The sequence below is a fragment of the Carya illinoinensis genome, chromosome 1 (assembly GCF_018687715.1).
Source record: "Carya illinoinensis cultivar Pawnee chromosome 1, C.illinoinensisPawnee_v1, whole genome shotgun sequence".
Lineage (NCBI taxonomy): Eukaryota > Viridiplantae > Streptophyta > Magnoliopsida > Fagales > Juglandaceae > Carya > Carya illinoinensis.
Window position 1 is genome coordinate 32,453,645 of NC_056752.1, and position 72,089 is coordinate 32,525,733.

At 36.5% G+C, this 72,089-nt stretch overlaps 2 protein-coding genes and 4 long non-coding RNA genes across 7 annotated transcripts; 2 read left to right on the plus strand and 4 right to left on the minus strand.

The window, feature by feature from the left end:
* Positions 1 to 2,493: 2,493 nt before the first annotated feature.
* LOC122302369 lies at positions 2,494 to 27,049 on the minus strand. 2 transcript variants are annotated; one of them, XR_006240450.1, is made up of 5 exons: positions 26,673 to 27,049; positions 26,496 to 26,596; positions 25,703 to 25,918; positions 7,247 to 7,331; positions 2,494 to 2,811 (listed from the first exon to the last, which is right to left on the minus strand). It is a non-coding gene; the product is annotated as an uncharacterized LOC122302369 (long non-coding RNA). The 2 variants fall into 2 exon arrangements; XR_006240451.1 differs by having other exon boundaries at positions 25,703 to 25,912; positions 26,673 to 27,048.
* A 1,014-nt stretch (positions 27,050 to 28,063) lies between these two features.
* Positions 28,064 to 29,109, plus strand: LOC122315349. Its single transcript, XR_006244014.1, has 2 exons — positions 28,064 to 28,303; positions 28,421 to 29,109. It is a non-coding gene; the product is annotated as an uncharacterized LOC122315349 (long non-coding RNA).
* A 2,057-nt stretch (positions 29,110 to 31,166) lies between these two features.
* Positions 31,167 to 32,127, plus strand: LOC122315344. The gene is made up of 2 exons (XR_006244012.1): positions 31,167 to 31,455; positions 31,574 to 32,127. It is a non-coding gene; the product is annotated as an uncharacterized LOC122315344 (long non-coding RNA).
* A 98-nt stretch (positions 32,128 to 32,225) lies between these two features.
* LOC122315337 (15-cis-phytoene desaturase, chloroplastic/chromoplastic) lies at positions 32,226 to 43,769 on the minus strand. Its single transcript, XM_043131205.1, has 15 exons — positions 43,617 to 43,769; positions 42,871 to 43,171; positions 42,652 to 42,784; positions 42,324 to 42,412; positions 41,470 to 41,527; positions 40,985 to 41,140; positions 39,345 to 39,493; positions 37,731 to 37,850; positions 35,723 to 35,936; positions 35,531 to 35,633; positions 35,037 to 35,084; positions 34,249 to 34,294; positions 33,655 to 33,842; positions 33,285 to 33,447; positions 32,226 to 32,584 (listed from the first exon to the last, which is right to left on the minus strand). The coding sequence occupies exons 2-15, from the start codon at positions 43,090 to 43,092 to the stop codon at positions 32,525 to 32,527; spliced, it is 1,749 nt and encodes a 582-aa protein (XP_042987139.1). The 5' UTR covers positions 43,093 to 43,171; positions 43,617 to 43,769; the 3' UTR covers positions 32,226 to 32,524.
* A 1,171-nt stretch (positions 43,770 to 44,940) lies between these two features.
* LOC122315355 (coatomer subunit beta-1) lies at positions 44,941 to 54,902 on the minus strand. Its single transcript, XM_043131225.1, has 6 exons — positions 54,741 to 54,902; positions 51,595 to 53,647; positions 49,830 to 50,339; positions 48,419 to 48,504; positions 45,347 to 45,581; positions 44,941 to 45,248 (listed from the first exon to the last, which is right to left on the minus strand). The coding sequence occupies exons 2-5, from the start codon at positions 53,638 to 53,640 to the stop codon at positions 45,377 to 45,379; spliced, it is 2,847 nt and encodes a 948-aa protein (XP_042987159.1). The 5' UTR covers positions 53,641 to 53,647; positions 54,741 to 54,902; the 3' UTR covers positions 44,941 to 45,248; positions 45,347 to 45,376.
* Positions 54,903 to 66,053: 11,151 nt separating this feature from the next.
* LOC122315364 lies at positions 66,054 to 71,054 on the minus strand. Its single transcript, XR_006244018.1, has 4 exons — positions 70,287 to 71,054; positions 66,528 to 68,236; positions 66,326 to 66,420; positions 66,054 to 66,232 (listed from the first exon to the last, which is right to left on the minus strand). It is a non-coding gene; the product is annotated as an uncharacterized LOC122315364 (long non-coding RNA).
* Positions 71,055 to 72,089: the final 1,035 nt, after the last annotated feature.

A 72,089-nucleotide genomic window follows, 5' to 3' on the forward strand; every position in this document is an offset into this window, starting at 1 on the left:
ATAAAGATGACTATTGTTACGTCAAGACATTTGTACCCCTTGTCAGGACAACCCTCGCAATTAAGAGATTCCAGCTTGATCCAGTATGAATTATAAAATACCCAAGCTGCGCTTAGGTTGCTGAGAGGGAGAGTGAAAGCAAAAAGTATTGCCATGAGCACATATGTACATAGCTAAGCATTTTCTTTCCTATAATAAGCATGGATTATGTTGAATGGAAAGAAAGCATGAGAATGTATGATGTCATCTCAAATCTCACAATATTTTTTAAGGCGATGGAGTGGCATTATTTAACCAATTTACTATAAGGCCAGGGAGAGTTTGATTCAATAATGAGGTCTGATTCATAGGCTTGGTAATATAAAGTCAAGCCAATTTCCAAAGTTGAAAATTCGCAAAAGTGTTTATACCATTGCCCAAGAAACAGGAGAGACTAAGCATAAAAGAGCTAGAAGAGCATCTTAAAACCCATTTACTACCAACTAATCCGTGGTTGGCTTTGGATGTACAATCTATGTTTAATTTCATTTTCTCCACATAACTGAAAAAGGTTTTCATACCTTAACAATCTGTTGTGCTATATGAAGATCATATAAAATAGAGATATTGGTTCTGAATGTCAAAGATCATTTGGGTTTAAGGAGAGAGCTCAACTCCCTAAGCCATTTAAGAGTTATGTGAATAATGGTATTAACATGAATCACCGTTACATCCTCAAACTTTTCTTTGTTCCTTGCAAGCTAGGTTTTCCTGTAGCTTAGTGATGAAATAAGTTGTGCAAGTGGATTATATTGATATGATCCCTTGAAAGAAGCCCACCATAGGGCAGCTCTATCTCTCCATCATCTAGGAAGTGTAAGTGAAAAATCAAAAGTGAAGGAAGAGTATTGCCATACAACACCAACGTCTAGAGCATAGCTCCATAAAACATGAGATTCGGACTGTGTATAACCATGAGACCAACATGCACTTTTTGATGCTGAAGGAATTCCACACTGTTGAATTCTATCATCAGGTGGTATTCCGTCATGCCATAGTTTTCATACACAAATATATTTTACTTTTATGGGGTGCATATTGTTCCATATAAAACTGGAAGGAGGAAACTTGGGACCATATCTATCAATAAGTTCCATGCGGACTCAAAGTAAAAAGGTCATCTAGAGTAGAGGTGTAATCGGTCCAGTCCAATTTGGTTCAAGAGAGGCCACAGACCAAAAATTTCAATCTACCATTTTTTCTGGATAAGATTGGACTGATTACCCCTATAGACCGGACTGGATCGTTAGCCATTGGTCTGATTCAATTTATGAACAATTTTCTTCTCTCTTCTTTTCTTGACAAATAAATTAATATAAAAATTAATTAAATTAGTAAAATTAAAATTAAGTGAGCTCTCTAATGTAGAATATGCAACTAGCTAATTAAAAAATAATTAATTATAAATATAATTATGATGTTAATAGTTACTAACATAGTACTTTAGTATTCATAATGGCCTATATTACAATACTAACATTTTATATATGGTTAATGAATATTAAATAATTTCATTGTCCATAAATTATTAATGCTTACTTGCAACTTAGGTATCGTAACAAAAATTATCAAATTAATTTAATTTGGTGTAAATAGTAGAGTATGTATCTACATATAATAACATATAATATCATATGATACATTAGTTAAGTAATAACATATATTATTATATGATCAATGTGATAGCTAGATTAGATGAAAATTACATAATTAACTTATACACTACTACATAAAATAATATATTATATATAAATATATTTAAGAAATTTATATTTAAACATTTCAATCTGATTTAGTCCAAAAAAACCACAACCTCACGTTGGACCAAAAACCAAAATTTTCATACACTATGGACTGAGACCAACCATCATGTTTTTCCTAGGATGGCGTTTTGTATTTCTATTAGAAGACAATTTCTTTAATAAGTTGGACTATTATATAAGGCATTAGCATGCACAAATTAGCATATAAAACCAAACAAGAGGAAAAACAAGAAACAATATTCCAAACACAGCAAAACAAGAGAAGATCCAAATAATGCATACCTTGTAATACCTATAGGTTCTAGCTCTATCTATCAGCAAAAATAGGTTCTAATTGCAAGCGAGAAAAGCACAATAAACAAGAAATATCCATAGTTGGTCTAAAGTATAAAGAACATAGAAGTTTGATAAATAACTAGAAAGGCAAAATAAGCAACCAAGCAAGAAACTCACTAAGTCAAACAAATGGGAGCCTATTGAAACAAGTAGGCTTGCTGTAGCTCAACAAAGTTCAATAAAAATTACCCAAAAACAGATGAGAATGTTGACCTTCTGCTTTGAAAAATGCACTATCTTCCATGTATGTTTTCCATATAACTCATAAGGTTTTGGCCCTATATAGAAGTGAGCATGACTTGTGAACAAGTAGGCTTATCTGTTTTATTAAAAAAGAAAATGAAGTACTTTGATGTGCAAGAATTGTAATCCAACAAAGAAATTGGAGTTATTTATGTAGTCTCTTCAGTTATACAAAACGTCATCCCATATAATGTAACTTAATAACATCTTCTAGAATGCTGTAGAAATCTACATTATTGGATTGATGTTCACTAGTTACAAACATACCAGAATTTTGAGTGTGTCAACGTTGTTCAACAAGCTTTGTGTGGAACCTCTTTCCATTCACAATGCAAGTAGCATACAATGCAACCTAAGGGTCAGGGCCGCTTGCTATGGCATATAGATCAGCTGAAACTCCAACCAGGTTCACTGTACGCTGCTCTTGAACCTACCATACATTCAAATAAAAAGTGATTACTTTTAAGTGTTTTAAATACGAGGAGCTTATATGGTTAGACCTTCCAGTATGTATAAGCAATTCAGACGATAACGTCCCCTTTTCTTGAACCATGATGGAAACTCTTTTTCATGAATAAGAGCAAAAGAATTTGGGTAGTTTTCCTTACATAAGAGGTAGTGCACTCTGAACACAAACAAATTTTGTGACAACGACATTGTAATAAGCAACTATGAGCAATGAAAATAGTTGTTTGGATCCAAAAGTCAAATGGGGGACACAAATTTCAGAATGAGAAATTTTTAGAGAATGCATACTCTAGGTAGGGTCCAATCTCTGTGCAATTGTTCAATACATACATCAAGCTACCTTGAAGAGATTATCATCTATGTGAACACGAGATGACATACCAATGGGACAAACTTTCTAGTTGAAAACTAAGAAGCCTATGTTTGGGTCCTCTTCCTCTGCATCAATGTTGTGGTCTTGTCGAATGAACGTCATTTCAACATCATGGAGATACATTGAATAAAATGCCAAGCAATCCACGTGAATGTAGGCATCCACTATTGATCGTTCTGGTCTTGCCTTGTTCTTAACATTCCACTTAAATTTGCCGAGATACCTTTCAAAATGGTACATCCACCTATATTGAACTGGGCTTACAAGGAAGGCCTCATGGGATAAATGGACCGCTAGGTAGACCATAACATCAAAGAAAGAGGGAGGGAATATCAACTCCAACTTGCAAAGAATTATGACGATATTAGTTTCAAGCTGCGCCAACAGCTTGACATCAAGCATTCATGAGGACAATTCTTTGAAAAACTTACTGAGTTCCATTAACACCAACCTAATATCGTTTCTTAAATACCCACCAACTGCAATGAGACGTAATCTTTGCAAGAAAACATGACAATCATGACTTTTAAACCCTGAGATTTTGCAATTACGTACAAAAACACATCAAGAAATATTGGCAGCAAACCCATCTAAAAATTTAACTTCAGATAGCCACTCACAAAACTGTTTCCTCTCATCTCCATATAATGTGAAACACGCATGTGGCATTGTACATCGTTCACCATTCTGGATTTAATTCAGTTCCTTTCTTATACCCAAGTTGGACAGGTCCTTTGTGCATTGATGTTATCTTTAGTTTTTCCAAGAATGTTCATCAACGTGCCTAAGAAGTTATCACAAATGTTCTTCTCAATATGCATAACATCTAGATTATTTTGAAGTCAAAGTGTTGACCAATATAGCAAATTGAAGAAAATGGTCATTTTTGTCCAATTCAACTCTTCAAGAGTATGCTTTCACTTCTTTGAACACTTACCAAATTGAACATCCCCAATAATATTTAGTTGATTTTTTATCTCCAATTCTAATAGCAATTTAGGCGGCATGTGGTAATCTTGTTTGTCGTTGAAAACACTTTTTTTTTTTAATTTCCAAATGTGGTTTTCTAGTAAGAACAGATGATGCCTCATATAATAATGCTTTCGGCCATAGTTCAACCACATCGAGTCCATACCTGCATTGAATGACGGACAAGCCAATTTCCTTTTAGTTGACCAGTCGGAAAGGTTACCGCATGCAAGAAAGTTATTGATTGTCCACAATAAGGTATCATGCAATGGGAAATGACGCAGCACCTTCTGAGAGATTGGTCGGTTCTTGGGTCTCGATGACATCCACCTAGAAGTCTTACATTTAGGACACTCATTTTTGTCGAAATTTTCCTTCCAGTATAAAATGTAGTCATTTGGGCAAGCATGAATTTTAGTGTAATTGAAGCCCAAGCCTCGCTGCAATGATCGTGACTCCTCGTATGAGTTAGGCAATACGGCATCAGGAAAGGCAGCCCTCAATAGCATAAGCAGCATGTCAAATGACTTTATTAACCAACCCCTTATGGTTTTAATGTGTAGCAGCTTCAGGATGAATGACAATTTTGAAAAATTGGTGCAGCCAGCAACGAGTGGACATCTAGCATCATGTAAAAGATTGTCATTAGATGGGTTCGTTGAAGCATCGAAACTAGGAGGTGTTTCTGAACTAAATGTGCACCGTCTAAGGCAACATCAATGGACGTCCCAAATCTGATGTCATGTAATATCTCATCCATGTCATCAATGTATTAGCGTTTGTCGATATCATCCTCATCATCCTCATCGTCATCACTAACATCCAATGTTTCCTCCTCCCATGAAATATCCAATCTTTATGGTTTCTATTCATCCCTTAAATGAATAAGTGGTTTTCCACATCAAATATAGATAGGAAGATATTATTAGAGCATACACGGCATGGACACAGAATGGGTTCACTTCTAAATGCGTGGTTCCATGCCAGTGCAAGGAATTGTCTAATCCCTTTAGCATATTCAATTGACAAAATTCTATCGTTCAAATTCATCCAACTTTTGTCCATTTAAAAAGTAGCAAATAGTTAATTAGTTGCAATGTGATTTGGGTTATAAGGTGTTGACAGAGCTTAAGTAGCAAACACTTAATTAGTTGTATTCCCTGAAAATAGGAGCAAATGGGAGAGATCGAATGCTGTGGAAACATAAGGGGAGCAGGCAATTCTCTATTAAATCATTTTATGAGGTGTTGATAGACTATCAACATATCTCGTTTCCATGGAAGAGTATTTGGAGGGTTTTTGTGTTGCCATAAAATTGCTTTTTTATTTGGACTACTGCTCTAGTGAAGATTTTGACAATTGATAATTTAAGGAAATGTGTGATGATTGTATTAGAGTGGTGCTTTATATGCAAGAAAAATGGAGAATTGATTGATCATTTACTTCTACACTATGATTGGTGGCTAGAGCGTTTTGGCATTTTTCGTAGAGCTAGGTTGAGTTATCTGATTGCCAAAGAGTGAATGGTGGAGCTTCTAGCGTGTTGGAATAGGCATCTTAATAGTTCTCAACTGGTAGCAGTGTGGAGGATGATTCATTTGTGCTTAATGTGGTGTTTATGGATGGAAAGAAATGAGAGTTGCTTCAACAACAAGGAGCGAGCTGTGGAGGAAATCTTGAATTTTTGTGTCATCTATGGTTCAGTGGTTTTCTACTATTGTACTCAAGGGAGGGAATGTTATGAGTTTTTGTTTTTGTTTCAGCTTTCTAGAATGCAGTGGATGCATCTCTTTTGTATACTTTATGTATAAGTGGGCTTTGCCTGATTTCATTTTATCAAGAAAGTTTCTTATTTATAAAAATAAAAATAAAAAATGTGACTTGGGTTGGGCAAGATGTATTATTTCCTTATGGTGAAAGATTTCTACGCGTGATTAACATGAACTGACATTAATAGAAACCTAAGTTATAGAAATTTTTTGGGAAAAAAGTGTTAATAAATAATATCACCTATTTTCATGCAAGCAAAGCATGAAACACAAAACCAGCAAAAATATGGTCTTCCTTATGAACAATATCAAAACATGTGAAATCATAAGTAGCTTTTGCCTAAAATACAAAATAGTACGTCACAAACATTATGGATTGAAAAGTAGTAAAAGCTACTACATACACATTACAGGCTATAACAACATATCTAGTTATATGTGGCAGAGGAACAAGTTTGTATAACATAAGCAGAATAGATCATATAGAAAATACAAATTAAAATGAGAAGGATTCACTAAAATATAGCTAACTACAAGCCAACAGAATAATCAATTTTCAATCCGTATTAAACCAGCTTTGGTCTGGCCACCTACGACAGAATGTAAGTTTAGACAATCTAGTTTAAATATGAAAGAAGAATAATCGCCAGATTCTGGACAGAACAGTAACTTTCTAAGAAATCCAAAAACAATTTACAAACTGTGGTGAAAACGACTGTAAAAGAATAACGTCACTGTGCCATATATGGAAAAGGCATAACGAGGTGGACCAGGACTATAACAAAATTGTTCCCCTTCTATTAGGTATGAAGAAATGGTTTAGCAAAGGGAAGCAAAACATGTTTATCAACCAAGTGACCCAAATTGCAACAAGACAATGATTGCGCGCGTGGATTATTCACAATAGAGGGTGTGCATTATGAGGATTCAGCAGATCATGCATAATGGTTTCTGAAACAGACATAATTTAGCAGAAAAGTAAACAATGATAATGAGGAGAAGAGTACTGGAGTCACAATGTTTCATTGTTTCCCATCAAAATACAATTGAAGATCTTATGGGGTTACGACATTCAACTTAAATTCATGGTGAATATAATCTCCAATCAATAAACCACACCTTTTGAACTAGCCACGAAGTATGATAAACTCACAAATTCAATCTGTTGAGAGCCCATGCACTCTCGATTGGTTTTTGCGTATGATTACCATAAAGAATTTGGAAGTCATAGAAATCAGACATAAATTTATAATTAGATTAACTAGCAATGAAAGGGATCAAATTACCTTCTGATTCAATGATTTCCAGTCGAAGTTGTTGGCCGGGTTTGTTATAAACGGACCTCAGGAAGTGGCTACAAACTAATTTAATCTGCAGGAAAACGGGCACCCAAGAAAAATTAGTGGTGATTTGCGGTGAAAAAACCACACATTCGATATTGAAAGTGGACTCAGTTACAGTCTAATTAAACCACACATAGCGTGTTCGTAAACTAAATGTCACAAAAAAAAAAAAAATCATATAATCGCCATATAAAGATACAATGTCGTGTCTAAATTACTTTTCTCTTGCTCATGACGGAATGAGCACGGCGATTATGAAATTGCTGCGACTGGGACTCTTTTGCGGTGATTTTAATTGCGGTAAAAAGTAGATCGCCGTAATAGGCCTTTTTCCTTGTAGTTGGCCATAAGTTATAGGAACATCAAAATTTATATAAAATGCATGCCTTATCTTCGATGAAAGAACTAAGCTTTGTTGCTAAATATATTCCTAGCAACAAAAACATTGGAGATGTCATGACTATGATTGGCTAGTTGGTGATGATAATTAGGAGGATGATTTGGAGGTATTGACTCAAAATTATTAACTATTTCTAACAGTACTACAAAACCTCAAACGTGAGAAGCTTTTGATCTGGCATATATAGGTAGCTAACACTTGATCTGTACAACCTCAAACTTCGTTAGAATCTTCTCATCTTAAGCAATTTGCTGCTAGAGTAGTACCACTGTAAGATAATGATTCTATTATTTGATATTGCATCCGGCCAATAAAAGCAAGCCTGTAAGTGTCATGTAACACTAGCTCGTAAAAAACAATACAGGCCATGCATGAATCTAGTGTGATCAATGTGCCTGGCCATGTACAAAAAGTTAAACTCAAAGGTATGTACGTAGTGAAAGTCACCTCATATTACTCAATTAGGGGTGTGAAAGTTAAAAAAAATTCCAGCCGATGCATGCATTTAAGCATATTGTCACAAACAAGGAGTCACTGTAATTAATTAACCCACATCCTTAAATAATGAAAATGTTAAGCCAACATTTGCAGCCAAGTTCTAGCTTACACAGGGCAGCATGTATAGCCACACATGCATATGAATGATAAAAGCTCTCGGACAGTAGTACATTACAGTTCATGATCGAATTAAATTGGATCATGATGTAGCCCATTCTCAAAAGTGACAAAATAAACACAAAGAGCCCATGCGTAGGATCAATTTCTTTTTCATGCTTTGGTCTGAGTAATTATTAAGCACAACAAATCAATCAATTGTTCAAAAATGAGGGTGTAGCACTCGAGTCCAGCGCCAAGCTGTTTTTTTAAAAAAAAAAAATTGGATTTATATGTGTGAAAAACCCATTTGAGTTGTCAAATATTTTTTTAAATAGACTACGGGCCTAAAATCTCTGTATTTGTGGATTATGATTTTCTGTGGATTTGATATTTAGGTTAAAAATCATTTTATGCACTGAGATAATTTTTAAACAAGTTGGTTTATTTTTTAGAGGTCGAGTTGAGGCCCAAAACTCAGGAAAAAATCCTTTTGTAAATTTCCTACACTATCCAAACTGTGGGCCCAAATATTTAAAATGGCTTGTACCTGATCACCCCAAAACTCCAAGCCCATGAGTGTTAGAATGCAATAATTACCATTCTACCTTCCTTTTCATAGTAAAACTCCTAGCTACCGATTGCCTTCTATAAATTTCAACCACACACGAATCTAGTTTCACTCCATTGCACGTACGTCTCTCTTTCTTCATCACTAGAGTTTTTCATTGGTCTATATATAGAAGACTCATTACACACAAAAGAAACCTACCCAAGAATTTTAGAGAGAAAGCCCAAGCCATAAGAACAATGCTAGGCTTCCCTTCACACACGGTGTTGATCATGCTTCACGTCCGTTTTATTCACGGTATGCACATTCCTATTCCCATGACATTCACAGCTACAGCTTGCTTAGGAGATATACATTCAAGTTATGCAATTTTTCTCCCTCTCTTTTTCCTCTAGAGTTTCTTCACAATCGCCTCTATAAATACATGCACGTATTCTCGCTTGCATGTAGAAGTTGCTGCAGCCTTGAGTTGCCATAAAAATCTCCTTCACATAGTGCCGCTCACCACCATGGCTCCCAACCCTTTAACATCAGACCGTGTGGTCTCCCTGGCCTCAATTCTTCTCAATCAAAGCCATCGACCCAAGTCACCCCCCACTCACCGAGAACCACCATCGTGCACCATGCAAACTCCAGGCATTGCATCTTAAACCCACTACATCTCAGCCTCGACAAAGCTGAGCTTCCATGTAAAAACCTAAGCCACGTCATCGTAGCTCCTCCCTCGAATCATTGTGCCCCCACCCCCAAAGCCGACTATGCATCTCCTCCTCATTACTGCCATGCACCAAGCACCTCTGTTTTAGCACTCAAAAATAGAGCACCCACCCCTCCTTCTACCAACCACCTCAACCGTGGGCCAACCATGCTGGAAACCACCCAGGCAGCCACAAAAACAGCTAACAGTTTCCATCCCTGGTCCATCGTTCACACAGTAAGCCACCGGCAACCCTTCCATTCACTCTTTCTCGGTTTCTCTATCTCTTTCTACGTTAACCCCCTCTCTCATCACTTCTCATCTCTCTCTCTCTCTCAATGTTATTCCACATCCTAGACCACCCAATACCGCCCCGATCCGTTGTCTCAAGATCCCTCTGGTGAGCAAGGCCTTCGTGTCAAAACCTCGAGAAATGTAGTCCATGGCCAAGCTACACATGTGCTAGCTATGTCACCAACATGCCGTGCAACCTGCCCCTAAGCATGTCAAGGCCCTACCATGGCATGGCCATCAAGCCCAGCATGCATGCCTAGTAAGCATTCACAATGCGCCCATGTGCATGCCCAACCCCAGTCCAGCCCATGTGCACACACGCCAAGTGCTCACACCCAATGCACGCACACACAGCCCCAAGCCAGGCCATGCCACCAGCACCACTCCAACTAGGCCAACCAGGCCATGCCACACAGCACCAGGGCCTTAACATCATCACCAAGTCAACCTAGGCCACCACGAACCCAGCTATGCCAAAGGCCACATGGGGCCCATCCAAGACCTTATTTCCTTATTATCTTTCATTTATGCTTTGACTATAAATATGGTACTTAGCCATTATAAGAGGGACTTTTTGGACATTTTGGCTTTTGAACATTGGTTTGGTTCTTGAGGAACTATTTTGGTGCCTAGCACTTGGGCTCTTTTGGGTATAATCTGTGAATCCCAAAGAGAGAATCACTTCATGCAATTCGTGAATTGAAGTGGTTCAAGTTATCAAATTCTTTGAGAGAATTACCTCTTGCAATTCGTGAGTAGAGGTGTTTCTAATTATCCTTTCATTTGTGTTATTCCATTGTTATCTTCCATTGTTATCCTTCTTTATCCTCCATTATCATCTTCTTTGTATGTTCATTGTTCTTCATGTTCTTGCATTGTTCATAACTTTTCTTGAGTTTTCTCACCTTCCAAACACACCCAACACTCATACACGGACTAACCAACCCTCCCACGCCTTGCTTACCCAACTTTCACTCATCCATTGCCCACTCATTGTAGCCACCAACCCTCCAAAACCTAGCCCCCACTTGCTGTCCAGCCTAACTCCCATTTCCATAAACCCTAGTCCACTTTCCTAAAATGGCCACTAGACAACCTCACTTTCCCTTAGGCAAAGTTGTCTCAACCATTTCAAGAAACCCTAGCCGTCCACTAAAAGAGCACCCTAGACACCCTCCTTTTACTCTAGCTAAGTTGAACCCCCTTTCAAATAACCCCCCTCTCACCAACGGAAACCCTAGTCCACTAAACCCTAGCCGCCACCTAAAAGTGGTAACTAGGCATCTTGCCTTTCCACTAGCCAAGTGGTCCCTTACCAATTCGGGAAACCCTAGACTCCTCTCTCTCACATGTTGCCATAGCTCCCAGCTATCCTCTCTTCCATCCACCACAATAGCCTTCATCATTTCGACTACACCACCAAGAAAAAGCACAAACCGTGCCCCTTGAGTTCCCACGCATTGCATGCATCAAACACTTAGCTCACTCACTTCATCATCACCGTATTCACTTCCATAACTCAAAACACTATACCTTCATAACCTAGGAACCCTCCATTGCCACTCAAGTTCAAATATTCGGTCACCACCACTACAAGGCAAGCTCGTGGACCCTAATATGTAAGAACTAGACCGAAGTCCTTAACATTTCATCGCACGTCTTCCCTCTCTTGTGAGTTTCAGCTTTCCCTTCAAATAGTTGGGTGCTTATGCAGTTACAAAAAGTTAGAGGGTAGGGGAGATTATAGATTTATGAGATTACTATTTTGCCCTTAAACCAAGTAACATTTGAATGTATATTTCAAATGGGTTTTGAATGGGCCTTGTTTTTTAGGTTGGGCTTGGTTCCAAGTTTAGCTTGTGTTTTTCAAGAGCTTTTGTCGTTGGGTTGGACTTAGTCTTTAATTGAAGTTGAGTTTTGAGACGGAATATTTATTAAGTAGGTATTGATGAATTTAAAAAATTATGGTATTTTAGAGTTAAGAGAATTGTAGGTTTTGAGGAATTAAATTAACTATTTCAGGTACAATTACAAGTTACATATGCAATTGGATATTTATTCAAGTTATATTAATTTTTATAGGTGATGATTGATATTCATTTGACACTGTTTTGAGGAGATTCAAAGAAGCTAAGAAGTTCAAGTAAGCGGGATTCCTACGCTAGACTTTGCATAAAAGGTAAAATAGACTGAGGTCAATTTTGAAAAATATGCATGTTTTATTATGAAAAGAAATGTGAAACAACCTTAGTTATTTGTTGTGCATTACTAATGAAATTCTGTATGAGAATAAAATATTTTCTGGCATGACTTATGTAGACATAAGCTATTTTGGGATTTTGCTTTTGAACTGTGCAAACATAAATTATATTTTCGTGATCTAATTCTATTATGTTATGAAGATGTTTTGTAATCTGATATGATATGATGTGATTTCTGAAAATCTCTGGCATAACATTCTATTTATGTTTCTATTTCATTCTGACCTTACCATGGGTGTAAAACTGTGGCCTATGTTCAGGTTGGTACCAACTTTTCTGTTTTTGGTGCACCCACTAATTTGCAAGTAAAGTGGTATTCTGTATGGTCTTTCCTATGTGCAAACTTGGGGTTCTGAGAATAAATGAGAGGAAGATTCATATTCTATTTTTGCTCAATTAGCTACTAGGGTTTGCACAGCCCTACCAGGGGTTAAACATGGTTTCTGTTCTGATATGATAAGATAAGATGAAGATGTTCAATTATGCTATGCCAAAGGAACTTTGAATAAGAATATTTTTTGAAACTTTAGCTATGATATTTTTTATAACATGTTCTGATTCTGTATTCGGAAAGTAAAAATATTTTGTTCTACATTTTGAACTCTATAAATGATCATGTTTGCACACTAGTTTATGTTCTTTGCTTACGAAGTTGTTGATAAATCACTCTTTATCTCCACAATATTTTTTAGATGATTTTGAATAGTTCAGCTAAGGATTAGGATTATGAAACATGGGTCAGATGATTATTTAAGCATAGTGGATTACTCATAGAAGATTTATGAGGATTGGTGGATTTTATTAAGAGATTTTGTAGTATTCTGATGAATTTATATTTTGGATTCTGTAAATATCTTGATGAAATGTGAATTTTAAGTTACAGGGAGTAACTCTCCAATCCATGCGAGACCAGGGCGTTAAAGAGGGCATCATGAAATTCATCTGTCTATAGGGTGTGTTTAGATGGGGAAATTAAAGAGGAGACGTGTATCATGTACTATCAAAAGTTGAATAAAAATTTTCAACTGTACCCTGGAGCATAATTGTTTAAATGCCGAAAGATAAAATACCAAACAACTCACAAAATGTGACTTTTTTGTTATGGCTGTAGCAATATTGATAATATGTAAATGTGAAAAAAATAAATAAATAAATTAAAAATATAAATAAATAAATTAAAATTAAAATTAAAAAATATATATGTAAATGCGAAAGGTAACTTGGCCTTTCGAGGAGCCAAACCCTCCACAATAATCTTAATGAAAATACTTCAATAACTTCATTCAGGAAATATTGCAAGCATAAATAGGAAATACAAATAACTGTAAACTAACTACTAGTGCACATCTAACATGCTTAATCGTGGCCCATAATGGAAATAGTGAGACTTGGACCCATTCCACTCAACATAGCCCAACCCACGTCTTCAACAATAATCGACCCACTCAAATAACAAAAAAGACCCAAATGACCTTAACAAACAAATAAATGACCAACATACATATATTATCTAACAAACCCTAATTCACTTAATATTCTTCAGACACCTCTCCTCTCTTTACAGTGCACCTAACACACCCCCATTCTTCAGAAGATCCTGCCCACAAGATCCGGGTATCTCCACCACATCACAACTAGATCCTCCCACGTAGCTTCTTCTTCCATCATTCCTTTCCACTGCACCAGTACCTCAACGCCTGCGTATCACCCCTTTTTCAACAATCTTCTTTGAAGAACTCGATTTGGTTCAAGATCTAGGGTTCCTTCAGGATACATCTAAGGAAGGTTAGGCATTGTTGGTTCTTGGCTCCTAGCTTTTTCTTGAGGCACGACACATGGAAAGTGGGGTAGATCTGAGCTTCATTTGGGAGATCCAAATGATACGCCACTTTTCCTATCCTGTGAAGCATCTGAAATGGCCCATAGTACCTTAGCGAGAGCTTGAGGTTGCGTCGAGCTACCACTAACATTTGCCAGTATGGCCTTAACCTTAAATACACCCAATCTCCAATCTGGAACTCTTTCTCTGTTCTATTCAAATCTGCGTAGTGCTTCATACAATTTCTGGCTGAACTAGTGTGGCTATAAAATCTCAATTTTTCACCTCATTGTCCATGGCCTGCACACAAGTAGACCATGTTTCATATGGTAACAGTCTTTTTTTTTTTTTGGGGGGGGGGGGGGGGGGGGGGGGCTGTCTGTAAACAGTTTCAAAAGGGGTAATATATGTGGAACTATGCTTTGATGTGTTGTACACATACTCTGCTAGGGCTAGCCACTTGATCCAATCTTTAGGCCTGTCACTGGAAAAACACCTTAGATAACACTCAAAGCTTTTGTTGGTAACTTTTGTTTGTCCATCCGTTTGTGGATGGTATGCTGAGCTCATTAAGAGCTCTATCCCACAAATGTGAAATAGTTTCTTCCAAAACTAACTAGTGAAGATAGGATCTCTGTCACTCACTATAATTTGGGGCATCCTATGTAGTTTGAAGATATTCTCCATAAAGACCCATGCTACTGTTAGGGCTGTGTAAGGGTGAGTGAGAGATATGAAGTGTGCATACTTGCTAAACTTCTCAACCACTACCATTACTACAGTTCTTCCCCCTGAGGATGGTAACCCCTCTATGAAATCCATGCTTATATCAACCCAATTGTGCTCTGGTATTGGAAGAGGTTAAAGTAACCCAGATGGGTGGATGGTTTCAACTTTATTCCATTGGCATATATCACATTCCCTGATGAAGATCCTTTTATCACTACACATACTAGACTGGTAAAACTCTCTTTTGATTTTTGCATTTATTTTTTGAACCCACCTAATGGACTGCTATGGAATTGTTGCAGGACTTGCTATTAAAATGGCACTAGTGATCCGAGATGAAGTCTACCCTTGTAGAATAGTAGTTAATTTTGAAGATGGTATTGATAAATCAATCCATTTGCTTTGTATTATACTGATTGCATGCACTATACTAGTTGTGGTATTTGTTTGCTGGTTATGGTTGGAGTTGGTAGGGTTTGTGGTTAGGTTGTTGTTGGGAAAAGGTGGATTGTGAATTTCTAGAGTTTTGCTTGGGTTTTCTGGGTTTGGAATTCGGGATAGTGCATCTACAACCAAGATTAGTCCTGCCACTTTTATATTCTACTACAAACTCAAACCCCATCAACTTTGAAACCCACTTCTATTAGGCAGGAGTGCTAACTCTCTGTTCCAACAAGTGTTTTAATGCCTGCTGATCAATACGAACTTTGAAGGTTTGCCCCAAAACATAATGTCTCCACTTCCTCACTGCCATCACTAAAGCAAGTAGTTCTTTCTCATAGGTAGATAAATTTAAAATTTTACCTTTGAGTGCTTGACTTAAATAAGCAATTGGCCTGCCTTCTTGCATCAATACTGCTCCCAATCGATACCCAAATGCATCACACTCTATTATGAAGCTTTTGGTGAAATGTGGTAGTCTAAGAACTGGGAGTTGTACCATAGCCTCCTTAAGCCTCTCAAAAGCCCTTTTTGCCTCTTTTGTCTATGCAAAAGAATTTTTCTTTAATAATGAGATAAGGGTTGCTGCAATGGCCCCATATCCATCCACAAACCTCCTTTAGGAGTCTATCAGTCAAAGAAACCCTCTCAATGCCTTGGGATTCTTTGGAGTGGGGCACTTCTAGATAGCAATAATCTTCTATGGATCTGCCCTAACCCCCTCTTGAGATATCAAATGCCCCAAATATTCTACCTCTCTGCTGCCAAACACACATTTAGAGGCCTTTCCAAAAAACTGATGTGGCACCCTCAACCCCCACGTGTGATTTGGTGGAAGTCATGACACCGGGATGATGACCACACGGATCACACACCCCAACGTCATGTGCTAGTGTGTGCAAGCATGCAATATGTGTGCAATACAAATTATCGCAACGAAAAATAAAAGGTAGTCAAAGCTAAGTACCAGATAAATTTAAACCTTACAACCCAAAATAAAAACTACCAATGGGGTTATACAATCATCCAACTTAAATAAAGGAATTGAAACAAGCTCCAACAACAAATACAAGTAAAGTCCCAAGCCTTCACTCCTCAGGGGCGGTTGATCCCTCTGCTAATACCCATTCTCTACATCAAAGTCTACATTTCCATAGGTAGGAATACCACAGTGAGATTTCACAATCTCAGTAAGTAATCAACATGAAACAACCAAGAGATTAAGTCATGCATCTATACAACCAACATAGTATGACAACCATGCAAGCATAAGACCACAATATCCATTTTTTCCACCCTTTCCCAAAAATAGCACATTTAACCAGAACCACACGCCCCAAAAACCCCATTGGCCCAAACATAACCATTTATTTCATGTACACCATGGTCTCCCTTTGGGACCATCCGCACAACTTGGCTCCCTTCGTCACACCATGAGTAACGATCGTGCATGTGACTTTATAACGAGCGATGCCTACCTCCACCCCCGATGCGTATGTGACCAGGTGTCCTCTAGCCCCACCAGCAGAGGGGCCACAGAGTTGGCATGAGAGCATTACCATCTCGTCCAATCCCGTTATCGCCAGGTGACAATTGAGGGGACGTCACTCAGATTTATACGCTCTCAAGTGACCAGAGGAGCTCCACCAAGATAATACTCCATCTCGGCATGGAGTCGTGATCCACATAAAGTCCATACAATCATTTAATTATGCATGCACCATGGTCTCCTCTAGGGACCATCCGCACATCCTGGCTCCATTTATCACACCACGGGTAACTAGCTTGCATGTGACTTCGTAACGAGCAATGCCCAGCTCTGCGCTAGGCGCATACGTGACCCATCTTCTAGCCCCCACAACAGAAGGGCCACGGAATCAGCACAAGAGTGTTACCGTCCAATCCCGTTGTCACCCAGCAACAACCCAGGAGACGTCACTCAGTTTTATAGGCTCCCAAGTGACCAGATGAGCTTCACTAAGATAATACCCCATCACGGCTTAGGGGCATGATATGCACACACCTACATGTTATCACCAATACATGAAAACCCATTTTTCAATTCACACATTGAATAACACAGCACAATAAAATAATCAAGGCAAATAATAATAACGGTAAATATGCATATGTATGACAAACAGTTATTGGATGACATAGCATAACACATATCAGACAATATACATCATCACAACAGCCTCAAAGTCCACAATTCAATAAACCCAACTGCACGCATAATCCCATCCTCCATTCGACCCATGGCCCAATTTCCAACAACAACTACAGTGATTATTCCCAACACTTCACAGGGTCCAAGACCCTTTTCAACACAACCAAACTGCAAAGAGCGTTAGTGAATAAATCAATTCATAATCTCAAGGGTTACGTTGGAGAGTTAGTTACCACGTGAAAGGAGCCCTTCTAGATGAACGAGAGCGCACCGACAAAGGAATCCTGCCAGAGTCATGTGTGTGAGCGTCAAACGGTGGCGGTGATACGATGGTGCAACAAAGACAGTAGCGGGGCAGTGGCTACAAAGGGTACTAGTTCTTGGGTTGAGCTGATTCGAGGGAATGGGGTGTTGGGAATGAGGAAGGGATGGCCAGGGAGTGGTTGCATGACCACTGAGATGTAGCTGAGAGTGGTGGTCCGTTGCGGCGCACGACGGCGATGGGTGAAAAAAATTCTAAAGCTACGGGAAGGGAGCTTTGAGGGAGGGGAACTTGAAGGAGTGGTGTCTGAGAGGAGGGTGAGTGATTTCAACGATAATTTGAGTGAAGGGGACACAAGGCCTATTTATAGGCCACGGGGTGGAGTTCGGGAGAAGCAGCCACAGCTGCAATTGGGGAACTTAGGGGGTGGAAGGGGGACCAAGCCGAGCACATGTGGTCAGTACCAACTGGCCTATGGCGGCGGCGAGAAGAAGAAAATAAAATAGAGAAGGGAACCGAGACTCACGGGGGAGGCACAATAGAGGCTCGGATAGGGGAGAAATGGAGGTGGTGGCAGATGATGGCTGGAGGAGGAGACCACGACAACACATGGAGGTGATCCAAGGGTGGAGGACGGCGGCAATGTAGTTACCATGCCTAGGGCTTCACGAGGTCACAATGCATCTGGGCACGAGTTGGTTGAGAGAGACGGCGATGGCAGGCGGAGGAGAAGGGGCTCTGGCCAGTGCACGCAAGGTGATGGTTTGGAGGAGGTGGTGGCTTCACGGGCTGGTCTGTAGGGGAGAAACTAAAGAAGGGAAAAAAATGAATTTTTGAGGGGAGAAGGGAGCTATGCTGAGCAACATGAAGGGAGAGGGAAAAAGATGATGACCTAGGGTTTTCATCCCCCTTAGGCTCCTAAATGGGGTCATTGTAATGAAGGGAGAGGCTGGGCTTCACCGACTATGGGCTCCCAAAACACAAAGGCTGGGCTCGAATTACTACTACTAGCACCAAGATTAAATGACCCACATCAATAACACAAGAGCCCACTAACCACTCACTTGAAATAAATCTGGGCCATTACAATTGATGTGACTGCAAGACCTGCAAAACCAGCCTCAAATGTTGTTCCTACATAGACTTGTTATAGATTAGAATGTCATCAAAGAAAACCAACACCAACCTCCTTAGGTAAGGCCTGAACACCTCATTCATCAAGCCCTGGAACGTAGAAGGGGCATTGGTCAAGCCAAATGGCATGACCAAAAATTCATAGTGACCCTCATGGGCCTTGAAAGTAGTTTTAGGAACATTATCAAGATTCATCCTGATTTGATGGTACCTGGAACGCAGATCCAACTTAGAAAACACAAGAGCTCCATGGAGTTCATCTAATAATTCATCAATGTTAGAGATAGGATACTTGCCTTTAACTGTATTCTTATTAAGAGCTTGGTAATCCACACACATAAGCCACCCACCACCGGCCTTCCTTACCAATAATACTGGAGAAGAATATGGATTTTGGCTACTGCAGATGATACCACTTTTGAGCATATTTGCCACCAATTTCTCTATCTCATCTTTCTGATAATACAGGTACCTGTAAGGTCTAAAACAAGTGAGTTGTGCTCCTTCCAATAATTGTATCTTATGGTTAAGGCTCCTTCTTCTTCTTTTTTTGGGAAGGGGGGGGGGGGAGTCCACTAGGCTCAATTCAACTAGTACATCTTGCACTTCATGTGAAATTTCTACCTTATTTTCCTCACAGACCCCTCTATGAGCTACAACCAGATCCCTTTTACAATCCCTTTAACCATCCCTTTTATGTGTTCTGCTTCTTCTATCTCCCTTTGAGGCCTTTGAATACCACACAAGGTAATGTCAGTCCTCTCAAAGTTGAATCTCAAAATTAGATCTGTGAAATTCCATAGAACCTAAAAGTCTTAGCCAATCCATCCCTAACACTACATCACAGCCTCCAAAAGTTAACAAATACAAATTTGGTTTAGTAAATAGGTTCTGTAACTGGAGTGGTACAACCCTACATAAAGCTTGGCAAGGGAGACTAGCCCCATTGGCTACCTGTACTAACAAAACACTTTTTTCTTCTGGCAGTCTCACCTTCCTTGCTACATTTGGGTCAACAAAATTGTGTACTACCCGTGTCTATCAACACCAACACCTTTTGACCTCCCATCCTTCCCATCACTCTCATCATCTAAGGAGCTATAGAATTTGCTACAGCATGCAAGGATATGTTTAGCAGTTCAGCAACCTCCTCTTCCTCAGGTTTTTTATAATAGCCAAACTACTCCCTGTCAACTCTTCTTCCTCTTCTTCTTCTCCCATTCCTTCTAATAAAAATATTCTAGGTCGACTGCACTTGTGACCAAGGTGGTACTTATTATCACAGAAATAACATAACCCATTTTCTCTCATTTCTTGCATTTGGGCATGGGAAATTCTTTTTATAGGGATGGATGGTTTTCTGGTGGGACTAAAGGGTGGTCTAAAGTTTGGGTTATGGTTTTTGAGTTCTGGTTTGGATGGGGGAGTAGGGAGTTGAAGGACTAGGTTGGATATAGGTAGTTTGGGGTTCTAGTATTGGTTCACGGGTTGTGGGTTTTGGTATTTGGGGTGGTAAGTCTGACTTCTCCTCACCACTTCCTCCTCTTGCAACCTTGCTAACCCAAAGGCTACGGACAATGTAGAAGGTTTAAACATTGCAACTGGAATATTTAAATCCTCTCTTAGAGCACTCTCAATGGCTCTTGTAAAATACATTTTTCTTCAAAATATAAAAAATGTTCTTAAAATGCTACTCCGTTGGATTTTGTATTTTAAAAACATTATACATTTTGCTACAGTGATCCCTCTACATTTAGAAGATCCTATTCATCAAATGTAAACATTTTTAATTACTTTATATTTCCTCCTCATGTAGTTTCCCATTTCCTCTTCATGTGTAAACATTTTTAAAAATATTTCAAATGAATAAAAAAATATAATATTTAAATGATATAAAGAAAAAATAGATAAGTTGATGTATGATGTATTGTAAAAGTCAGTATGTAAAATAGATAAAATAGATTTTAGTGATGTATTTTGAAGGATAGGATAGAGAAGCCATTGAGAGTGCTCTTAGACCACTTATAAAGGTGCTTACTCTAAACTCCTCTGTAAGACCATTAATTCTGTTAGACAGAATTTCAATCTGGCTTTGGTATTCCTCAACTGAATTGGTTTGTTGGAGTTTTGTAAAAACTCCTACTGGATCCTTATATGCCGAAGGTCCAAATAAAATCTTAATTGCCCCCACAAATTCTTCCCATGTACTCACTGGACTAGACTCCATAAGCCAGCAATACCAAGTTAAAGCCTTACCTTCCATATGAAAAAAGCAATTTGAAGCTTTTGATCATCTAGAGTATTGCAGTAAGAGAAAAACTTATGGGCTTTAAGGATCCATTCAACAAGCTCGGAACCATCAAATTTAGGGAAGTCCATGTAACGCCCGTCCTTGTGGTGGGTCCTTTTCAAAATAATTTTAATAAAAATCAACAAGAATTACGGTTCCTTTTAAAATTTCTTTTCCTTTCATGCCAGGATACAAAAAACTCCATGTTATAATAAAATTCATTTTCTTAATTGAAAGATCACAGCGAAAAATATTAAATTTCATAATTAAAGTCTCTTGTACAAAATATCTTGCCTAGGCGTTCATGCTCTTCCCCTTGGGCTATGTCAGTCCTGACTTATCATGCTCATCTTGTCCCTAGGAGGGCATACATAAAAACTAAAATGAGTCAATGACTCTTAAGCATTACTTCATACATTTAAAATAAAATAATATAGGTTTTCAGTCATGAATTCATCACTCCATACATACATATCGTACTTATCATGCGTGGACATGCAGTTCGTTTTAAAAAACGTTGCGAGGTGGGGTTTTTCTTTAAAAACTTGCTTTCTTTTCTTAAAACACTTCCCCACACCTCGCTGCCTTCATTTCTTAAAGAGTCTTTTCATGCATACATCTTTTCATACATACATTTATGCATACGTACATTCATGCATTCATCTTTTCTTACATACATTCATGCATGCATACATACATACATACATACATGCATGCATTCTTTCTTTCTTATTACTTTCATTGGCCGTTGTAGTACACTGTTACTCCCCGTGTGCTAGGGTTAGCGGTCTTTTGGACCTGATTCCGCCCCGTGGCCACGGGTTGGGAATTTATTCTATCAGGGTGTAGCACTAGGTGCACTACCAATACTACTTACCCAATATTACAATCTGCCCAGTCCATTCATTTGGTACCTTTTCCATTTCAGTTCATGTGGCCGTTACGTATCTTTATACATCATCCATTCAGTCCTTTCATTCCTTTACAGTCCTTCAGTCCTTTACTGTTCTTAAAATCCTTTCTTACAGTTCTTCAGTTCATAAAGTCATTTTAAAAGAAATAGTTTTCTTTCTTTCTTTTCATAAAAGTTGTTTTAAAAGAAGTTTCTCTTTTCGTAAAGGTCATTTTAGAAAAAGCAGTTTTCTTTCTTTTCATTTTAAAAAATTTCTATTCTTGCATCTTTTAAAGCTTCCTTTCATTTTTTTTCATGAACATATATACAATACGTACCACTTATTGCATCCATTCACATGCATACACGTACGTACTTTGAGTGCGTGAAAATGGGCTATCAAGGAGGGCCGTTACATACTTATACTTTAAAACTTACGCTTCATTTTCTTTTTTGTAAATCGTGTCTTGTCGATAAAAGCGTCAGTTCGTAAAGTATTTTTGAGAAAAAGCTTTCATTTTCATCTTCGTTTATTTAAGAAAAACTCTAGAAAAGTATGAACGCAATACTTGATAGGATTTCATGCCATACTCATTCCATGCAGTCCATTCATGTGCCTGTCAAATGGTTACGTGATCATCTATCTAATGCATAAGCAACTATACTAAAAATAGAACTATGCATCACTTGGAACACTCTCCATCCATCCCTGGGCTCTTACGTGCCATTTACTATGTCAAAAACATCGGAGTCTTATTTCTTAAAGTGAACCTCTGTGATTCACGTTAGGGTTAAGACACTGTGTTTGGGTGTTGAAGTATCTTCAACACTTCTCAACACTTCTCACTACTATTCATTACTTTATTATTACTTTTTACCTACTTTTTTTACTATTCATTACTTTTTACCTACTTTTTATTACTATTCATTACTTTATTATTACTTTTCACCTACTTTTTATTACTATTCACACCTACTTTAAGACCTCTGTATCATTCTTCTATTTCCACATTTCTACTCATGATTTCGACCTACAAAGTCATGCATTCCAACCTTAAACAACTTATCCATTACTACCGTCACGTATCCTAACCCATACTAAATCCTCGTTCCCATCCAGACAGGCTACATGAATTCAAGCCAACTCTGGGGCTAAAACAACATGTAACCATGCGCAGGACAGATTACTCATTACATATGGTAAACCTGTCCAGCACACACGTCTCGCCAGAGGCACATGTACCTTATCCCTTTTATTACCTAAGAGCAACTTATAATTCCAATGGACGCCCACTTGTATAAACAAGTTTCATACTCCAATACCAACTTGCTCAGACCCGTTTGATAAGACTCTTCCTACTTCTCAGCCCTGCACAAGTTCATCCCGACATTTAACAAGAGGACTGCATCCAAAATGCACCTTTGTCACTTCACATAACTCGAGACCAAATCTCGATTTACGGCACGACGCCCATCATGCTTCTGCTGCACTCTCTGATACTTTTTCACCACTTCTATATACTCTTAGCCATAAGTCAACCACAAGGTGACACTTGTTACATTGGACTACAGGCCACATCACCACTGCTTCAGGACACTGTTACACAGTTCCCAACACTACACCAAACACTCCACGCTTCTCAGCTATGCCATCCAACCCTTCGTGACACGTCATCCGGTGTATCATGACATAGCACAGAGTACACTCACGTGAACTCTCTTCCATCCACACTACGACACACATCACTACGATGCACACCTCACAGTGCATCACTACATAACGCAGAGTACACTCCACGTATACTCCCTTCATTCTACACCACACATCACTACAGTGCACGTCACACGGTGCATCGCTGCACTACATGGAATACGCTCCACATGTACTCCCTTCACACTTCATGCCACATCACAACTAAGGCATCCATCTCACGCCCATATGCATAGCACAGTCCACAACACTACACAGTCAAGCCCAACACTTCACAACTACATTCCACCACACAACTACGCAGTGAACTCTACAATACTAACAGCATAGTCCAACCAACCAACTAATATAAACATAAATAACTAGAGGTAGAGGGTTATACCATCGACGGGATAACCAGTGCGTTGCTCGCTGCCCGTCACGATCAAGGTGTTGGACGAATCGTACGTGGTGGTTAACACCTCGAACGACGGCTGCCCACCAAATAAAGTGGCAGTTTGGGCTTGAGAATAGCTAGGCATGGTCTTGGAAAGGTTCAAGGTGGCCTCGTGGTGGTCTGAAGTGACGGAGCACGGTGGCATCACGCCGTGAACAATACATCAGAAAAGGAGGGAGAGTGCTTGAGGTGGAGGAAGGTTATGGAACTTCGTGAGAAGCTAGGGAGAGGTAGAGGGGGGTGTGGTGGAGCTGTGGTGGCAAGTGGTGGCTAGGCAGTGACTCACAACGGCGGATCGGCCAATAATGGTGCAACCCATGCCTTGGAGAGTGAGGGAGAGTGAGGACCGTGTATAGCTCAGTTGGACATGAAAATTGTTGGCGAAGGTCATGGTGATGAGAGAAACAAGATGGTGGTGGTGAGACATCGTGGGTAGCGGTGCACGATGGTGCAACCGAACGTGGGGTTGTAGAAACCCATCGGAGAAAGATAGAGAGGTAAGGGAAAAAGAGAACATGGAGAGGAAGCCCATGATGTTGTGAAACCATTGGTGGTGCTCGGTGGCCATTTTGGCCATGTATGGCAGCGCTAGGAGGAGGAAATGGATGTGAAACCCATTTTGGCCAAGTTGCTCTAGGAGGAGAGAGAGAGCACGTGGGAGCTCGCCAGTGGGAGGGGATGTTGGCCGAAGGGTGAGGGTCAGTTGGTGACTGGTGGTGAGGCCATAACTGCCGTGTACAGTGGCGTGGACGAGGAGGATGGGTTTTTACCCATTTTGATTAAAGAGGCCGTTGGAGGAGAGAGGGAGTGCGTGGGAGCTTGCTGACAGGAGGGAGTGTTGGCTGGCATGAAGGGAGTGATCGGCGACCAGCAGTGAAGCCAATGGCGGTCAGCGGTGGTTAGGCTGTGGAGATGAAGTAACGCACAGTGGAGAGGAAGCTGTGCACGTCGAGCATGAGAGAGAGAGAGAGAGAGAGAGAGAGAGAGAGAGAGAGAGAGACAGGCAGACAGATAGACAGACAGACAGACAGACAGAGAGAGAAGAGAAAAGTGAGAAGGAAAAGAAAGGGGTTTGGGTATTTAATCAAAGTCATTCATTTCGAGATCCTCAAAACGATCTAATGATGAGTTTAAACACTGATTTGAAAACGCTTTTTAAAATAAAACACTGAGAAGAATTAAGATAGAATATTATTTTATAAACTAAAGTTTATAAAATAATATTTCCTCATCATTATTTAAAATGATGAAGTATCGTTAATTACTCAAAGAGAATAAAATTAATTTAGAGTTTTTAACGTAAAGTTAAATCTCTTAATATTTTAAAATGACTTAAAGCATTTAATTTAAATAATTATCCACAATTATAATATTTTTAGAGCTCATTAAAATATTATAATTGCATTACTTTAAAAACAAGTTTATCTAATAATACTAGAAATATCTCATATAAATATTTTCAGAATATTTAAAATATCCATAAACTTTAAAATATCTATCTTGCTTTGAAATCCACTGAATATCTTTTAGAACACGCCATCGAGGTTCGGCATGTAGAATGAGGCTCAGCGCGTAAAACAAGACTTATACTTAAAGAAGGAAGAATGGGCGGATTATCACAGTCCAACCTAAGGGTTCTTGCTTGGATTCCCCCACCCCCTTCAAATAAAGGATTACCATTAATTTTCAAATGGTTACCTGATGAGCCTTCTCCAGAATTATGATTTGCAACGTTGACCATCAATTAATCATAGCTGGATGCCATACTGTTGAGCTGCTGCAAAATGGCCTCCAACAACTGTTTTTGCCTTTCCTGCTCCTCCTTCACACGGACAGAGTCACCCTTCAAAGTAGCAACAGCTTCAGCCAGTTAAGTGTGGCGTGTTCCCTCAGTCATGGTGCCAGAACCTGGCTCTGATACCACTGTTAGGACTATAGCAATATTGATAATATGTAAATGCAAAAAGTAACTTGGCCTTTTGAGGAGACAAACCCTCCACAATAATCTTGATGAAAATACTTAGATAACTTCATTCAAGAAATAATGCAAGCATAAATAGGAAATACAAATAACTATAAACTAACTGCTAGTGCACGTCTAACATGCTTAATCGTGGCCAAGAGCATGTGGCTCAGATGGCATGAGACCCAGCCTCCATAAGAGAGGTCCTGGGTTCGATCCCCCTCTCTAAATCCCCCAATATCAAAAAAAAAAAAAAAACATGCTTAATCGTGGCCCATAATGGAAATAGTGAGACTTGGACCCATTCCACTTAACATAGCCCAACCCACATCTTCAACAATAACCGACCCACTCAAATAACATAAAAGACCCAAATGAGCTTAACAAACAAATAAATGACCAACATACATATATTATCTAACAAACCCTAATTCACTTCAGATTCTTCAAACACCTCTCCTCTCTTCACAGCGCACCTAACATTTTTCTTCAAATACAATGTCTGGGTTGTTTATAATTGTCACATACCAGTAGCAGGTAGACAGGTTGTTGAGAAACTTCACTATATTTACTTCCATGAAATGATCTATGACCATTTACCCATCTGCGTCCCTCGTAGCAATGGAAATCTACAAGCATAGAGAACAAACATGGATCAATGAAGGAGATTCTATTAAGAAATCCAAATGTGTAAAGAGTTTCTACCTGGGACATCCTTCTTGGGTTGAAAGAGAGTGTTCACTACCGCATACAGGTATAAGTTTTCAAGAGGTAGGGTTGGATATGGCAAATTGGGGTTCGGTTTCAGAAGGAAGATAGGGGATTTTTCAGCCGAGTTTAATAAAAGGTGGAAGACGTAGTTGCAGTGGTTTGAAAGATCGTCGCGTTAATAGGCCTATTACCAGTGATTTTGGGTGTCGAGAAACCGAAAGCTTAATTGTGGCGATAAAATTGTCGTAAGAGCTCCAAACATTGACGCAATAAATTCAGAACTATTAACATCGAAATAAAAGCCAAATTTGCTACGGCCGTTTTTCTTGCTCCGCAATAAAGCAGTATTAGCAGTGATTTCTATTACAACGAATATGAAATCAAAAAGGTCTGTTTTCTTGTAGTAACGTCATGACATGAAGACGGTGGATCTCCTTGCTGAAACATCCAAAGAAGACCTTAATTAGAAGTACCATTTATCATTACTGAGAAAAAAAAAATAATGAAATGTAGTTGGTAATAAACTTCCACCAATATTAATATTGTTCATCAAACCCGAAAGGCTTTAAGACATTTAATAAAATATAACTAGATCGAAGGACTAAATGAAGTCATCCTACGCCTTGACCACATCTACTTTTACCATATATTACATTGCAAGATTAATTTACAACCCCCATACCTTAATTTATGATTATGTTATGGAATGAGTATGCATTAGTACTTTGATTTCCCCAACTTATAATCAATTTCCAAACTGTGTCAACGTGTTATTTTCATATGAGTTTTGCTATCTATAAACTGGCGTGTTAACACATTACTTATATAATGGAACCTATTGACATTTTAAAAAACTAAAATACCAATAATTTTTTTGCATATCTAGTTCAACAATGTATTAGGTATGTAACAAATTATAAGACATAAATATATTTTTTGTTTTCAGATGGTGTTAACGATTGAAGAGATCATATAATTAATAAAACTTCTATGTACAGTTACTTTTAAGTTGAGTGGAATTGGATTCTCCAGTCTAATACTTTTAGTCATTGTTCCTCTGCCATGGAATTTTTTAACAAGTGTACGTAGTCAATTCAACGCTTTTCTCATTAGTTTTTCCAACGTTATTTTTTTCTTCGATTCATCGTGTATATATATATATATATATATATATCATGTTATAAAGTCATGTATGAAGGCATTGACGTAAGAAAGATTCCAATAGTGTAGTCAATTCTGTGGAATTAATTAGTACTTAACCTAACGCGCTTGGAAAAGAAAATAACATATATAAAGACTTTTCCAAGCAGAAATAATTAACATGAAATTGATCTTGCTCTATAAGTTCATATATACAAATGTTGGAAGTGTAGTACTAACTTTTCTTGACCTAAAAAGTCCTTTGAATAATATCGCCAGTCTGCTATTTATAGAAATATTGGTACATTAAAAACATGAGACTATATATATCTCCACCTCTATTGTGTTTTTTCAAGAGATGAGTGTGAGTAGCAGCAAGATGGTTCACACGTACAAGGCCTTATCTCTCATCCTTTTCATCGCTCTCTTAATTTCGGTTGAACTGGCTCCAATATTGGAAGCCAAAACAAACAATATCCCAGCCAGTTAAGTGCCATTACTTTTAGTTTCCATAGAATTAGTAATTTTATAGTTAGAATCTTCTTACTTCAAAGTTTTTTTTCCCTTATTAGATCTACGGTATACTTTCTTAATAACTGCAGGCGTGTGGGGAAGGCACAGCGGCGGAGAATTCAAAGGAAATAAGATACCTGCTCCTGTTCATCTTTCACCAGGCGGCCCACAAGGCGGAGGCAGCTATAACTGCCCCGGCTGTGGAAGAGGCCGATGAAGGGTACTAGAACCATCAATATATAGCGTCAGGACCTTTGTGACAGTTCATGGGGGGATAATTTTTGAAAGTTTCGCAGGCCAATATCTGCGCTAGCTTACATATATGTTTTTATGTCACAATTTAGAGGGTTTGTTGTTTCGTTTCTGCATGTTTTTGTTTCATGAAAATTAGAAGCCTAAGAATATATGGACTATGTTGCCATCAATAAGCCTATGTGTTAAGCACGAATTCCTCCCCAGCCCTCCCCCACTGGCCGGGACAATATATCTTGATCGTGCGCATCTTGGCTGGTGGATTGTGGAGGCATGAATTCCCATGTCAACCTCTCTAGCTAGCTAGCTAGCTTGATCATGTAAAAAAAGGTTATGATTGGATGAATTAACGAATCTAATCCAGAACACATGCATGCCCTTTCTTTGACAAGTTTACTCCTTTTCTTTTCTAACAAGTCATTTTCTCGATTGAATCTTATCCATTGCATCCCGCTGAAACGCGGTAAGGTATATAAGGTCGAGTGTAAAAGCTGAACCAAATGTGAATGCTCTCTCCTTGTTTCCATTGTATTTCAGATATAATTTTTTAAGAATAAATTATGTACACTTGAATCAAGATAGGTATCATACAAGTAAAACTAAGAAAACAAGATTCTCTATGCAGAAAAGATTCAGTATCAGACAGCTACATACGTTATAATGGCATATTATCCCCTCTGACAGCAGAAAATATATCCTTCATGTGGGTATATCATTGATCCACAAGCCAAAACTATTCTTTGAATAATCCTCAGGAACGAAGGCAAAATTTACCCCGTAAAGGTTTTCAGTCAAAAAAGACTTGCTTGAGCCAACCTTCTTTGCCCCCGAGCAACGAGTAACTCATAATCCTGCATATATAGATGAGGACGGGTACTGTTTGGCCACATGAAATTCTCATCTCAAACGTAAAATTCTCATCTCATCATTACAACTTTCTCAAATCTCCATATAAAATATAATAAATAATTCAACTTTTTCTTAACTTTTTTAAATTCCAATACAATAATAATATTAAAATATAATATTTTAATATTTAATCTTAAAATTTAAAATTTTCATCGGAAAAATCTCAGTGGCCAAGCAGAAGTAGAACATACATGAAAATTTGAAAACTCAAAATGGGTTTGTCTGTTTCCTTCTAATATCTATCCTTCTTATTATTTTAACATTTAGGAGGAGGACTCTGAGGCATTACTATGAAAATAATGTTTAAGCATATGTTTTTAACATTTTAGGGGACTCAGTAGGAGCCAGAGAACCCCTAGCCATGCTCTAATCCATCTGAGCACTGTGCTACAACAGCTTTTGCATCAGAAAACTCATTGATAAGTAACTTGACCTTATAACAAATATAATCTTCCCTTGTGCTATACTATGTGCAGTTTAATGGGATAATAGACACAACACAAAGGAAGAGACTCCTTTTGCATCAGAAATTCATCTGTCTACAAGGTGTGTTTAGTTGGGAAAATTAAAGAGGAGACGTGTCGTATCATTTTCTTTTTTTTTTTTTTTTTTATCATTTAGATCATCATCGGCCAGGAGACGTGTATCATGTACGATCAAAAGTTGAATAAAAGCATAATTGTTTAAATGCCAAAAGATAAAATACCAAACGACTCACAAAAATGCGATTTTTTTTGTTAGGGCTGTAACAATATTGATAATATGTAAATGCAAAAAAATATATATATATATATATATATATATATATAATATGTAAATGCGAAAAGTAACTTGGCCTTTCGAGGATCCAAACCCTCCACAATAATCTTGATGAAAATACTTCAATAACTTCATTCAGGAAATAATGAAAGGATAAATAGGAAATACAAATAACTGTAAATCATGAAGTCCTCCTACGCCTTGACCACATCTACTTTTACCATATATTACATTGCAAGATTAATTTACAACCCTCATACCTTAATTCATGATTACGTTATGAAATGAGTACGCATTAGTACTTTGATTTCCCCAACTTATAATCAATTTCCAAACTGTGTCAACGTGTTATTTTCATATGAGTTTTGCTATACATAAACTGGCGTGTTAACACATTACTTATATAGTGGAACCTATTAACATTTTAAAAAACTAAAATACCAATAATTTTTTTGCATATCTAGTTCAACAATGTATTAGGTATGTAACAAATTATAAGACTTATAAATATATTTTTTGTTTTTCAGATGGTGTTAACGATTGAAGAGATCATATAATTAATAAAACTTCTATGTACAGTCATTTTTGAGTTGAGTGGAATTGGATTCCCCAGTCTAATATTTTTAGTCATTGTTCCTCTGCCATGGAATTTTCTAACAAGTGTACGTAGTCAATTCAAGGCTTTTCTCATTAGTTTTTCCAACGTTATTTTTTTCTTCCATTCATCGTATATATATATATATATATATCATGTTATAAAGTCGTGTATGAAGGCATTGACGTAAGAAAGATTCCAATAGTGTAGTCAATTCTGTGGAATTAATTAGTACTTTACCTAACGCGCTTGGAAAAGAAAATAACATATATAAAGACTTTTCCAAGCAGAAATAATTAACATGAAATTGATCTTGCTCTATAAGTTCATATAAACAAATGTTGGAAGTGTAGTACTAACTTTTCTTGACCTAAAAGTCCTTTGAATAATATCGCCAGTCTCTGCTATTTATAGAAATATTGGTACATTAAAAACATGAGACTATATATATCTCCACCTCTATTGTGTTTTTTCAAGAGATGAGGAGTGTGAGTAGCAGCAAGATGGTTCACATGTACAAGGCCTTATCTCTCATCCTTCTCATCGCTCTCTTCATTTCGGTTGAATTGGCTCCAATATTGGAAGCCAAAACAAATAATATCCCAGCCAGTTAAGTGCCATTACTTTTAGTTTCCATAGAATTAGTAATTTTGTAGTTAGAATCTTCTTACTTCTAAGCTTTTTTTTCCCTTATTAGATCTACGGTATACTTTCTTAATAACTGCAGGCGTATGGGGAAGGCACAGCGGCGGAGAATTCAAAGGAAATAAGATACCTGCTCCTGTTCATCGTTCACCACGCAGCCCACAAGGCAGAGGCGGCTATAAATGCCCCGGCTGTGGAAGAGGCCGATGAAGGGTACTAGAACCATCAATATATAGCGTCAGGACCTTTGTGACAGTTCATGGGGGGATAATTTTTGAAAGTTTCGCAGGCCAAAATCTGCGCTAGCTTACATATATGTTTTTATGTCACAATTTAGAGGGTTTGTTGTTTCGTTTCTGCATGTTTTTGTTTCATGAAAATTAGAAGCCTAAGAATGTATGGACTATGTTGCCATCAATAAGCCTATGTGTTAAGCACGAATTCCGCCCCAGCCCTCCCCCACCGGCCGGGACAATATATCTTGATTGTGCGCATCTTGGCTGGTGGATTGTGGAGGCATGAACTCCCATGTCAACCTCTCTAGCTAGCTAGCTAGCTTGATCATGTAAAAAAAGGTTATGATTGGTTGAATTAACGAATCTAATCCAGAACACATGCATGCCCTTTCTTTGACAAGTTTACTCCTTTTCTTTTCTAAGTCATTTTCTCGATTGAATCTTATCCATTGCATCCCGCTGAAACGCGGTAAGTTATATAAGGTCAAGTATAAAAGCTGAACCAAATGTGTATGCTTTGTCCTTGATTCCATTGTATTTCAGATATAATTTTTTAAGAATAAATTATGTACACTTGAATCAAGATAGGTATCATACAAGTAAAACTAAGAAAACAAGATTCTCTATGCACAAAAGATTCAGTATCAGACAGCTACATACGTTATAATGGCATATTATCCCCTCTGACAGCAGAAAATATATCCTTCATGTGGGTATATCATTGATCCACAAGCCAAAACTATTCTTTGAATAATCCTCAGGAACCAAGGCAAAATTTACCCCGCAAAGGTTTTCAGTCAAAAAAGACTTGCTTGAGCCAACCTTCTTTGCCCCCGAGCAACGAGCAACTCATAATCCTGCATATATAGATGAGGACTAAGTAGAACATACATGAAAATTTGAAAACTCAAAATGGGTTTGTCTGTTTCCTTCTAATATCTATCCTTCTTATTATTTTAACATTTAGGAGGAGGACTCTGAGGCATTACTATGAAAATAATGTTTAAGCATATGTTTTTAACATTTTAGGGGACTCAGTAGGAGCCAGAGAACCCCTAGCCATGCTCTAATCCATCTGAGCACTGTGCTACAACAGCTTTTGCATCAGAAAACTCATTGATAAGTAACTTGACCTTATAACAAATATAATCTTCCCTTGTGCTATAATATGTGCAGTTTAATGGGATAATAGACACAACACAAAGGAAGAGACTCCTTTTTGAGTTACCAAGAAATTGAAATACAGACACACACACACACACACATGAAGTAAAAAATTAAACTCTTCCTGGAGTGAAATGAAATCCCTGATTTGAACTAGGTAAATATAAATGGAAAAAAAGATGTTTCCAATTCATCAAAATCAGAAGCTTTTCTACGTATATATGATCTGCTAGGGTTATGGACCAAGTGTACATGTTAATTATCCACCAATTAATTCTATCATCCATGGAGGGAAATACTTTTGGCAGAAGTTCTATCATAATTCACTAAAATCAACATTTCTCCAAGAAAAATAACCATATCGTATTAGCTTTCACCATATCTATAAATTACCTGTACAATAGCTTGAGCACAAAGCTTTCCTGACAGAACAGCACCTTCCATTGAAGCCAAATACTTTTGCTTTGTGTAGTCACCAGCTAAGTAGAAGCCCTCAATAGGAGATCTTTGTAAGGGACGGCAAGGTTCACAATTTGGGACATTTTTGTAAACCGACCTGAGAAAATTGTTAGTTAGATTACATTAGGGAAATGGAGTAACTTAAAGGTTGGAAACAATATTGCAACTTTGATTACAGAATTCAATTCTCCAGATCAGTAAGAATATTATACATGCTATAATCATATAAAGGGTACTATATAAATGTCCATTATTTATTTTAGATTATCCAAAAGACTACAAGTTTCTGGCCATTTTGTCAAACCTTGGTGTTTTAACAACATGGTACTTTACAATCTTTGCTTTGCTCTGATCTGTGGAAATTTCATCTGGAAATAGTTTTGCGAGTTCCTTCATTGTGGCATCAATAATATCAGCATCGCTGCATGAAATCCATTCTTCTGCAGGCGCAAAAACTAATTCCAGCATGGATTCGTTTGGGTTATAATATTCCTGCACAGCACAATCAATTAAAAAGTGACAGAATTTCCATAATATGAAAGGAAGAAAGTCAAAAGAATCACTAACCCAACTGCCCAAATGCCCATACATTATTATTGTTCCCAGATTATTAATAAAAGAAAATCAAATTAATCACTGACCCAACTGCCCTTATGTCAATAAAACATAGCCAATTGTCTCATAGTGTACGCAAAATATTCTGTTACTACTCATTTTCCCAAAAACTAAAATGTCTGATTTCCTTTTCTTATTGGAAGAAGCAAGAAATCCGATTAAAATCCCATAGATTGGTAAGGACACAAGTTCAACAGTATGTTTTGAGTTGCGTGAATACATTGGCATTTATGACATGACATAAAAATTCAAAAAAACTAAAAAATTTAATACCAGTTTTTACCTTACATGTTACTGACATGTCAGCATACACACTGAGAAGTTGGCTTCTGCATTAAAAAAAAAGTCAAGAAAATAGCTATAAATGAGAGGGAGAAGGAAAATTGATAAAACCATTAGCGTAAAGGAATTCTAAATGGAAGTGGGGGAAAACCCCTCCTCTCCCTGCTCAAGCAATCAAGGTAAAAGGGGCATAACCTCACAACAAAACAATATAAGACAAGTTTTAATAGATTTAGGATCATAGTAAATAATCTCTCCATTCCTAGAAGATTTTGTAGGCCAAGACTGAACAATCATACCAAGATTTAAATAAATTACTAAATCACATATGTCCACTGTAAATTTTGAATTTTAAATTGATATTCTAGGGTATACAGTCAAGATTATCACAAGACACCAAGGAATGGTTGTACCACCAACTTCACACTTCTCTGAGGAAGAAAAAGCACTTTTCAGCAAGCAACCTTAGTATATAGAATATTGATAACATTTTAAATTTCATTCTTTTTTCCTATTTTTGATTGATAAATCAGATATGCAACCGGTGGGTCTTCAAACCTCCCCACCTGTCACCTTTTCCTTATAGGGGGAGGAGGTGCCATTTAAGCTTGAGCTCATTGGCAATGTTCAGCACCACAGGAATGATTCAGTAAAATTGGACAAAACAGCTCAGAAGACTAAGCTGCTCAGTACTAAGACTCACGAAGTCTGTAAGAGACACAAATTAAGCAAACAAAGTGTCGTATCTCTACTAGACGTTACAATTGATGAGATAAGCATCAGCAGGACCTGCTAAATAGTAGGTGATCATAGGTGTTCTTCAGTTTCCTGTCAAACCTGCAAGCAGTGAGACCATTTCGCCAACGTTATAATTTATTAGTGACTGTAAAATAAAAATGGATATTCATTCTCTCCAACCAAAAGCAACTGATGCTTAGCATGACCAGGAATAAAACATTTGTTATCTTATTAGTAGAAATTTCATTAATCACAGTACACGTGAGAAATATAATACAATTTAAGAATTCCAATTAAGAAGAATATTCCCATGTTGCATGAGCAAATCACCTTTCTAAAATTCACAATCATTGAGCATATTATCTCCCGAAAGGATATCATTGCCAAAGCAGTTGAACCAACGAAAAAAAACATATATACTTTATGTTGTCAATAAAGGGCCTCCCTTATTGCACATATATGGGACTCGACACTTCAAATGAATAAAATGGAGAGAGAGAGAGAGAGAGAGAGAGTCAATTAACAAAAAATAATCTTTCACTAACCATATGTGCACATTAATAACTGGAACTCCAACTAATTTCTCTAATCTCTGGAAATATGGAATCTCTTTCCAGTTTTCAGGTAAAAGAAGCTTCAGGATGTCAACTGATTGGAACATAGTGGTTAACAATATCAGGAAGCTGATATTACAGTTAATAAAAAATATAAAACTGCATAAAAGTTTCATGGTATACCTGGAGTAGCAAATACATATGCATCCCCTTCAATCACGTTCCCATTATTCAGTAAAAACCTTTTCACTGTTCCATCACTATTTAGCTCAATATTCTGAATTCGCGAGTTTAGTCTTACTTCACCACCCAGTGACTGAATATGATCAACAATTGGCTGACATAGTCTCTCTGGGGGATTACCATCCAAGAAAGCCATCTTGGAACCATGCTTTTCCTAGAGACGTGTTTTCATAATTCATAGACAGCTAGTGTCATGTTGTAAGAAATCATTGTTCTTTTTATTTTAAAATATAGAACTTAAACGTATTGACAGTATTATATAAATCAATAACACATCCAAAATTATCCACAGTTATGCTACCCAAAAGATGATGCTGTTAATAGATTGACAAAGCATTTTGATATAAGACAAGCTGCCCCCTAAATTTAAGCAATGGCCAGGTCTTTTTTTCTTTCCTTTTTTCTTTTCCTTCTGAGTTTTCCTAGAGGGTTGAGGATAGGAATTGTTTATCTCCTTTCCTTTGCGCCCCTCCTTTCCTTTGCTCCCCTGGTTTCTCACTTGCCTTTGACAGATGATCAGTCTTCTAGTAACTTTGGGATTAGGATTTGTAGCCTCTACAAAGGCCTTTAGTGAACTTATCAAAAAAAAAAAACAAAGGCCTTTGGTGAACATTTCAACATTGAGATCATTAAGTTTACTGTTGAGTTGCTTATTAAAGAAGACATCTCTTTTAGGAGAGAATACACTTTAAACCCTCCGACGACAAGATCTCTTCCGCTTTGCACCTTAAACTACCAAAATATACACATTACAACCTCAAACTACCAAAGAAGTTCAATTTGCACCCTCAGTCAAGATCTGACCAGCAAGATCGTATGTATGAAATGCCAGACTTGGATGAGGGAGCTATTTCCAATGTTTGGTAGTTGAAAGGGTGCAATTTGTCACTTTTGGTAGTTTAGAGTGCAAAGTTTAAAACGCCTGATAGTCATAGGGTCCAGAATGAATTTTTCCTATTCTTTCTCCCTTTTTAGTCAAGGATATCAAGAAAGATGGAGGTGTCCTCTTCTCCAACTTCCACTACATTACATTTTCAAACAAAGAAAAACCCTCAAACTGATCTTCCCAACTCAAAATTGAAAAGATTGGTGATAATGAAACAGAAAATTAAAGTTCTAAAAGAGAAAAGATAAAAGGTTCATTAGAAAGAACTATCAAATGCATACATACACAAGCACGCATGAATACATGCCCCTACCCAGACACATTGACGTAAAAGTTGGATATCGCAAAGGATGTGCGCGTCTGTGTGTGGAGGCAAGAATGTGTCTGCATACTTATCATCTCCTAGCCAGAAAAGAAACCAAATAGAAGTATCTCTCATGTTGCAAAATGTTTGCTGAAAAAATAGTTCACTAAAAAAGGATAAAGAAAAGAACATTTCAGGTCTCTGAAAATTTCAGCGAATTTATCCTGTTATCAGAGCAATTTCCATGAACAAACATCTATAATTTATAATTGGAATTTGAAGTGTTCAAACTTAACTATGTAGATTCCCTCAGTCGGTAAATATTCCAATCAGTGTTAAGGGTACAAGAAGACAGAGAAACTTGATTCAAACTGCATATCTTCAACACTCAAAAAATTAAAAAAAAAGGACTTAACAATCCAGCATAAATGCAGGTCTAAGATGAGATTTTGGAATTTCAATGAGTTCAAGCTACGTCATGAGCAATTTTTGTCATGGTCGAATCATATATGACTTTAAATTGACGTGTCAAAACTTAAAATATAGATTGATTTTATCTTTTGATAGGTTTGGTAGGCAAACACCATGATTCCTCATGATACAAGGCGACAAAGAAAGCTGATAAAACTTCCATCAACATTTTATATGTTACAGAAATATGTGATCATGAAGCAGTAATATATTTCATGACAAGCTTATGTCTCACAAAAAACTACAATATTAAGGTTAAAAAATTGGGGAAAGAAAAACACAAATACCTGAAGAAACCGGTTCAAAGCAATCAATATACATTGCATTGAAAGTTCCTTAGGGTTAATGAAGTTTAGTGCCTTTGACATTGCTATAAACACCTCATCAGTTACACGATCAGGAATTCCCTGACATTAGGAAAATCCATTAGATTTTGCCAAGTATCTACTGATCTCATAGTTATTCTACAAAATTCAGTAAAATTAAACAACGAGGCAGAAAATAATTGTGGTTGAATCTAATCACCATTTATTAAATCCATAGAATGGCAGCCATGGCATTCCTCAGAATTAAAAAATCCATAAGTTCGTCTTTAGTGGTGTAAATTCAATAAATTTCCCTTTTGTTTACTGAGGATGTCTTGGATTTTTCTTGTTACCCATTCCATGGAGCAAATATTCAGGATTTTGCTGGTCTTGAAATTTCTAAAAGCTCAGGGAACCTTTACATACACTGACGTTCACGACTCGTGCCACATCTGGGCTCATACTCCAAAAAGACCGGTCAATGTTTCAATAGCACCTTGAAATAATTATGAACTGCAAGGACTTCTCCCTCCCATGTAATGTGGGCTTTCATTCATCATCCCTTTGAATCCGTATTTCAAAAGGGATAGTCAAGATTAAAATTGGAACTTTTTGAAATAATTATAAACTGCAAAAACTCTCTCTCCCAAGCAATGTGAGATCTTATTTACCACCACTTCATACTAAATTTGAGGTATTACAATCTCCCTCCCTCAAATACCCGGTGCCTTTGTCAAGTCATTCCATTGTGAATGGTATGACCCAAGTCTCACACCTTTGCAACATACATTTGGATTATTACAAATAGTATCAAAGCTAATCTCAACCAAAGGTGTGAGACTTGGTTGTGGGTGTTTTAGAAACTATAAACCTGGAAGCTGTAAACAATATAATTTCAATACCAAAGGGTTTCAATAACAATATAAGTCAAAGCCATGTGGAAGATGGTTCCTATTTGTATCCTACGGTGCCTATAGTAGGAACGAAACGACAGGACATTCAAAGACAAGGAGCGATCTTTTGAGGATCTTAGATCTCTTTTTGTTAGAACGTTATTCTTATGGGTCATAGCTGTAGATTTTATCGTCTAGGCCTGCATGATTTTTTTGTTTCCATTTCTTCATCCTAGATAGGTGTTTCCTCTTGTATACCATCTTGTGTACTTGGGCTATGCCTATTCTATTAATACAATCATTTACTTATAAAAAAAAAAAATACTAAAACAAATGATTTGGAAAAGCTATATGTGAACTAAAACTAGATCAAAGTTGAACTCATCTAATTTTGGGCTTGGATAAGAATCAGAATGAACCAGTCGTGGTTTTCCAAACACCTCAACTTCTAATGTATTCAAGATCCCTACATGAAACCAGCCTAGCTCATGTATAAACTCGTAAGCACAAAAAGAACCTCATGAAGGTTCTCATCAGTTCAAATGGTAAACTCCTTGGCATTGTCATACTGCTGAGATTGAATCTTGCCTTGAATTGGATTGACTGATTTATAAGGGAAGTGCCACCCCTGTTGCACAGCATCACCACCAAAGAGATGAAGGGGAAAAAAGAGCGGGGAAGGAAGTTGGAGAAGTCACCATACCTGCTTTCTCATCCACTGTTCAACACTTAAACCATCTTGAGCTTCAACATAGGCCTGTCCACCAAGCATCGCAGGTAAAAGTCCAATGGCAAACGTGACTTTCTCTGGCCAAGTCAACATTTCATTGTTCCTCAAAATTGCAAATATTCCTGCCAATTATGTTCACAATAAATATACAACTTATGGTTGACAGTGACATGAGACACTTGTAGACAATAAGTTCACATTTAATTTATTTATTTAAGTGATATAAATATTCATAATTAAGAAAAAGAAGCATAGGCATTATCAAGGTACGTGAGCATACTTCGAATACCCCTAATGAGAGAGGTAAAAGAAGTCATAAAAACTCTGAAGTACTAAAATTATGAAGACAAAGGTGGGCTACCATCCAGTGGCAAAGGGACGTAAAAAATAAAGCCTTGCGTTCTTCCACTGTCGTCGAGTTATCTTTCAGATTTTGATCATTTCCTCCCTTCCATAAACACCACATCAAGCAAAGTGGAGACATTTTCCATAAGGTTTCCTTGTGAGGATTCTCAAACCACCCTTTCCAGCACACTAACAGATCCACCACCCATCTGAGCATTACCCATATTGGCCCATAAGTTAAGCACCACTTGCCACAAGGAGGTGGCTACCTCGTAGTGAAGTAAGAGGTGATCCACCGATGCCTCATTGTGCTTACACATACAGCACCACTCAACCACCATAACATGCGTCTTCCTCAAATTTTCCCAAGGATTTTCCCCAATGCAGTTGTCCGTGCAAAGAGAGCTCTTGACAGAGCCTCACTCCTCCAAATGGTCTTCCATGGAAATGAGATGTTATCATAGGGAACTAACAACTAATAGAATGACTGAACAACAAACACCCCTCACTTGGACATGCTCCAACATAGCTTGTCTGCACCATCCCAACTCTTTTCATACGACTAAACATAAAAGGAGGTAAAGTGATCCACCTCCCAATCTTGCGCCACAAGTGTAAACTCCACTTAAGAGCTGTACATTGTCTTCCACGGTTGCTTCCTTCGCCATGGCAAGGTTGAAAAGGTCAGGAAAAGCTTTTTTGAGGGGCTTATGATCTCTGCACCACACATCATTCCAGAACTTTATCCTGGAACTATCACCCACCTCAAATCTAATGTATGAAGAAAACTCCCCCATACCCGGCAAATGTTCTTCCATACTTTACATCTATCATCATTCTCTAAAGGCTCTATCTCTCAAGAGCATACCACCAAAGCTACTTTCCCAAAAGAGCTCTACAAAAAGTAATCAATCTTCTGATGCCTCGACCACATCAGGGAACACACCTTTGGCCACTACACTAAATGAATTTTTAGCTCATCCCCCTTATCACGCCAGGGAGTGAGAAGAGAGACAAAAATTCTAGACACTACACTAAATTTTAGCTCATCCCTCTATGTTTTCTCGATCTGGTTAGTTACACGCCCGGGGAGTGGGAAAAGAGACAAAGTAAATTGGCAAATTTGAGAGTCCTCTTGATCAAGGTTACTCAAGCATGAGTCAACCACCATATAAATCAAGCAACATGTTTTTCATAGGACCAAATGTTAATAGTTTTATTGACAAATATGACCCTAACTCTAATAATGAGAGATATAAAATGCTTACCATTTAATGGTGCAGGAAGAACCTCAGGAAAATCAAATCGGCTGAATTCGCCAGGCTTATTTGGCATTGCAAATATCATAGAGTGCTCCTTCCACTGCAACCGATCATTAATACCAAGTTCTCCAAATAAGTTCTGCACATTTGGGTAAGCCCCAACTTTCCAGAAAGAACCAAAATATTTAAAAAGACAAATAATAGAAATTTTCAAATATAGAAATAATTCAGCTTTCTAAATATATGTAAGGTAGATTATAAAATATCAGAGTAGAATCTGGATGAAATTTGTTGTGCAATTAAAAATTACCACAAAGGCTACATATAAAACATCTCAAACAACAAACTCATGATATTACAATAAGAACCACAAGTCAAAATGAATTTTCTCTAGTGCAAACATTCAACCTAGGCAGTTTTCTTACAAACCAAAAAATACTAAATAAAAATGGACTGTGATCAATTGCAAACTAAAAAGTATTAGAACTTACAGAATATATGTAATCCAGTCTCATACCAGTCTCCATCGTCATCTTTCCATGCAGCCACCTAGTAAAGGCAGGTAAACTTTAATAAAGAAAAACAGAATCCAATCACATATGTGAAACAATCAAGTAGGAGCTCTTCATGGTTGTATATTAAATTAAATTCTGATTATTAATACCTAAGCATGGATTCAATAATCTACTTCCTTTTTTTTGTATAAGTATGAACATATCAAGAACGGCATCACCTAGGCTCAAAAAACTTCTTAAAATTCAATTACTATAAATTCTCCAAACTCTAGGTATGATTTACTAAAGCCCAATACACTTTCAAATTTTTTGAGAGTAAGAGAAGAGAGAGGTCACGTTATATTGCTTTTACTTAAAGAAAAGCCCATAAAGAATTGAACAGAAAAAGGTCTCCATTTCCTCAAAATTTCCTGAACAAAGACAAGTTTCGCACTGCAAAGCCCTCTCTAAAGTCTAAATAGACATGGAGCTCATGGAAGACCTATGTTTTAGCAACTTGTTAGTCCACATCATGGCTGTATACATAAGATTAATTATAATTTCATGATATTGAAAAACCCATCATGTGGCTAATGATCCAACGCCAAATAGGAAGTGATCTTCTTCACCAAAAAAGAACAAGGACCCAAAGTTGCAGAGTTTTGATATGGTGATCCAAGAAGAGATTAAGGAATATTTACACATTGTATACATAATTTCTCAGCAATCTAGGTGATACTTAAGAATTACAAACAGCCCAGGTTCCAGTTTGGTATCAACTGTTTGTTATCAGTAAACAGTTTGGTATCTACTTATTGAAAAGTGGAAAAAGAATAAAGCAGCAGGAGAACCTTTCCTCCAAGAACATCTCTTGCTTCCAATAATACAGGTTTATGACCAGCATCTGCCAAATACTTTGCGGTTGATAAACCAGCCAAACCTGCAGTAATTTGTAAGATTATAAGTCTATATTGCAACCAATAAGGTGGAAAAAAACTAAAAAAAAATAGAGAAAAACACCATAGGATTACTTAAAAACGCCTTGACCAAGGGCAATGAGAATTATGAAAGCTCAGCTACAAAAAGTGCGAAGTAATTCCAGTGAAGAGATACAGGTTTGATATTCTGAGGTGTCAAGAGAGAATAAATCAAGACAAAGACTAAATAAAGTTTCCACACCTGCACCAGCAATTACCACTGTTAAAGGTTTAGTTGGGCGGGGAGAAGTACGAAAGGAGGAAGAGAGGTATGCTGCTTCTAAGAAATTAACAGTATTATCAAGTTCTGGTCTTGGGAAGTCCACGCATACCACCTGCATCATAAACAAAAATCTTATTTTCAGCAGGCAACTTTGTGAGAATTGTTTTGAAAACAAAATTTCCCCTCCAGAAAACAAACCTGCAAAGGGTAGACACCCTTCCTTGGCCTTAACGCCACAGCACGTGGATATTTAATTTTCAACCTATGTCCCATGGATTCACTATCTCCAAACGCTAATGCATTGGTTTTCTCTGAAACTTTAAGAAACCCACATCTTGGGGAAGTTTTCAAACTGTGATTTTCTATAACAGTAGTTTGCCAGCACAAGTTCGCGGCCGAAACACACCCGCAAATGGCCATTTCACCAAATCCGAACTCAAAACTAGTTTGTTAGCACCGAAATCGACAGAAATATTTTCCAACTTCAACAATGAAGACCCTGCAAAGAACCGTAAAATGGAATTGAAAATGAAATTAAGCCCCATCGCGGAAATCAATATACGAATTTATCCCTCTTCATAAGGAGCCGAACGAAACAACATTACCAACATCGCATATTGAAAAATAAATAATTGCACGATTAAAAGGAAAACAAAAAAACAAAAAAATGAAGTGCCTAATAAACCAGCAGACCATTCCATAATAACTTTCACAAGTTCTACTAAGGCTCTTTCTGTTCGGACAGAGTTTTGAAAACTATTTTTTGTTGTTAACAGAATTCCAAGATTGAAGATAATTTCGCTTATGGAATAGTGAACAAGATTAAAGAGTTCATCTGAGCAGCTACAAACAAGAACATAAAGAGCAGGACATGACAATTCCATCGGAGATACTTCGCTACCAAACGAAGAATAGTAAGCAAGACTATAGAGGGTTTCAATTACCTTCAACAGAATGGATGATTCTAGTTCAGTTCCGAGAAGAGAGAGAGAGAGAGAGAGAGGCAGAGGTTAGTGGAGGTTGTAGTGATAACTGGTAGTGTTTGTGTGTGCGCGCGTGCGTGCGTGGAGCGTTAAAAGACATACGGTCCGGTCCGGTTGAGTTGGTGGAAATTTACTTGACAGGCTTGTTGGTTTGGCCATATCCATGAGTGGTATTGGGTTTGGACACCGATAAGAATATTTCCCCCATGTCATCTAAAGACAGGTTTTAAGGCATATTTAGTCCTAAACGATTATTAATGGGATACAACTTCTGACATGTTATATCATTAAAAAAATTTATATTTCTTTAAAAAAATTTAAAATTTATGTTATTTTATAATGAAATGAGAAGACCACGTTATCGATACATTAGACTAAGGTATTAAGAACAACAAATCGGATTCAGTTCAGTTTATTCAGTTATAACGAAGAACTTAACTTTTGTTTAGAAATGTGAATTCATATAATCACATATAATTTTATTTTATATCATTTATAATTATGTGATAGAAGTATTTTAAGCACTTAGATGTGAAGCATTTGTTATGGTCAAGCTCTGTTTACAATTATTTTTATTGACGACCTTTAGGGCATGTTTGGGATTGCGGTGGGAGGTCTAAAAAGTGTGGTAGAATGGTATAAAGTCTTTATATTACAAAATTTATCCGTTTGGTAGTTTTATATTAAAATACTTTTAAATCAAGAAAAAGTAAAAAACTACGTTTCAACAAAAGTACCGATGCTTTTTGTCAGAAGCACTTCAGAAAAATAAATCTTATTTTACCGTGCTATATATATTACGAAATGACCCTCATCATTTTAGCACAATGACAACTTTGTCAATCTATATTTTTTATTATTCTTGTATAATTTACTTAAGACTTTATCTATCAATATTTTTCATTTTTCTCCTATCACTTATGCATCATTGAAGAAATTTTCTTTTTCATTATAATTATTAAAAAATCTATTAAACTATTTTTGTTATTATTTTATTATAATATTTTATTTTTATCAAGTACATGCCCTTTTATGTCATTTTTATGTCAAATAGTGCTTTTTAAATTTGTTTCCAAATAAATTAGAATGTTTAAAAGTGCTATAGATATACAGATCCCAAACAATAAATAATTTTTTAATAATAGAGCTTATTGCGTCAAGCTCTAAGCTATAAGCTTTAAGTTAAAAATAATATTTTCTACCGCAATCCCAAACATGCACTTAATGTATAGTTATATCATCTGCAATGAGGGCACATCGAATTCATTTCTTTACTGCTTGCACAGAGAAAAGTAGAAATTATGCGTATTGTAATGAACAATAACAGTTCATACAAAAATGTCAGTAAACCTTTTTTAAAAAATAAAAAATAAAAAGGCTCGAAACAAGCTCTACGATTATGTTTCTACCAAAAATAACACTTGGAGGAGCAAAATTCATGTCTAGATACAAGCCGAGAAAGCAAGTCAAAAGAAATCTGTAATTGTAGCAGCAACCTCTGAGAGTAAAAGATATAGCTCCTAAAGGAATCCGACGATGTGAAGAAAACAAAAGGCCACTCATAATGATCCTTTGTACTTAAGCAGCAAGAACCTATAGGAATCAGGGTTAAAAAGTATCAAACTAATTTTATTTTTATTTTCAGAAGAAAGAAAAAATACAAAATCACAGCTAGGAGGTATCATGAATACCGGTAACAAAATGGAATGATAACACTTTAATTAGCTTGCACCCTTCTGCTTGAGGGTTATCTTGTCGCCCAAACTGAGAGCGATTCCTTGGGTCTTGCTCCTTATCCTGATGTACCCACTCAGCTTACCATCAGCCTGTTTCTCTATGCTGACATTCACCAAAGCATCCTCCCCAAATACACTCTTTGCGTACAAGTTGGCTGCCAGGAATCCACACTCACCATCTAGCGCTGACCTGAAACTCAACCACCCAAGATAACGAAAGGAAAAATGGATGGATAGAAGGTAATAAGAAAGTGAGGAGCAAAGAAAAGATATACATATGGGAAAATAAATTATCTTGCGAAAGCACTTTAATCAGCAATTTGGAAGTGTTTTCGGTGGGAAACGTTTTCTGCCTTCATTCGTGCTTTCTGTTTTGCATTCCCTCATTTTTATTTTTTAGTGAGTTTTCGGTTTTCAACTTTCTTTAGCTCTTGAGATAACTTCAGAATGCTGAGTTAAAGCCACTCTTTCCCAACCAAAGGGGGAAGCACTGATTCAAAAATTAGAAATAAGCTCAAAGTTTGGTACATAATTTAATGCAACCTAAAATCACTTGAGCTCTTCTGGGTGTCTCCAATCGCAAGCCCCATCATAACTCAGTTAATAACTTGTAACAAACTTAAATTGTGTAAAGCATGTTCTATGAAATTCATCTTAATATGAATATCAGAAACTCTGTTATAACAATTTCTGCCTGTTTGGGAACACAACTGTTCTCAGATATTCTCAAACCATTTCACTACTATTCACAAATTATTTCACTACTATTCACCAATTATTTCACTGTTATTCACAGATATTCTAAGATATTCTTAGTATTCAAACGAGTAATGTACTCTACAGATAGAGAAAAAATCATTAAGCACAAACCTTACTAGATAGGAGGTACAATACTTACAGAAGTTCAGTGCATATGTATAATTTTTCCAATACCTCCCCCCATCTCACAGAACATAGAAAAAAGAGGCGAGAGGATCTACTTGGGTTAAATCACAACTCAAACCCAAACACCACCCCAACCCCCCCCCCCCCCCCCCCCCCTCTCTTCTCTTTCTCCTACAAAATCCCATCCTGTCCAAAGTTTAGGCTATGGTGGCACCTTTCTACTAACACAAAGAAGTCAAGAAAATATTGCCATACCTTTTACTATAAGAACTCTTGCTACTTCAATGGCCATAGCAAAGCCGTCCTTTTTTCATATTTTACAAGTAGCAGGGACAGCTATAATGTGCTTCATTTTTTGTATACATATTGTGTACTTGAGGTATGCCTATTTACTTGAAATAAAATTTCTCTTATTAATTATCAAAAAAAAAAAATGTATAGTCACAACTGGTAACACCATAGCAAAAGTTTGAAGTCTACTCTGTTCTCAATATATTTACATATGGTAACTAGTTGCACTCAGGCCCATACATGGTGTAACATCCAGACCCAAATTTTATAGGCTTTATAAGTTTGGAGCACGGGTCCAATTTTTTTAGGCTTTATTACTTGAGGATCTAGCATTGAGGAGATAGGATTGGATATGCAATTATTGACCTAGATTCAAAATGGAATAGGTTCGGCCCATTAGGTCCATATATGAATGGACAAGCCCAAGTATTTTCTAGCCAAAGCCCATATGATTTTTGGCTGTTAAATTCGTGATAATTGGAAACCAGCCCATTTATGACTCCTAAATGGGTCCAATGAATAGCAACATATTTACCCTAGAACTCCTAGCCAGTAGGATTCCTAGAACCCCTTTCCAAGACAAACTTAGTTAAATTCGCACAGCCCTATTATTTGGTTTTTCAGGTCTCATTAAAAGGACGTATGGCCTGAAAAATAGAAAAAACAGAGGCTGCTGTGAGTCTGGAAAGTTTTTACAGCAATCCCATGTGATGTTCAAAAAAACTAATTTCTAACCCTAGATAACTGCTATAATTCCAGGAGATTGAAGAAAAAAACCAGCCTCACCCTATCAAGTCCAACCTTTTATCAGCAACTTCAAGTAGGTGTTTGTTGACGTGTTTATATCGATAGAAGCAAAGAAGTAAGTAGCATGATCATACTCTTGCATGTATGGTAAACAGTATTTTTTTTAACTATCACGTATGTATGGCCCTTTATTGAAAGCCCCTTTTTATGTATGACATTATAACGAAAGATTTTTGAATGTCATGTTAATATGTGTTTTACATGCATCATGTCTCATGATATGTTTTCGGTTAAAATTACGATAAGCTGTGTCAGTATGTGTTCTACATGCATCAAGGTTAGAAAGATAAAAGACAAGTTATGAAAGAAGCTTTAACCATGGCCATAAGAGATGCATGGGTACCAATGCAGTTTTGGGTGAATATACAAGCCACAGACTTACGCATGATCCACCGTAGTATATTATGATAAGTTAAGCAGTTCCCCTTGTGGCCACAAGCAGTGGAACCAGTGCACAACCCTACACACGAGGGTTAAGGTGTGCTGGCCATTAAAGAAAGGGAAAGACAAGTTTAGTGAGTTATGCATGGTACGTGTTACATGTTTATGTTAGTACAAGTATTGAGTATGCACTCCTTTCAAGAAAATCCTATGTTTATTATGTTTACTATATGATGTACAACTTATTGAGTATTCGACTCATTTTGATTGTTGGTTTGTTCTTTTATGTTTATAAAATGTCCAGGTAGTGCAGATAGTGTTGACAAGCTGACGGCAAGGCATAGATCATGTCAGGGGATTTTCAGACTTATTTAATAAGTGTGTCTTTTCACAAAAAGACCTTTCTTGCTATGAGATTATATTTTTATGTTTTTTTTTTTTTTGGGAATTTATTTTTTGATAAACTAGGTATTTTTATCAAGTTGGGTCTCTTTACCGGGCACAGTTACAAAAGCACATAACACTCCTAACATATGGGAAGGGGGTGTGACACATGGCCTTTGAAATCTCCAATCTTGCATATCACATAAATAAAATTCACTGATAGTAAGAAAGCTAATTAAGAGAGAACATTTTAGCCAGCTAACAAGTAGAAGAACTTACGGTGCAGTAAGGCACTTCATGTTGGTTGATTTGATAACATGGTCAAGGAATTCCTTCTCATCTTGAATTACAGTGTTGACAGCAACCTGCAGCGTTACACAATCACATGATCATTAACTCAAAGTCATCAACTAAGTACTACAATGGAAAAAAAATGTTTGGCCAACAAGGGGAAGCCTAAAAACATAGCTGAAAGAAACAAAGTACTGTGGAATAAATATATAAATAAGAAGCAAGTAGGCTATAAAAAAGGAAGCAAGTTGGAAGCAGCTCCGGCTTTATGAAGGTGCATATGTTGCTCTGATGGAAAGGCGAAACTCAACCACTGCAAAAAGCCATTTTCCTTTCAACTGGAGTTAAATAACTATTATCTTCAAAATGTCATCATGGTTTTGAAGAAGAGCTTGTTTTTGGTGCACTATCATTCTTGATCCAACAATTGGAGAACATAATGGAGGCCTAATGTTCATACACCTTAGATGTACCCTCTTGAGCATTAAGCAAAAACCCAATGTTGCCTTTTTCTTCATTTTAAGCTAAACAATAGCCTTTGTCTTCATTTGAAGCAAACACAACAGCATAATTAAAAATAGTCAAGCAAGGTTGATTGTTTTACAGAAATACGTCAACCTAGAGCGCATCTTTTTTAACATTTAAATCAAGAAAAAAAATCTTTGGATCAAGTTCAAAATCTTAGAACTATTGGTTTCCCAACCACACAGGCCTTGCTTTAACCCCATTTCAAATTAGCTAATGTAGAGAACTGTTTGTTACCTACCAATTTTGCAGTGGAATTGGGGACTGAAAGAGTGAAAAGATCATAAGATATTCAAGATCAAATTACAAAAAATTAAAGTTAAATGCTGAAAAACTGGTTTGAAAAAATTTCAGGCTATATTCAATAATGTTTCAACCTCTACATAGTGGCTCCTAAATCCTTTGAAAGGAGATGCACAACTCATGGAAATGGTCACAACTACCCAACAAAAAGTAAAATACACACACGCATACACACACAATCAACAGATTCAGGTTGAATTGGTTCCCGGATAAATACTAAAAAAATCACGGCTTCATAAATGGTAATAGAAATTTCAGTTCAGCCCAATAACAAGTAAGTTTCTATCTTTTGACTATGAAAAATTCTAAACATAAGCCCATACACCACACACCATCCATTTTTAAAAATTTTTTTATTTTTTTATTTTATCAAATGTTTGGTATATGAATAATGAATGGAAAAATTGAATTAGTTTAAAAAGAATAAATCTAAAAAAAAAATTAAAAAAATTTAAAAAAATAAAAAATGTGAGGTGTGGTGTATGGGGCTTATGAGTGGCAATGCTCTTTGATTATTAAAGAGTCAAGAATCCAACTGTAGTATTACATAAGAAAGAAGTTCCTCCAGTACCTTGTTTTCCCACTCAAACTCTGCCCACATGGTTCTAAAAGCTGCATCACTACAAACTGCCGGAGAGATGTAGTCCATGATGTCTATATGAATGTCATTCAGCACAACCACTGTTCGCTCATGTACATTAGAAGTCTCATAAACAATGTTCCCAAATATGACTCCCGTCTCAGTAGAGGAAACCTTGATATTGGCCTTTATTTGTTTGCTTGATTCAGGAGCTAGTGTATAATTCTGAGGGCGTTCAACAAGTTTAAGATCACCCATAGTTGCCAGCTCCAGACACAAATTCTGTAAGGTATCCTTAGTTCGATTGATAACTGTAACATCAAGTACTATGTCATAATGATGAACAGTCACATAAGCTTCAGCATACACTGGATCACTAAATCCAGTCAGTTGAAGAATGCGGTTAAGCTTATTCGCATCATCCCCATCCTTTACAAACTCCCCAGTTGCACGCTTTAAATCATCTTGGACCTCATCTTCTAGTTCCAGTTGGCTCATACCCTGGAAGTTAAATGCAGTCAAAGCATTGATGCACACACCCGTAAGAAAAAATTTATACATACATATATATATATATTTGTTATATTACATAATAGTACAACAATCATTAATCAAAGAAAGATGACATTTAAATATCATAAATGAAGAAACACCAATATACTCGCAAAAATCAAAATCAGTAAAAAGATTGAGAAGATTTCTATCAACAAAGGATGGAGGTCCTCCAAAGTTTTCAGCATCTAATACTAGTTACCAAACTCTATTAAATTAGCCCCAAAATTTTAATTTGGAAGGAATGGTATACAAGTTGAAATATCCACCACAAATTATTATATCTTATTGTACTACCCTAGATTGTGCATAGGAAGGTGGCGAAGAGATCCAACATTGCTTGGGAAGGAGAATTTCTTGCCCTTATAATGATCCTAGGGGACTCCAATTGTAACTTTTACTAGTCTTTTTAAGCATGGGCTTAGATGCGGCTTGGCCTACTTTGAGTCATTACAAATTATATCAAACTCAATCCCAATGACAAGAGTGAAACTTAAGCCATGCCTACATATGATGGAATGGTCAACAAGGATGTCAGGGATTTAAGGGGGGCAGATTGTACCATCCGAATTGAGTATAAGAAGGTGGTTAATGATATCCCACATTTTGTTTGGGAGGGAGAAATTCTTGCCCTTTATAATGATTCCAAGCGATTCCAATTGTAATTTGACTATTTTCCCTTTGTCGTTACATTAATCTTATTAATTAAAGAAACAAAAAGGAGATTGTGAAAATTAACGGAAAATAAAGAAAAAGATGGGGCGACAGGGCTGCATGACAAGTTTTATGGTCTTGTTCAAATAATCTTCTATATTTATGCTAAGATTCATACCCATTTCTAACATAACAACATGGACCAAAAACTAGAAAATATTCATGGTGAATCTAGCAACACTGCATATAATTGACAAGAGCAGAGAAGGAGAAGATCAATAAAGTTTTTCATGTTCCTGCAATCTGTTCATATTCTCTGTCTCAGCAAATATATATTTGTATGGTGATACTACTAGGACACTTTCAAACTATGGACATGCAGTCACAGCTCGGGCATCTATAGCAGAAGGAAGTGTCTAAATGATTAAAAATAGTTCAGGTAAGATAGCAGTGCTACAAACCAAATGAGACCATCATATTCATCCTTATCTTTATAACCCACAAACAGAAAGAAAAATTCACATAACATATCACAAACACAATTTTTTACCTTCCTGCTCTTTAAATGGTAGAAATCAATCAGGTCATCTGGTTGTGCATGAGATATCTGAGCTTTTGCCTTTAATTCCTCTATTTCACGGAGTTGTTTTTCTGAAAGCATTTTAACAAAACTAAGACGGCAAGATTGCAACCATATTTTCCTTATCTCGTCACCTGTATTGCATAGCAATCTTATACAAAGGACAATCCTATCATAAGAATCGCTGTCAATTGGGTGTGGAAGAACAGGAGATTGTCCTAATTGCAGCATAGAGACCATGATCAACAGTGCTTGTGTAGATGCCCTATTCACTTCAACTTTAGATGGCTGTACCTCTTCCAACCTCAGAACAAGCTTGGTCAAAGTGTAGGCCACAACTGCCCCAAGGAAAAAGTCACCAGTGAGAAGCAGGGATCTAAGATTCCCAGATGCCAAGGATCCTTGAACAAGGGTAGGAAGGGAAAAAGCATTTTCAGAGGCAGCACTCTGTGTGGCATAGGTGCCATCAGCAAGAATAGCTGGTCTTTTTGAAGAAATAGTAATGGAGTTCACTTGCTGATCCTTCTTTGAAGAATCAGTAGCTTCCTCTTCTTCTGAAACTGAGTAAAATGGTAACTCTCCAAGACACTGTTTAATGGTTGCAATGCCACTCCCAACTTCAGAAAGTGATAGGCAATACTCTCCAATGATCCAAAGAGCACCAGAACACACACGTGCAGCTCGGATCTGGTAGAAAGTGTCCAATAGCCTTGTTATTATCGAAACCCTAAGTTTAGGGTTGGTTTCAATTATCTCCCGAACAAAAACAACAACATCAACAGCTGACCCAACATTACTGTCACCCAAGAAATCCATTAATAGGTGCACCACTGTGCTTGCTACTTCTGGGAACTTAATTGCACAGGAATGAATGGCTTGAATAAGCATCTGCCTGTATTCACCATTCTTCTCAAGCTCTCCACTCTGAGTTTTAACAACTTCCTTCTTCAAAGTAAGAACAACCTCATTGATGTTCCGTGGAGTGATAAGTTCAAGAACAATGTCAATCGTCTTCCTCCGAATGTCAAGATTAGGGCTAGAAAGTGCCCTAAGCACATCCATGATCATGTCAACCATAATATCCCTATGAGAAGACTTGAGTTCATTCAGCCGGTCAAGCACAATAAGCTTCACATTGTTGTCGCTTTGAGAAAGAAGCAGTTGACAGTAAGTGTTTGCTGCAGCTCTAATAGCAGTAGGAGCAGATGACAGAGAAACAAGTGTGCTCGCACATTCATAGATAACTGCAGTCGAAGTCGCATTCAGTAAGGATATAATAATTTTAATATACTTCCCCTTCTCGCCTCGATTTGTTCTGCACACCTTTCGGATCAGCTCTAAGACAACCATCTGAAGCGATTCACCCCATTCAGAGACCCTGTCAACATGAGTCAAAAGGTAATTAATCGCACGATCCTGAGCACATGTAAAGAGCATGAGAAACGCATTCCGCTTAGCTGATTGGTCCTGCTCCGTTGAAAGAACCTTCTCGATCATATCAGGTGCATCGACCAGAAGTTGCTCACCCTGTGGAAGCTTATATATCGACATCACAGCCAATATAGCATTCCTCCTAATATATGGATGCCTGTGTTCCAGATTTTGCAAAACAGAAGGGATTAATGGCTCAATTATTTCAGTCTCATTCAACCGGCAAAGAAACCTCAAAGTTACACCACGAATATACTCATTTGGGTGCTGAAGGTTGTTCCTCAAATTTTGGCATATCAAGATCATTTCAGGTAACACCTTACCCTTCGTATCAGTTTTGTCAATGAGCTCCAAATATAGCAGAAGTAGTTTTTGGACTGTATGGTCCTCAGAGGGTAAAACATATCTTACAATTGTGATGAAAAGCTGAGGTAGTGTTTCGCCATTCAACAAAAGCATGATTGCTTTCTTCATCGCATCAATTTTGGCAGGCACGTCATTGCCTTCAAGAGCTTCCTTGATCTCATTTGCAATTGCAGGAGTCCCTTTGTCAAAGTGAACGAGCAGAGTACAAGATTTCTCCATTTCTTAACTGCTTCCAGAAGGAACATCAGACTCATGAATGCATATCAAGAATTTTAAATATGAGCAATATTGTTTATGAAAACCCAAAGAAAACAAGTTCTTGATTTGCTTAGACCATGAAGGCAGTAGAGAAGCCAAAATTATACAGAGTATTAGCATAGTAAGGCTCATCTCCATAATAAGTGACTAAATTCAATAATAAAAGCGAAGTTCAGATTTATTTTTTTCTTTTTCTTTTTCTTTTGCTCTTCCTTGATTCTCCTAAAGATCAAATTTTCAAGTGGAAGGAAAAAAGAAAAAAAGCACAAAATCTGGATGTAGAATGATACTTTACAACACTCACTAGTCACAAATATATTCAACAAAAAATTTATAATTTTACCATATGTCTCCTCTCACTTTCTCGCGATCTATGCTAGGACCAGCAGGCCTCCCAAACGAAACCTCAGACATCTATACCTATCACTTGACAAAAAGTTTCTTCTACTCTTTCCATTGAACTTTTAAATTTTCACCAGAAATGATAGGTTCCAAGAAAAGAAAATATATATATATTCACAGCACATCCCCACCACACCACATTAGATCTAATGTTCAAATTCTAAAGCAAAACCAAATGACTTTTGACCGATAACTAATACTGGACTAGATCTAATCGATTAGCCGAGAAAATGTAGGAAAAGAAGAATAAAGCACGGTATAAGATCAAGATTCAAAATGCAATCCCAAAAATACCGTCTCTCTATTTGGGTTCTCGAATATCAGATCAGGAATCCATATGTGACACCAATTCACCAACTTCAATTACGGCAAAAATCCAAGACACAATGATAGTATGTATAGTCTCCGACAAAATGTAGGGAAGGAGAAGAAAAGAAAACATACCATCTCAATATTAAGATTTCTATTAAATGAGCTGAGTCACTCAATTGAACAGAGACACCATAACAACGTGACAAAAAAAACGAGATTCGGATTTCAATTTCTTTTCAATTTTCTTCGAATTTCTATACACCTAAGGCGAAGGCGAATCCGCGATTTCAAACGATCTTTAGAGTTGAAAAACAATAACATAGGGAGAGAGAGGGAGAGAGACGAACCTTTTGGGATGAGATGCTAGAAGGAGGGATTCGAGGGAACAGGAGCGATGCGTGAGCTCCGAGTGCAGAAATGTCTACAAAATTAGATCTGAAATGTTTGGCTATTTATACTGTGTTGTAATTTGTTCCTGGGAACGACCAAATTGCTCTCCCCGATCAGAGCCTTTCTAGTTTCTACTGTTCGCTTACTCGAAAAGCCCTTGAAGGTAAATTCAAAAAATAACAAGGGCCAACAAAAAGATAATAAAAAAGAATTAAGGACTTTTAAGTGCAATTCCTCTACTGTGAGAGAAATTATGAGGTTTTTAAAAAATTATAGACTCCTTATGCTCACATCCTGTTATAGAATATTAAGTCAATTAAAATATTATATCACTGTGCTCCAAGAGGTTTTTTTATTTTTTCATTTATTTTTTTTATTTTTTGAATTTTTTATATATTTGAAACTTTTTTTTTAAATAATTTTTTTTTTCAAATATTCTTCTTAATTTTTAATTTTATATACTTTAAAATAATTCTTAGCTATTTATTCATAAGTCTTTGGATTATATTTTAATAAGATCGCTGACATAGAATTTAAATGTCATATCAGCTTATATAATATATATATATCGATATTTTAATATTGGGGGCCAATTTTTTCAAGCACGTAATATTTATGCAGAATAACACGTTTGTAATAACATGTTCAGAGATTTTATTGTTAATAAAAACTAACAGGTGGTTTTTTATAAACTCATTTTTTATCCTAGCACTTAGGTGAGTTTATATAAATTTCATCTAAAATCTAAATATTTTGACATTACATTCAATATGTAATGCTACAATTGAAATCTCAAATAAATACTTGTGTTTAATGAAATCTAAAGAATACAAGTTCTCAACTATTTTTTCATACAAAATGTCGACTTTAAATAATTCTTCTAATATTTATTTCACTTTGATTTTCTTTTTAAAAAGCTTAGTATTGTATAATCAAGAACTTTTGGGTCTATATTAATAAAATTATTAATTCTCGTAAATTTAATTTTAGTTTTAAGTTTCTTTTAAGAATTTACCTATTAAGTTGAAAGAATTGTTGGGGCCAAAAAAATAATAATTTTGAAGGGACCCCATTATCATAATTACATGATATATAGAAATTAAATAAAGCTTGAAACATATAGGAAAAAAAAAAATTGAAGAGGGGCATTTCTCTGTACAAGTTTTAGAAAAAACAAATATCAATTTTCCTTTCAAAAAATATATCCTTTGAATTATCTCTGCTGAATTGGAGTTCATATACTTAGGGTTGAGCACAAACTCAATTAGAGTCATGTCTAAGAAATCCAACTTCGACTTTGTCGAAATTTGAATATGAACTCCAACTCTAACTCTACCTTTACATAGGCGCCAATTCAACTACAACTCCAATTATTCATGTTGTTAGTTTTAAGAAGTCAATACAATTTCAAAAGTTAATTGAAGCTTACAAGTAAGAGGCAACTTGCAGCTATCTTCTCAAATCTATCTTCTCAAATCGTCCCACTCTCTCTCTTGAATACCCCACACCCCTATAATGTCTCCCACATTTGCACCCAAACTACAGGATCCATTCCAAATCAAGAACGTTAAGCCAACTTTGCAAAGATTGATATAAAAACTCTAATCTCCCAAACGGAGGCTTTATCCTAGCAAGACTTAGACCTCGAGCCAGAACCAAAAGTAGTAAAGAAAACCTCATAATTAATCTTAGTCAAGAAATTGGTCACAGACAGAACATTATGTAGGCTATCCACTCTAGTATACGTGTGACATGGAACTTCTCTCAACACCTCAAAATAGAAGATTTGGAAGCAAACAAGTTCATATTCACATTTAAATATCCTTAAGATAAGTTCAGAATTATCCAACAAGCTCCCTGGAACTTTCAAGGTTTTCTTCTAATTCTAAAGCCATGGTCACTAGGGTTTACTATCCAAGAAATAAGCCTTCAATATACTACCTTTACCTTCTAGATTCATAGATTCCCTTTAGACTATATGACTGCTAAAAACACGACTAATGTAGGGAATGTTATTGGTAAACTAGTGATGGTAAATGAAGACCTAATTTTTGGAGTGGCTTGGAGAAATTACATTAGACTAAAAGTGGAATTAGATATTATCCAGCCACTACAACAAGGTTTCATGATGCTTAGGAGGGGAAACACAGATACATGGATAGCATTGAAGTACGAAAGACTTTCGAACTTCTGTTATGCTTGTGAACGTCTGGGCCACCTATAGATCTTCTGCCCTAATGCTGAAAATCCACCCACTAAATTGGTATACGGACCCTGGTTGAGATCCGAGTACATCAATACTACACCTTCTCAGGACCTCCAACAAACACATAGTCGTCATGTACAAGTAAGTCATCACTCAACAAGAAGAAGCAAAGACCCACAACTAGATGGAAAAAACTCGAAAGGGAAGGAATTCTAATCTATGATGAAACAATGAACAAGAGTTACAAATTGCATTTTTCAAACCCTGAAGAAGCTACATGCCACAATGAAGAAGATTTTACAACTTCGGTGCCGAAACTACACCAGTTCTTCCCAACCTCGACATCGACTCAAGAAAAACCCACAAATCTATCTTAGGAAATCTTGTTTCACCGATCAACACCACTGTTCTACTACAGTGGGTCATCTTCCTTAACTGCTCCACCAATCGACTTAAAAAAAATCACTATGCAGTCTAACCACTCTGCAAAAAAACCGCTACAATTAGGAAGGAGTAAATCTCTTAACCTGACTACTAATAGCAAGATCCCTAAGAATGCGACTTCATTAACTCCACAACAAAGCTACACATCAAGAAGATATGCGACTTTGAAACATTATAACCCCTAAAAGGCTTAGTGGCGGAAAATGTACATGGCAATGAAAGAGTATGAAGCACAAAGGAAATGAACTGGACCATCAGCAACTTCAAGCTCTCACTCGGCCCACAAAGGTGAGCCCATCTCTTCTCCTAGCTCAACTAACCCAATGTGGACTTCTGATAATGGACCCAGGCCTTTATAAACAAATCTTCCGCTTCTTTGGGCCCTTTTCGACCTTCAGTTCTGAGCCAACTAGACATTTAACCATTTACCTCAAGCCAACAAATTAAACCCAACAAAGAGAGCCCAAAACTTTACACCAAGTCTGTCTCCACCTTAGAACTCCAAGAGTTAGAAACAGCCCTCACAAACAAAACTCTCATCCCTTTGGGCCCATTCCGACCTTTTGTTCTTAGCCCAACAGATTCTCCAAATGATGGAAGAAGCATCTTTGGCTTACACTCTATTAAATATGCAGATTGGTTAGTATGGAAAAGGAAAAGCAAAAGGAAAGATCATAATGACCCCATACACAAGAAAGAATTTATCCACTCCCAGAACATCCAAACAAGCTTAGGAGACCAGGTGCAAGGTACCTCCCTCATCAGAATGAGGATAATTGCATGGAATTCTAGGGGCCTAGCCTAACCCAAGCCAATTCGGAATTTAAGGAAAAATATTAGAAAATATAATTCGAATGTATTTTTGTGTCGGAAACCTTGGTGAGTGAAGAACGCACCCTATCTATTGTACATATCTTAGGTTTTCATCATTTTGTGCACTCTTTAGTATCTTGTAAAAAAGGGAGACTACTACTTATGTGGAGACCGGGTGTAGAAATCGAACCGGTTAATGTGAATATGAATGTTATTTCTGCTTTGATTTACTCGAACCCTCCTCCTCAACCGTGGTTAATTACTTTTGTATATGTACCAGCACATTGGAATCAAAAATCAAACTTTTGGAATCACCTGGACTTAGTGCATCAATCCTTTCAAGGACCATGGTTATGTATAGGTGATTTTAATGACATTACCACTCAAAGTGAGAAACATGGTATACGTTCAATCTCCAACAATCCAAGCAACAGATTAAAAGCTCTAATGAATAGACATGGACTCATTGATTAGGCTTCATGGGCCCGCAATACACTTGGTCCAACAATAGGCATGGGCTCACTTTAATCAAAGAGAGATTGGATAGAGTAATAAGCAACTAAGAAAGGAGACTTATTTTCCCTGATGCCATGCTACAGCACCAGACTTCTTCAGTCTCTGACCATCACCCACTATTGCTACACAAAGTCACTGATACTCGTAAAGCATCTTCATTCAAATTTGAAACTTGCTGGGTTCGTGAACCACTTAGTCATAATATCATCAGAGAAGCTTGGAATAGTAGCTTCCAAGGCAATCTGACTTATATTCTGTGTAAAAAAATCAGATCAACAAATGATGTACTCAAGCTTTGGAACCAAACCCACTTCGGAAGAATTCAGAATAACATTCAAAGATTGAAAAATGAATTGCTGGAAATCCAAAGTAACCATGTTGACAAATACAACCAAGAGAGAGAGAGAAATAAGTGCAGCAAAACTGTCATCAGCAGCGAGAAAACGAGGAAATACTATGGAAGCAGAAATCAAGAGTTTCTTGGCTCACTTCAACGGATGTCAACACAAGATTCTTCTATCTCTCAACAACAATACGAAGGCAGAGGAATTTCATAGATTCATCAAGCTGAGTCCAGGTAATTGGTCTACAGACCCCAACATTATTGAATCTACTTTTCTATCTCATTTTAGATCCCTTTACTCAACCTTAAACCATAGCTTTCCGAATACTTTGGATAATCTGTTTGAGAGGCAATTAAACAATCAAGAAAATGAAACGCTGCAAGCCATACCAAATGAGGATGAAATATTTGGGGCATTGAAGCAAATTCCGAATCACAAAGCACCAGATCCAGATGGTATGACAACATTTTTCTTTAGGCATTATTGACATATTATCAAAAAAGATGTGGTAAGTGTAGTTCAAAATTTCTTCATAAGTGGAAAGTTGTTGAAACAGATCAACCATCCAACATTGGTCTCATTCCAAAAATTCCAAGTTCAAACAACCCAAGCCAATACCATCCCATTAGTCTTACAAATATCGTCTACAAAATCATCACTAAGATAATGGCAAACCGTTTCAAAACCACCTTGAGCAAGATCATTTCCCCTTTGCAAATTGCTTTTGACCCTGGCCGCAACATAAAAGAGAATACAATTGTTGCGCATGAGCTATTCCACCATCTCAAAAACAGACAGGAAAAAACTGTTTGACGGCAATAAAGCTGGATATGGAAAAGGCATTTGATCAAGTTGAATGGGACTTTCTTTCCATGGTAATGAAACAATTGGTATATAGTACAGTCTGGATCAAATAATGCATTATAACAGCAACTTTCTCTATTCTCATAAATAGTTCTCCTAGAGGATTCTTCAATGCTCAAAGAGGACTAAGACAAGGCGACCCAATCTCACATTTTTTATTCATTTTGGTGACGGTAGGACTATCACGAATCCTTATAAAGGCTGAAGGGCAACGTGGAATGGAGGGAGTAAAAATCAGTATGAATAGTCCACCAGTCTCTCACATTCTTTTTGCAGATGACACGATTATTTTTGCAAAAGCAACAAAAAGAAGTGCAAGAACAATATCAGAAAGTTTAAACAAGTACCAGCAATGGTCAAGCGAAAAAGAAAACATGCACAAATCTTACATTTTTGTCACAAGAAATACTAGTCATGAAGTCAACACAGCAATCAAACAATGGCTCCATACAAATGATCCTCGGCAAAAATGAAATATTTGGGGAGAATTTCATTTGGTAGGAAAAAAAAAAGGAAGACTACTAAGAGTTGCTTATTAAGGTGGAAAAGAAACTGAAAGGTTGGAAAACCAAATTACTTTCTCAAGCAGGTAGAACAATATTGATCAGAATTGGTGCAAGCACCATTCCATCCTACTTCATGTCTTCCTTTAGTTACCCAAATTAGTTTGTAAGACACTTGATACAAGATTCAAGAATTTTTTGTGGGGCTTCCCAAAAAACGGAAGTCACAATTTAACTCTCAAATCTTGGAAATCCATATGCTAACCAAAAGCCTTGGGACTCAGACTCAAGCAAATGGAGGACGTGAATCAAGCACTGCTAGCAAAAAAATTAGATGGGAGATGAGTAATAGACAAGACAAACTTTGGCATGACATTTTATCTGCAAAATATCTCAAAAGATTGGATTTCTGGCAAACTACTTCGAATCAGTCGAACTAGAGACTATGGAAAGGAATACTACAAACAAGAGACATGCTTAAAAAAGGAATATGCTACCAGATTTACAATGGAAAGTCGATCAACATATGGTCAAAACTATGGATTCCCACCATGTGCAGTTTCAAGCCAAAGCCAATACGTGGAATGGAAGAGGCCCACCTTCAACTAAAAGTCTCTAATATTATCTCCGATGTCCCTACATTATGGAACATCTAAAAAAATGGAAGAACTGTTTGATGAAGAAAGCATAATCGAAATACGGAGAATACCATTGTCTTCATTCCCTAGAAGTAAGGACAAAGCAATCTGGACTCCAAGTACCTGAGACGAATTCACAGTCAAAATAGCTTACCAAATGATCATCTACAACCAGGAGGAAGCCCAACAAGCTACCATTCAAAATATCTTCAAGAGCATATGGAAACTGAAAATCCATGATCGACGCAAGTTATTGATTTGGAAACTTCTTTGGAATATCTTTTCTACAAGATCAAGAATTAAAGAAGTCATCTCAGCAGCTCCATCAAAAGAATGTCTCTTTTGCAATTATAAAAGAGTCATCTCTTCACCTTTTCATACAATGTCCCATTGTTAGGATTATGTGGTATCAAAGCTCATGACCACTAAAGCTGGAAACTTTACCAATTCAATCTATGACGGACTAGATAAAAATTATCATATCTCCAGGTGAAGAATTGGGATTTCGGGAAAAAGAAGAACATCACTTTCAGTTGTTTTTTGTTTTAATCTTGGATTTCATATGGAAGCAAAGAAATGATGTATTCCATAACCAAACTCCATTCTCACTTTCATCAGCAAAAATCCAACTAAACAAAATTTATCAGAACTACAAGAAAGCGTGGATGGTTAAAAAGCAAACACAGATTATTAGCTGGAAGTGTCCTCCCATTAATTACCAAATCTTCTCTTTTGATGCAGCAGTTAGAGATTCATTCTCAGTAGCCTATGTAGTTTGTAGGGATCATAGCAAAAAAATTTTGAAAATTCAAACAGAAAATATCCCAATTTCCAACCCTCTGGTAGCTGAATCAAAGGCAACTCTACTAACCACGAAAAATGGCTTTCCAAAGAAAATGAAAAATGGTAATTATGGAAGGTGACTTGCAACTGGTAATAGACGCTTTTGATAGCACAAGAACCAATTCTCTTTGGCATATTGACCTCATTGAAGACATTAAGCATATATCCATTGCTTATAGGTGGTGGAACTTCGAAAAAATTCATCGATCTGCAAATTGATGCATGCACGCTGTGGCACAATAGGTTGCAACCGACTTTGTTTGATTATATATCCCCTGATTTATTGTCAGGGTATTTGTTGTTTCTTCATGATGGAAAGGATCCACCTTAAACTTTGTAGCTAATTTATTATCTAATATATATATATATATATAAATGAGAATGTTAGATGAACAGTATTTTCTTCTAACATTCCCATTTCCAAATTTACCCATATTTCTAATCCAAAATTTCAATCTATTTACTTTTATTTTCCTTTTGCTGAAAAATATTTTTGTCTTTTTGCGTTTTTACTGACAAATATTTTTGTCTTTTTATGTTTTGAACATCTGTATTTTTCACCTAATTTTGTTTCCAATTTTATCTTTTACTTTTTCCCTTACTTGTATTGTTTCCAATTTCACCCCCTAAATATTAATCATATTTTTACATCTGCAATCTTATCATTTCGTATGACAGAATCAAACCGATAAATATGAAACTTCATATTTTCCTACTACTTGTACTTTCTATTCTCGCTTTCTTAAAAAAAATAAATAAATAAATAAATTGTCCGTGTTTCGAATTGCTACTCCTGATCTCGGTATTCTGGGTATGATTCTTATTCTTCATTCTCTCATTTCTACTCTCAGTGTTGCATGGATGTATTTCTTACAAGTGTATACAATGTTAGATGAACAGTATTTTCGTCTAACATTTCCATTTCCAAATTTACCCATATTTCTAATCCAAAATTTCAATATCTTTACTTTTATTTTCCTTTTGCCGACAAATATTTTTGTCATTTTACGTTTTTGCCGACAAATGTTTTTGTCTTTTTATGTTTTGAACGTCTGTATTTTTCTCCTAATTTTGTTTCCAAATTTATCCTTTACTTTTTCCCTTACTTATATTGTTTCCAATTTCACCGCCTAAATATTAATTGTCTTTTTACATTTGCAATCTTATCATTTCGTCTGACAGAATCAAAACGATAAATATGAAACTTCATATTTTCCTACTGCTTGTGTTCTCTATTCTCGCTTTCTTAAAAAAAAAAAAAAAAAAAAATTGTCCGTGTTTCGAATTGCTACTCCTGATCTCGACATTCTGGGTATGATTCTTATTCGTCATTCTCTCATTTCTACTCTCAGTGTTGCATGAATGTATTTCTTACAAGTGTATATAATGTTAAATGAACAGTATTTTCGTCTAACATTTCTATTTCCAAATTTACCCCTATTTCTAATCCAAAATTTCAATCTCTTTACTTTTATTTTCTTTTTACCGACAAATATTTTTGTCTTTTTATATTTTTGCCGACAAATATTTTTGTCTTTTTACATTTTGAACATCTGTGTTTTTCTACTAATTTTATTTCCAATTTTATTCTTTACTTTTTCCCTTACTTGTATTGTTTCCAATTTCACCGTCTAAATATTAATCGTCTTTTTACATTTGTAATATTATCATTTCGTCTAACTGAATCAAACCGATAATTATGAAACTTCATATTTTCCTATTGCTTGTGCTCTCTATTCTCGCTTTCTTAAAAAAAAAAATTGTCTGTGTTTCGAATTGGTACTCCTGATCTCAACATTCTGGGTATGATTCTTAGAAAAATTCTGGTTGCAAGCCCCGTATGCGGGACTGCAATACAGGCCTTAAATGAAACGGTGCGTTTCATTTATATTAAATGAAACTCACTGTTTCACTTAAGAAAGAAAACACATGGAGATAATCGATTGAAGAAAACACAAACGGCACTGCCCAGATATCACTGCCCATCAACGAACCCCGGCCCTCCCTAGCCCCATCACGGCACTGCCCAGATTTCGCCAGTCGCCGTCGCCGTCTCCACCTGGTACGTCGGTTTCCGTTCGCTCAGGGTTTGAAAATACGGTAAATCCTTTCGGGTATCCCTTCCCATTCCTGAAATTGTGGTATTGAATGTGAATCCGTGTGGATAGTATCCCTTTGATTTCAAAAAATTGTCGAAATCTATGAGTATATTTAACAAAATTTGTAGATTTTGTGCATTGTTAATCTATGCTATTCTAGAAACACTTGGACATTGTTGTATAATGGGTGATTAGAGACTGCCGAAACAATGTAGCCCAAAATGTTACCCGTAATGCATGCCAACTGTTTGTGTAAATGCTTAGTAGAGAGAATTTTTCTCAATCCAGCTGGGTTTACAGCTTTATCTGTACTGATCCTGGAGGTACAGCTTTATCTATTTATTTATTTATCATTAGTGATAATCTTGAAGGGGAATTTATTGTGGATTTCAGTTCAAAGGCTGTGGAAGTAAACAAAGAGCTTTCAATGGGACATGCCTTTGTTTAATTGCTTGTTCTTATAATTGCATTATTTTACAACAAAGGTCATGTTTTATCCAAAATCCACTGACATATCTTTCATTAAAATTATGATTTTCCACTTTTTATTTTTCTTTGCATCATTAAGATTTGGATGTTGGAGGCAGAGTTAGTCAGATTAATATTTTTAGATGTCCTGCCTAAATTTTATGACCCACAATGAAAAAGAGATAAAAATATGCTTAAATGAGTCATATAATACTTATTGTTATTCATGTACGTGAGTCGCGTAAGAGCAATATTAGAGGACACATTACATGTGTGTCTATCTTTTTCTCACTCTAGGTCATAGGTTTGGATAAAAATTCCAGGAGATCTTCTACTTGATCTAAGGTAAATCTTATATTAAATTTGTAATATTATGACAAAGTGGCCCCTCTTCCCTTGAATTGGATAAAAACTTTTTCAAGGGGAAAGCAAAAAAGGGAGGGTGCAACCAATCACCCTGACTATTTTAATTCACTTTTTCAGGAAAAAAAAAAAAAACCAACAAACTGACTATTACTGTTGAAAACTGAAACAGATTACAAAAAACAATATATGCTGCCAAAAAAAATTAAAACCTAGTCCTACATACAAAACCTCCTAGTCCAAAAAAAAATCTTCAAAATTCTTTGGTATTTATTGAATGCTCTTATCAACATTGGTATTTTCTCTTAATGTAGATTTTCAAAGTTTTGATATGCAATGTCCTCATCACATGCTTCATCATCTTCGAACACCCCTCCAAAATGTTTATGCGGGGAGATGGCACGTCTAAAATTGTCGAACACCCCTAGAAATCCAAGGCGACCTTTTTATTCGTGTCCCAATTACAATAGAGAGGTAAATACTACGTTTGTGCTATCTTTTTTCAGATATTGAACTTGATATTTTAATTCCCATAATTAATCATCATAAGTTGTTTGCTGTTGCAGGGAAGACCATATTGCGAGTATTTTTTATAGGCAGATATCGAAGTGGAAAATGAAGCTAAAGTTTCCTGTGAAAGAGAACGTCACCTCGAAGAGAAAAAAGAACAACTCCGAAAATGGGAGAAAGAACTCCAAAAAAGGGAAGAAGAACTCGCCTCCGATCGGGATGAGCTTCATGCTCTAATAAACAATGATAACAATCCACGTATGCGACCGTGCGTGTATTGGGGACTTGCAATTCTGTTATTTTGTTGTTGGATAGGATCAAGAACAATTGAAGATTAAGTAAAGTGTAACAAAAAGTGTAATGTTGTTAAGTAGGTTATAATCGATTGGTTTGTCACCTTATTGAATTCGTGTACAAGGGACAAACCCAACAGTTATGTATGAAACTCTTTGATTTTGTGTTATCTAATGTGAACGTCGCACTATGTATTTTGGATTACTATGTATTCAAGGGTAAAACCGTTTACCATGGCAAATAGTTCATGCCGAAATTTTGAAAATATCCTGTAATTGGTTCTTATATCCAACGTCACAACAATATAAGAAGTGAGGCAAATCACCAAGCTAAAGAGACCATGAACTTTTGAACAACAAACAGACTTTGTGGAATCTAAGTCTTCAAATTTCATTAAATAAATCAAACCCATCAACAGTCTACAATGTAAATACACAATCCAAACCCATCAAATCTCATTAATACAAAAGTCTACATTGTCTTCTGCAGCAGTCTACAATGTCTTCCATTAATTAACCTGAGGGCCATGCATTTCGAAGTTCACCTACAAGAAGTTCATGCAATATTTAAAATCAACACTTTTGAGAATGATTTGTTCGAAAGACAGATGCAATAGGGAGTATTAAGCTAAAGTTACCTGAGAAATAACACTTTGTTGTGTACCAGGCAGTTGCGATGGTACACTTTGTGGTGTACCAATTTGGTTTACTGAATCTGCGGCATTTAGTACATCTTTCAGATGTGAAGTTGCCCACATTTAAATAGTCATTGGTTAAAATTCAGCATACGCTTAAATGCTATAAAACTATATCAAAATCAAAATATTTAAATCTTCTTACATTTTTTCTCTGTCGCTTGCCACCAACTTTATTCTTGGTTTGCAACTTCTCTATGGTAGGTTGTTTCCTCTTTGATGGGGGCCTACCTTTACCTCTGACAACACGAGGACTCAACACTTTTTTCGAACTTCCAGTTTCAGCATCAGCGGAAATATGAGTGCTTGCAATAGTCGCTTGGGGCTTTGATTTAGTATAAATCGAATTCATTGCCTTAAGCTTCTCTGTCATATCCAGGGAATTTTCTTCGCTTTCAGATATACAGGAACCCAATACATTCGCTCACTATAGAGACTTTGAAGCCATGCATTTTCCTTCAAATTGTAGGTATCAGTGAATACCTCCCAAGACTTCTCAAACTCGTCAGAAGTATGAGAATCATAAACACATCTCTGCAATCCACTTTTTAAACCAGACTTAAATTCAGCATATGAACCCAACTTCTCTGGTAGTTTTCTCATTATGTGCCACAAACAGTATCTATGTCGAGTATTTGGAAAGACTATTGCTATAGCATTTTTTATGGCCCTGTCTTGATCAGTAATGATAGCTTTTGGCGACCTCCCATCCATACATTTCAACCAAGTGTCAAATAACCAAACAAATGTTTCAGTATTTTCACTTGATATCAAACCCGCTCCCAAAAGTATAGACTAACCATGGTGGTTAACACCAACAAACGGGGCAAATGGCATACCATATCGGTTTGTCAGGTATGTTGTATCAAATGTCACAACATTCCAAAATACTCATACGCTGCTCTGCTGCATGCATCGGCCCAGAAGACATTTTTTAATCAACCATCATCATCCAAATCCATCGATGAGTAAAACCCATCATTCTTATACTGCATTCTCTCAAAATAACCACGAAGTGCATCAGCACCTCCTTTGCCAAGTCTAAGGTGTCGAGCTTTGTCAATATAATTCCGGGCATCTTTTTCAATAAATGGAAGTTTCTCAAAACCATCGGCCTCAACAACCAATGAGTTAAAACTTTTAGACATACCTATGCCTGTCTTGTCGTTAATATCTAACTGCCTCTTTACAGAATCATCAATTGCGCGATTACATCTAAAAAATCTTGCCTTTTGTGGACTTAACCCATGGTTATGTGCATTGCAGACAGTAGTTATACGTAAGACACCATCAGCCAAAACTGCATTAATTCTCGCCTTAAAATCAGTATTCGTTGTTGGGCGGGGTTTAGAAATGTTGGTAATACGTTTTCTTGCCTTACCACCACGAGCACAACTAAGTGTTACATATCTAACACTCTCATCATCTTCCCTTTTATTTCTTTTTGTCATTATGCCGAATCCAGCCTGTCTCCCATATTACTTGTAGTAGTAAATGAGTTCTTTCTCAGTTTTAAAAAACATCCCCGGCGTTGGCTCTGAAACCCCACCATCACCATCATCATTTCCCAGCATTGGAAATGAAACCCCATCATCATCATTTCCCGGCGTTGGTTCTGAAACCCCATCATCATTATTTCCTGAGGTTGGTTCTGAAATACCATCATTATCATTTCCCGGCGTTGGCTCAAAAACCACCACATCATCATCATCATTCCCCAACACTACACCATGATTATCAATCACTACCTCATCATCCCCTGGTGTTGGCGTCTCCATATAATTACTGTTTTCCACAAAAAACAGCGATCGCCTAGCAGAAGTGCATTCTTCCCCTTTCTCCATCAAGAACAATCTTGATATATTTAAGCACAACATGAAAATGAAAAAATCAAAATAAAAAAAATTAGAGTTCTCCACAACATTTAAAATCATTAGAATTCGAAAGGAAAATAAATGTCTATTTTATGAACTTCATGACATATCGTGACAACATATCCAATCTCATTAACCAAGCTTAATACACAATCATGTATACACTGTGTATACACATATAAAAGAATATATATAACACCCCTTAAAAAAATCATGGCAAATAAGAATTGCAAAAACAACAACGGAAGAAAAACACATAACCTACTATGCATTAGTAGAAATGAAGCAAATTTTTAGCATATGTCGTTATTGTGAAAAAATATAAATAATTTGTTGCTTGCTCCTCCCATTATGCCGAATATATAAGCATAACATTTCCTTTCTTCAAAGATGAGAATACACATCATCTATGCACAAACCAATACTGCAAGTTTGACAAACCAACTATGAGACAATCGACTAGAAAAAGGGCAAATAGAAAGCCTATACAACATTCAAAGCAAAAAAAAAAGATGTTGAGAGTTTTAAGAACCCACTAACGACAATAAAAAACAGATTTAGTAAAACAGAGTTTTAAGAAGCCTCTTTCGGCTTCTGTTTTACCCAACCCACTAACCCACTAATCGGCTTCTGTTTTACCAAACGCAGATTCATGCAAACATCCAAGTTTTAAGAACCAAACTTCAGCCACTGCCTCCCACCCTCTCCCAAAACGACAATAAAAAAAATAAAAAGGAAGAAGAAGAAGAAAAAAGATGTTGAGAGTTTATGTTAGTAAAAAACATTACAAAAATGACAAATTATTACAATATAAATCAGTAAAACATGAGAAAACTACATTTTTACCAATGAAGTAAGCGGCAAACGATAGTGGAGCAGGTGGTGGTTCCGTGTGCTGCCTTCAACAAATGGGTCCAGTTCAATCACGCACAGGGGAGAGGGAAACGAGTCCAGAGTCAGTCACGCACACGTTCAAATGCCCACTTTCAGATTGGGTTTAGGTTGTAAGGGTAATATTGTAAATTTATGCTCAAAAGTGGGGATAATATGGACATTTCCCATGCTGGGACTGCAATACAGTCCCCTAAAGGGGACTGTATGTAGCAGCGCCCTGATTCTTATTCTTCATTCTCTCATTTCTACTCTCAGTGTTGCATGGATGTATTTCTTATAAGTGTATATAATGTTAAATGAATAGTATTATCGTCTAACATTTTCATTTCCAAATTTACCTCTATTTCTAATCCAAAATTTCAATCTCTTTACTTTTATTTTCTTTTTGCCAAGAAATATTTTTGTCTTTTTATATTTTTGCCGACAAATTTTTTTGTCTTTTTACATTTTGAACGTCTGTGTTTTTCTACTTATTTTGTTTCCAATTTTATTCTTTACTTTTTCCCTTACTTGTATTGTTTTCAATTTCACCGTCTAAATATTAATCGTCTTTTTACATTTGTAATATTATCATTTCGTCTAACTGAATCAAACCGATAAATATGAAACTTCATATTTTCCTATTGCTTGTGCTCTCTATTCTCGCTTTCTTAAAAAAAAAAAAAAATTGTCCGTGTTTCGAATTGGTACTCCTGATCTCGGCATTCTGGGTATGATTCTTATTCTTCTTTCTCTCATTTCTACTCTCAGTGTTGCATGGATGTATTTCTTACAAGTGTATACATCATATGCAAATGCATGATAGCAAAAAAAACCCGAACAGAATAAAAAACATATTTACATATTCGCATCAGTACTTCACAGAGAATATCCCCAACAAAATAAAAAAATGCATACGGATATACATGACACCAAAAAAAAATCCAATAAAATCGTTTGATTTTCATAACTTCAGTAGAGAAATCTTCTGATTTGCTCGCAGTTTGAGAGAGAGGGAGACAAGCAATGAGATGTACTCATAGCAGAAAAAAAAAAAAAAAAAAAAAAAAAAACACACACACACAAATACTGTAAAAAAAACCCCCCAAATATTCCAAATACAAATCTTGCGAAAATTTTGAAAAAAAAAATCTCACCCTTCAGAAGCTGTGAGGGAGGGCTCGTGGGCGACGACAAGGGGCCGTAGGTGGCGGATCTGATGAGGCAAGAATAAATATCAACCGAAAAAAAGAAAAAAAAATTACTACAAAACAGAATAACAATAGAAACAGAAAAGCAAGAATAAATATCAACCAAAAGAAAAATATAATAGACGTGAATCAAAAACATAAAAACCCTAGGAACACAGATCTAAACATGGTCTCTTCAAGTGTATGAAGTTTGAGAGGGAGAGGGAGGGTGGTGCAGTTTGAGATCATATGGTAAACAAACAACAACCCACAAAACAAAAAATAAAAACCAACCGTAGATCCACCCTACAGACCATACCCAAGGCAAGCCACATCGTAAAAGATCAACAAGAAAACAAAACAAAACAAAAATTATAGCAAATAAAGTACAACCTAGTTCTGCAATATACTACATAGATCAACAACAAAAGAAGAAAAAAATGGTACTAAAAAAAATCCACTCGGATCACACAAAGAGAGAGTGCAAATCTATGAAGGGGGATGATGAGGAAGGATGACACTTTGGCAGAACAACAATGCGAAGAGAGAAGATGCAGCTTTCTTCAGTATCGGAGAGACAAACAGTAGGAGAGGAAATAGAAGATGTGGTGTTCAGAGAGAGAGAGAGCCAGATTTTTGTTAGGTGCGGCGATTAGGATTTTGGTGTGAAAGTGAAAGCAAAGAAAAAGTCAGTATTCATGTGAAAGGGAGAAGATCTACTTTGTTCGGTCTTGTTTTAAGCTGGTTATGGTAAAATAGTCTTTAGATATATATTGTTATTGTTTTATTTGTTTCTTTTTGTCATGTGCAGTGAATGAACGTGATCTAAGTCACTTTTAGGTTCGGTTTGCCAATCAAAATTTTTATCTCAAACTCAAAATTCTCATCTTATCATTACAACTTTTCTAAATTTCCATATAAAATATAATAAATAGTTTAACTTTTTCTTAACTTTTTCATATCACAAAATAATAATAATATTAAAATATAATATTTTAATATTTCATCTTAAAATTCAAAATTCTCATCTTACTACCAAAATTCTCATCTTACTACCAAACCATTCCTTAAAAGATAATCATGTCACTCATGAGTCACAGACCTATAATAGAAATTAAAAAAGAAAAAGCAAAAAACTTATAAAATCATCAAGAGACCCTAGAACAAATATTAAAATAGAAAAAAAAATTCAAAAAGTGATTAATACACTATGGAGCCTGCAACATAATCTAATTAAAAAAAAAGTCATAAAAACGAAATAGCAAGAGTGGTCTACATTTACCGAATTGAAACCCAAATTTGATTATTTTATATGTGAATAGTTATAAATTTAAAATTAAGAAATTTTCATGTTTTATTAATGTGTTTAATAGTGTTTATAATATCGATTGTTTCTTTTAATACATTTATTTTATTCTAAAATCTACTATTTTGTTTGATCCTCTTATATTTGCATATGTACTGTTCTTCTAATATTTGCATTTGTATATATAATAAATATTTATATTATATTTTGTTTTTTATATAATAAAAAAATAATAAACAAAATATAATAAAATTTTAAACATTAATTTACATCAATTGGTAATATGACATTATTATATTTGCATGGAAGTCTCACTCAGAATCTTGACCATGTAATCGCATAGAAATGTTAGCAAGAAAGCTAATCTCTACTTTGAATATCTTTGATTCATATGGGCATCGTATTGTTTTTTTGTTACTATCATTTGTTTTTCCTTTGTTATTAATGCTATGATTTGCATTATT

What these genes read in the sequence shown, in the direction of transcription:
- LOC122315337 (XM_043131205.1), bottom strand. Translation starts at nt 43,092, where the DNA reads ATGGCCATTTGCGGGTGTGTTTCGGCCGCGAACTTGTGCTGGCAAACT. An exon ending in ACATGTCAGTAACATGTAAG is followed by an intron (nt 33,843 to 34,248) that starts GTAAAAACTGGT and finishes TGTGCTGTGCAG; the next exon opens with GAATATTATAACCCAAACGA. An exon ending in CATGTTGTTAAAACACCAAG is followed by an intron (nt 33,448 to 33,654) that starts GTTTGACAAAAT and finishes CAATTTTCTCAG; the next exon opens with GTCGGTTTACAAAAATGTCC.
- LOC122315355 (XM_043131225.1), bottom strand. Translation starts at nt 53,640, where the DNA reads ATGGAGAAATCTTGTACTCTGCTCGTTCACTTTGACAAAGGGACTCCT. An exon ending in ACCATTTAAAGAGCAGGAAG is followed by an intron (nt 50,340 to 51,594) that starts GTAAAAAATTGT and finishes TTTAACTTCCAG; the next exon opens with GGTATGAGCCAACTGGAACT. An exon ending in ATGAAGTGCCTTACTGCACC is followed by an intron (nt 45,582 to 48,418) that starts GTAAGTTCTTCT and finishes GTTGAGTTTCAG; the next exon opens with GTCAGCGCTAGATGGTGAGT.